The sequence below is a fragment of the Procambarus clarkii genome, chromosome 10 (genome assembly GCF_040958095.1).
Source record: "Procambarus clarkii isolate CNS0578487 chromosome 10, FALCON_Pclarkii_2.0, whole genome shotgun sequence".
NCBI classification, from domain to species: domain Eukaryota; kingdom Metazoa; phylum Arthropoda; class Malacostraca; order Decapoda; family Cambaridae; genus Procambarus; species Procambarus clarkii.
In genome coordinates, this window is record NC_091159.1 from 26,353,100 (window position 1) to 26,425,188 (window position 72,089).

Below are 72,089 nucleotides of genomic sequence, written 5' to 3' on the forward strand. Positions count from 1 at the left end.
TGGTCGTAGGTGGCCACAGAAGAAAAGGTCACAGATGGAAATCAAAACACAGCCGAGTTGGAGAGGCCCAAGAGCACTGCTTCAGGCATGGGCAGTGTCCCAGCTGGCGGGGGAGCTGGTGGAGGATTACTCCAGTCCCAGCTGGTGGAGGATTACTCCAGTCCCAGCTGGTGGAGGATTACTCCAGTCACAGCTGGTGGAGGATTACTCCAGTCACAGCTGGTGGAGGATTACTCCAGTCACAGCTGGTGGAGGATTACTCCAGTCACAGCTGGTGGAGGATTACTCCAGTCACAGCTGGTGGAGAATTACTCCGGTCACAGCTGGTGGAGGATTACTCCAGTCACAGCTGGTGGAGGATTACTCCAGTCACAGCTGGTGGAGGATTACTCCAGTCACAGCTGGTGGAGGATTACTCCAGTAATCAACCTAGTAATCAGGTTGTATAAACATACTTCAGTTCCAGTTTTCAAAGAAATCCACTCAATCAACACCTTTAAAAATAAGAATAAATATAATGGACACCCAAGAGGCTTGTGAGTTATTTCTCGAGAGAAGCGACAGTAATGCCCAAAAGGCTTGACCACAACAGTGATCTATGCAGTGACGGTGAGAACCATCAAGCGGTCAATACTGTTCATGTTCTTCACGAAAGAACAATGAGAATGAGGATTCATTAATTATTATTCTTGTTACATTTCCTGTAATCGGTGTTAATTCCTGTATTGGGAAAATTGGTTCTTTTAACCACATCCTATTTTTTCCTCTATGGTCAAGAGACAGTGAAGGACGGAAGCATTTGGGCAGCGTGTTCTTTAATCTTGTCACCTGGGAGTTAGACAGCTGTTGTTTGCTGCATCCTGAGGATGGCGAGTAGTTGGCCTTCTACTTACACACACACACACACACACACACACACACACACACACACACACACACACACACACACACACACACACACACACACACACACACACACACATTTCTGGACTGCCAAAAAGCCTTTGATACAGTACCGCACATGAGACTGCTGTTCAAGCTCGAGAGGCAGGCGGGGGTGGGGGGAAAGGTCCTAGAATGGATAAGGAACTACCTAACAGGAAGGAGCCAAAGAGTTACGGTAAGGGGCGAGAAGTCGGACTGGCGAACAGTAACAAGTGGAGTACCACAAGGATCGGTGCTGGGACCAATTATATTTCTTGTATATGTTAACGACATGTTTACAGGCGTAGAGTCCTACATGTCGATGTTTGCGGATGATGCAAAGTTGATGAGAAGAGTTGTGACAGATGAGGATTGCAGGATCCTCCAAGAGGACCTGAACAGATTGCAGAGATGGTCAGAGAAATGGCTACTAGAATTCAACACGAGCAAATGTAAAGTTATGGAAATGGGACTAGGAGATAGGAGACCAAAGGGACAGTACACAATGAAGGGGAACAGCCTACCTGTAACGACGCGTGAAAGAGACCTGGGGGTGGACGTAACACCTAATCTATCTCCTGAGGCACATATTAATAGGATAACGACAGCAGCGTACTCTACACTGGCAAAAGTTAGAACATCATTCAGAAACCTAAGTAAGGAGGCATTTAGGGCGCTTTACACTGCCTACGTAAGGGCAGTCTTAGAGTATGCCGCCTCATCATGGAGTCCCCATCTGAAGAAGCATATAATGAAACTGGAAAAGGTTCAGAGGTTTGCAACGAGACTCGTCCCAGAGCTACGAGGGATGGGGTATGAAGAGCGCCTGAGGGAACTGTGCCTTACGACACTAGAAAGAAGAAGGGAGAGGGGGGACATGATAGGAACGTATAAGATACTCAGAGGAATTGACAGAGTGGACATAGACGAAATGTTCACACGGAATAGTAACAGAACGAGAGGACATGGATGGAAGCTTGAAACTCAGATGAGTCACAGAGATGTTAGGAAGTTTTCTTTTAGCGTGAGAGTAGTGGGGAAATGGAATGCACTTCAGGAACAGGTTGTGGAAGCAAATACTATTCATAATTTTAAAACCAGGTATGATAGGGAAATATGACAGGAGTCATTGCTGTAAACAACCGATGCTCGAAAGGCGGGATCCAAGAGTCAATGCTCGATCCTGAAGACACAACTAGGTGAGTACACACACACACACACACACACACACACACACACACACACACACACACACACACACACACACACACACACACACACACACACGAGAGGAGCTGAACCTCATAACCCTGGAAAACAGAAGAGTAAGGGGAGACATGATAACCACCAACAAAATTCTCAGGGGAATTGACAGGGTGGACAAAGACAAACTCTTCAGCACGGGTGGTACGCGAACAAGGGAACACAGGTGGAAACTTAGTACCCAGATGAGCCACAGGGACGTTAGAAAGAACTTTTTCAGTGTCAGAGTAGTTAACGGATGGAATGCATTAGGCAGTGATGTGGTGGAGGCTGACTCCATACACAGTTTCAAATGTAGATATGATAGAGCCCAGTAGGCTCAGGAATCTGTGCACCAGTTGATTGACAGTTGAGAAGCGGGACCGAAGAGCCAAAACTCAACCCCCGCAAGCACAATTAGGTGAGTACAATTAGGTGAGTACAATTAGGTGAGTACGAGCAGATTATAGAGGCTAACTCCATTCATAACTTTAAAAGCAGGTACTGTATATGACAGACAAATAGGCCAGCAGTCATTGCATTAAACAACCAACGGCAAGAAAAGCGGGGCCCAAGGGTTAAAGCTCGATCCTGCAGCCACAAATATGACGAGTACACACACACACACACACACATCACAACAGCGTGATGCATCAAATGAACAAATCCACAATGTTCGAACCCTCATCACGGCCCATGTGCATTTGTTCAGTACACAGTCCTTAACTCTTCGCCCCTTGTCACCCAGCAGTAACTGGATGATCTGGCTGCTAATTGATTGGAGGGTTGTGTTCCAGGGGAGGATTGGTGGGTATAAGGCTTACCTTGAGCTATGGGAATGCCAAGCCCTCAGCCTGCTGACAGGAGTAAGAAGTCGTGAGTGCCTGTATACACCTGTGTAAGGTGAGAGAGAGAGAGAGAGAGAGAGAGAGAGAGAGAGAGAGAGAGAGAGAGAGAGAGAGAGAGAGAGAGAGAGAGAGAGAGAGAGAGAGAGAGAAAGAGAGAGAGAGAGAGAGAGAGAGAGAGAGAGAGAGAGAGAGAGAGAGAGAGTGTGTGTGTGACAGCCCCTTTCAAAGCTGGAGAAATTGCTGACCTGGAGAGCGTGCAGAGATCCTTTACTGCTAGAATCCACTCAGTAAAACATCTAAACTACTGGGACCGACTAAAGAGCCTAAATCTGTACTCCCTTGAGCGCAGGCGGGAGAGATACATAATAATTTACACGTGGAAAATAATTGAGGGGCTGGTCCCAAACCTGCACACAGAAATAACACCACATGAGACCAGAAGACATGGCAGGATGTGCAGAATACCCCCGTTGAAAAGCAGAGGTGCAACAGGTACTCTGAGAGAGAACTCTATCAACATCAGAGGCCCGAGACTGTTCAACACACTTCCACTACACATAAGGGGCATAACTGGCAAACCCCTCACAGTGTTCAAGAGAGAACTGGATAAGCACCTCCAAAGGATACCTGATCAACCAGGCTGTGACTCATACGTCAGGCTGCGAGCAGCCGCGTCTAACAGCCTGGTTGATCAGTCCATCAACCAGGAGGCCTGGTCGACGACCGGGCCGCGGGGACACTAAGCCCCGGAAGCACCTCAAGGTAGCCTCAAGGTAGGTGTGTGTGTGTGTGTGTGTGTGTGTGTGTGTGTGTGTGTGTGTGTGTGTGTGTGTGTGTGTGTTTACTAGTTGTGTTTTTACGGGGGTTGAGCTTTGCTCTTTCGGCCCGCCTCTTAACTGTCAATCAACTGTTTACTAACTACTTTACTAACTACTTTTTTTTTTCCCACACCACACACACACACCCCAGGAAGCAGCCCGTGACAGCTGACTAACTCCCAGGTACCTATTTACTGCTAGGTAACAGGGGCATTCAGGGTGAAAGAAACTTTGCCCATTTGTTTCTGCCTCGTGCGGGAATCGAACCCGCGCCACAGAATTACGAGTCCTGCGCGCTATCCACCAGGCTACGAGGCCCCTCGTGTGTGTGTGTGTGTGTGTGTGTGCGCGTGTGCGGGCGTGCGTGTGTGCGTGCGTGCGTGCGTGCGTGCGTGCAGGACAAGACGCATAACCAGCAGTTAGGCCTGAAGACGAAGAGAAAGAGTGTACGGGAAGAGCAAGAGGGAGGGAGGAGGGAAGAGGGGAGAAAGTGGAAGTGACAGAGAGAGATATTCCTCGCTAAACAGGCTTCGTTAATCCCTAGATAACATCTTACAACGAAACCGCACGGGACAACGTCTCGCTAGACACGCTGAAGGTGACACATCAACCCACATTATCTTAAGGAGAGTGTGGGGGGGGGGTGCCAGCTGTAAGGTGGTGGAGGAGGAGGTGTGGGTGGATGACAGTCTGATTGGATGAGTGGGTGGATGATTATACGGGTCGGTGACTGGTCGGATGAGTGGGTGGATGATTATACGGGTCGGTGATTGGTTGGATGAGTGGGTGGATGATTATACTGGTTGTGATTGGTTGGATGAGTGGGTGGATGATTATACTGGTTGGTGATTGGTTGGATGAGTGGGTGAATGATTATCCGGGTCGGTGACTGGTCGGATGAGAGGGTGGATGATTATATGAGTGGGTGGTTGACAATCTGATTGGATGAGAAGATAAGATTGCAAGATAGACAGGATTGGCAATGTAAAAATCACCACCGAGGTTTGATTAGTACTCTTTTATGCCCTCTGTAATACTTTTTTTGCGCTACCGCTCACAGGATGAGTATGGGGTGCACAATAAACGTCGTGACGCTACGTCATATCGCACTCACTAATGCGTCATGACGCTACGTCATACCGCACACAATAACATGATCTGTGACTCCTATACAACACACTCTCCCCTCGACCCGCCAAAACTATACCTTGTCCCCTTAGGGCTAAATTCCTCCCATCCCTTTACCTACCTCCCTAGGGGTGTTTTCCCCCTTCTCTCCTTCCTCAGGCCCTCAGCATCCCCCCTGCCTTTTCTTCCCCTCCACCCGTTCCCCATTCGTCCCTATTCCCCATTCTCCACAGCAGAATCTGCCCGCAGCGCCTTCGGCCAACTCCCAGCGCCGCAAGTCAGCACCCTGAACCTCTAGAGGCCCCAAGCCATCACCCTGAACCTCTAGGGTCCCCAAGCCATCACCCTGAACCTCTAGAGGCCCCAAGCCATCACCCTGAACCTCTAGAGGCCCCAAGCCATCACCCTGAACCTCTAGGGGCCCCAAGCCATCACCCTGAACCTCTAGAGGCCCCAACCCAGCACCCTGAACCTCTAGAGGCCCCAACCCAGCACCCTGAACCTCTAGAGGCCCCAAGCCATCACCCTGAACCTCTAGGGTCCCCAAGCCATCACCCTGAACCTCTAGGGGCCCCCAATCCATCACCCTGAACCTCTAGGGGCCCCCAAGCCATCACCCTGAACCTCTAGGGGCCCCCAAGCCACCACCCTGAACCTCTAGAGGCCCCAAGCCATCACCCTGAACCTCTAGGGGCCCCCAAGCCATCACCCTGAACCTCTAGGGGCCCCCAAGCCACCACCCTGAACCTCTAGAGGCCCCAAGCCATCACCCTGAACCTCTAGGGGCCCCCAAGCCATCACCCTGAACCTCTAGGGGCCCCAAGCCATCACCCTGAACCTCTAGAGGCTCCAAGCCATCACCCTCAACCTCTAGGGGCCCCCAAGCCATCACCCTGAACCTCTAGAGGCCCCAAGCCATCACCCTGAACCTCTAGGGGCCCCAAGCCATCACCCTGAACCTCTAGAGGCCCTAAGCCATCACCCTGAACCTCTAGGGGCCCCCAAGCAATCACCCTGAACCTCTAGAGGCCCCAAGCCATCACTCTGAACCTCTAGGGGCCCCAAGCCATCACCCTGAACCTCTAGGGGCCCCCAAGCAATCACCCTGAACCTCTAGAGGCCCCAAGCCATCACCCTGCGCCCCCAGGACGCCCCAGCGATCCCACGGCCACCCGCAACGCTCCTATCTTGCAAGCTGACTTCAGGGCTCTTCACCCTCCTGGGTCTTCAGCCCACGCTCAGAGCCCCCGGCGAGGCCCCCAGCACAACTGTCCCATCCCCCAGCGCCCCCCAGCAAGGTCTGGGTGCTGGTCCCTTGAGAGGCGTCGCTGTCAGGAGCAATTAGAGCAACTCCGCCTCCGTGACAGGTCCAGCGGGGGGCGCCTGAGAGATTGACTGTCACCCCCATGTACCTGACAGGGGTGATGGGGGGTAGTGGGGGATGGGGACGGGTTGTGGAAGAGAGGGATGAGGGCTTGGAAGGTGTGTGATGGTAGGGGGGGGGATTGTAGGAGGCGGTGGATAGTTGAGGTGACAATGGTGGTGATGGTGAGATAAGGGGTGAAACAATTGGGTAATGGGGGTTGATGTAGGGGAGGTGGTGATGTAGGGGAGGTGGTGATGTAGGGGAGGTGGTGATGTAGGGGAGGTGGTGATGTAGGGGTGGTGGTGATGAAGGGGTGGTGGTGATGTAGGGGAGGTGGTGATGTAGGGGAGGTGGTGATGTAGGGGAGGTGGTGATGTAGGGGAGGTGGTGATGTAGGGGAGGTGGTGATGTAGGGGTGGTGGTGATGAAGGGGTGGTGGTGATGTAGGGGAGGTGGTGATGTAGGGGAGGTGGTGATGTAGGGGTGGCAGCAGTAGTGATGGTTGTAGAATGTAGTTGGGTATAATGACCTTGTTAACCGTACCTCTTTCTACTTGCAAGGGAACTTCATCTTCTGGGGTCCCATTTGTCAACCATTTTTGATTGGTGTAATGGTTGGCGAGTCCAATGGCTTCTGCACTGTGTATGGAGTCAGCCTTTACCATTTAATACATCTTATATTCTCACAATGAACAAATTCTGTCTAATGTTTCAATGGTTCATTTGGGTTACTTAGTTTTCAACTTGAATCTCAGTCTTCGTGTATCAAATATTCAAAATCGTTTGTCCTTGTCTAACCTGACTATTCCTACGAGTATTTTATATGTAGTGATCATGTCTTACTTCGTCTCTGCTCCTGTGATGTGAGGGGTTTTATTCCATTAATCTTTCCTAATTACTCATACCTCTCAGCTCTGGGCCTAGTTTGATAACGAATCATTCAGAAAATCTCTGCCTCAAGGGGAAACTCTCCTAGATCAGAAATATACAAATGTCACCCCATCTTCAGAAGATAGGAAGAGGTCGCAATATAACTATCATCAATCAGCCAAGCCTCACAGATCTACAGGCTCCTGGAGAGCCTTCTACAGGCTCCTGGAGAGCCTTCTACAGGCTCCTGGAGAGGCTTCTATACAGGCTCCTGGAGAGGCTTCTACAGGCTCCTGGAGAGGCTTCTATACAGGCTCCTGGAGAGGCTTCTACAGGCTCCTGGAGAGACTTCTACAGGCTCCTGGAGAGGCTTCTACAGGCTCCTGGAGAGGCTTCTATACAGGCTCCTGGAGAGACTTCTACAGGCTCCAGGAGAGGCTTCTATACAGGCTCCTGGAGAGGCTTCTACAGGCTTCTGGAGAGGCTTCTATACAAGCTCCTGGAGAGGCTTCTACAGGCTTCTGGAGAGGCTTCTATACAGGCTCCTGGAGAGACTCCTACAGGCTCCTGGAGAGACTTCTACAGGCTCCTGGAGAGACGTCTACAGGCTCCTGGAGAGGCTTCTACAGGCTCCTGGAGAGACTTCTACAGGCTCCTGGAGAGACTTCTACAGGCTCCTGGAGAGGCTTCTACAGGCTCCTGGAGAGACTTCTACAGGCTCCTGGAGAGACTTCTACAGGCTCCTGGAGAGGCTTCTACAGGCTCCTGGAGAGGCTTCTACAGGCTCATGGAGAGGCTTCTACAGGCTCCTGGAGAGACTCCTACATGCTCCTGGAGAGACTCCTACAGGCTCCTGGAGAGACTTCTACAGGCTCCTGGAGAGACGTCTACAGGCTCCTGGAGAGACTCCTACAGTCTCCTGGAGAGACTTCTACAGGCTCCTGGAGAGACGTCCACAGGCTCCTGGAGACACTTCTACAGGCTCCTGGAGAGACTTCTACAGGCTCCTGGAGAGGCTTCTACAGGCTCCTGGAGAGGCTTCTACAGGCTCCAGGAGAGACGTCTACAGGCTCCTGGAGAGGCTTCTACAGGCTCCAGGGGAGGCTTCTACAGGCTCCTGGAGAGGCTTCTACAGGCTCCTGGAGAGACGTCTACAGGCTCCTGGAGAGACTTCTACAGGCTCCTGGAGAGACTTCTACAGGCTCCTGGAGAGGCTTCTACAGGCTCCTGGAGAGACGTCTACAGGCTCCTGGAGAGACGTCTACAGGCTCCTGGAGAGACTTCTACAGGCTCCTGGAGAGACTTCTACAGGCTCCTGGAGAGGCTTCTACAGGCTCCAGGGGAGGCTTCTACAGGCTCCAGGAGAGACGTCTACAGGCTCCTGGAGAGGCTTCTACAGGCTCCAGGGGAGGCTTCTACAGGCTCCTGGAGAGGCTTCTACAGGCTCCTGGAGAGACGTCCACAGATTCCTGGAGGAGACGTCTACAGGCTCCTGAAGAGACTTCTACAGGCTCCTGGAGGAGACGTCTACAGGCTCCTGGAGGAGACGTCTACAGGCTCCTGGAGAGACGTCTACAGGCTCCTGGAGACTTCTACAGGCTCCTGGAGAGACGTCTACAGGCTCCTGGAGACTTCTACAGGCTCCTGGAGAGACGTCTACAGGCTCCTGGAGAGGTTTCTACAGGCTCCTGGAGAGGCTTCTACCGGAGGGGAGTCATCCATCTCACAGTGTACACTCTAGTAAAATCCCCTCAACATGGCTTTATCAAAAATAAATCCTGCTTTACTAACCTGCTCACATTTTTAGAAAACGGACACCAACTATTTAGACTAAAGGCTCGCAGTGTACGTTGTGTCCAAGGACGTCTCTAAAGCTTTGGATAAGGCAAGGACTGACAAACAAATTACAAGTACATGGCACTAGCAGTAAACAACTAAAATGGATAAAACAATGGTTAAAAACCCATGATAACAAAGAGGGCGTCATCCTAAATGGAAATGAAACTGACTGGATAAATGTGGTGAGTGGAGTACCGCAAGGTTCCATCTTGGGGCCCAACCCTTCTGAGTCGTTTACATCAACGACACAGATGAGAATACTGCGAGTGACATCGTTAAAATGATGTCTAATCAAGTCATTAAACATCATTTTAACGTTAGCAATAACATTGCTGCAAAGTCATTTTAACGTTGCAATAGCATTGTTACAACGTCAATGTTGTTATGGCGTTTTTGAATCATTGTGATTACGTTATTTGTTTGATGGAAATTCTGTCCATCAAATTCCTTATAAGAAATAGACATCACAGGACCCTGAATCCTGCGAACCCTTACATCTGACTATTTCATTGTCACCTGTAGCCCCCCCATCCCCTGTGCTCTGTAGCACTTCCGACTTTATTCTGAAAATCTGAAATCTTTCAGAAAGAATTCCCCACGTTTCCTTGATTTCTGTTCGACGAAACCCATCTTTCTTTCAAGGAGTTACTGGATTATTCTCAGATGATAATTGTCCTGAGTGGACTGTTGTCTCTGTTGATGCTTTCCCTTCAGAGCTGTGTGTGAAAGTTGCTTTCTGGTGCTATATCTGCCTTCTGACCACCTGTACACATGACTACAGTCTGTATGTTGTAACAGTCATATATATATACGTGCGTCATACAGTCTCTGCGTGTTACAGCAGTCATGTATATATATCTGTCAACTTACAAGCCACATATTGCAATTCTCACTCGTTCGGGTGTTTTCCCTCGAAGTTGATTGCCTGTTTAAGTTCTTTTATCTTTAAATATTGGTAAATAGTCTCATATCTTTCCATAATGTGTTACTGGAGCTCTAATGGTGTATATTTGGTGGTTCTGATGATGGTCTACTGTTGTGGAGCTTCTGTCATAGTTGTGGTTGATGGTGGTGGTGGTGGCGATGTTGTGGTGGTTGGTGGTGGTGGTGGCGATGTTGTGGTTGGTGGTGGTGGTGGTGGCGATGTTGTGGTGGTTGGTGGTGGTGGTGGCGATGTTGTGGTTGTTGGTGGTGGTGGTGGCGATGTTGTGGTTGTTGGTGGTGGTGGTGGCGATGTTGTGGTTGATGGTGGTGGTGGTGGTGGCGATGTTGTGGTGGTTGGTGGTGGTGGTGGTGGTGAAGGTGGTGTGGTTGGTGGTGGTGACGGTGGTGTCTGGTAATCTCAAGAGAGGTCTCAAGACGTCTGTAGTCACAGGAAAGATGTCATCAAACCAATTAACGCCTGAAATTACTTTTAAATCACCTTCCGATACGTTGTTTCCCCCCCCCCCCCCCCTGCCCCATCACCTGAGTCACCCCTCGGACACCAACCAAGGGTAAACTACTCTCTGTTGGTTTACCTTGTGGGGTTCTTCTTAATAAACGAGTAAACCACAGTGCCAAAAGTGGACTTCAGGTCAGTACTATCCTCCACCTCTTCCCTTCCACATGTAAACTACTCCCCCTCTTCCACACCTCTCCCCTCGAGACCACTATCCCGTCCATCTACCATCATCCCCTACCCAATCTACGCAAACCCGATCCATCTATTAATCTACCTGCTTACCAATCTACCCATCTACCTCAACAGTCTTGGGACGGCTCCGGAGGGTGTGGCTGAAGACGGGAATGAGAGAGAGAGAGAGAGAGAGAGAGAGAGAGAGAGAGAGAGAGAGAGAGAGAGAGAGAGAGAGAGAGAGAGAGAGAGAGAGAGAGAGAGAGAGAGAGAGAGAGAGAGAGAGAGAGAGAGAGAGAGAGAGAGAGGTCCTCCTCCTCCTCCGGTGATCAGAGTAATGGTGTCTGTGGTGGTGGGAGAGACACTTGTTCCGGGAAAGGTAATTGTGGGTGACCGACGAGAACTGGAAGGGAGAAGAGTGGGGTGGGAGGGGAAGACCCAGGGGAAGGTGACGGTAAGAGATCGTCCAGGCCAGTGGGAGGGGGAGAGGAGTCGTGGAGGCCAGTGGGAGGGGGAGAGGGTCGTGGAGGCCAGTGGGAGGGGGAGAGGGTCGTGGAGGCCAGTGGGAGGGGGAGAGGGTCGTGGTGGCCAGTGGGAGGGGGAGAGGGTCGTGGAGGCCAGTGGGAGGGGGAGAGGGTCGTGGAGGCCAGTGGGAGGGGGAGAGGGTCGTGGAAGCCAGTGGGAGGGGGAGAGGGGTCGTGGAGGCCAGTGGGAGGGGGAGAGGGTCGTGGAGGCCAGTGGGAGGGGGAGAGGGGTCGTGGAGGCCAGTGGGAGGGGAAAAGGGTCGTGGAGGCCAGTGGGAGGGGGAGAGGGTCGTGGAGGCCAGTGGGAGGGGGAGAGGGTCGTGGAGGCCAGTGGGAGGGGGAGAGGGTCGTGGAGGCCAGTGGGAGGGGGAGAGGGTCGTGGAGGCCAGTGGGAGGGTGAGAGGGTCGTGGAGGCCAGTGGAAGGGGAAGAGGGTCATCCAGACCAGAGGGAGGGGAAGAGGGTCATCCAGGCCAGTGGGAGGGGAAGAGGGTCGTCCAGGCCAGTGGGAGGGGAAGAGGGTCATCCAGACCAGTGGGAGGGGAAGAGGGTCATCCAGAACAGTGGGAGGGGAAGAGGGTCATCCAGACCAGTGGGAGGGGAAGAGGGTCATCCAGGCCAGTGGGAGGGGAAGAGGGTCGTGGAGGCCAGTGGGAGGGGAAGAGGGTCATCCAGACCAGTGGGAGGGGAAGAGGGTCGTGGAGGCCAGTGGGAGGGGAAGAGGGTCATCCAGACCAGTGGGAGGGGAAGAGGGTCGTCCAGGCCAGTGGGAGGGGAAGAGGGTCGTCCAGGCCAGTGGGAGGGGAAGAGGGTCGTCCAGGCCAGTGGGAGGGGAAGAGGGTCATCCAGGCCAGTGGGAGGGGAAGAGGGTCATCCAGACCAGTGGGAGGGGAAGAGGGTCGTCCAGACCAGTGGGAGGGGAAGAGGGTCATCCAGACCAGTGGGAGGGGAAGAGGGTCGTCCAGACCAGTGGGAGGGGAAGAGGGTCGTGGAGGACAGTGGGAGGGGAAGAGGGTCGTAGAAACATTACCCCAGAACTGAGCCACAAACAGCTCCGCTCAATAAAGAGATGATACACATTACGAGACACAAGTATCATCTCCGTGGACACATGCACTTCATACCGTGACACAAGACACATAGGTAGAGACACAACACTTCCCCCAAACCTCGTAAGTATACGTTTAAGTGCAATGGAGAATATTGCCCGAAACGCTGCGCGTATTAAGTGGCTTTAGGCATAGTATGTACTAACATACATAGTCGTAATCATCTCAAGATAACCTCAAGATAACGTTATCTAGATCTCCAACAACATGGCCATATTGCAATGGTATTATTGCACACAGTAGGAGACCTGACGGCTGAGTGGATAGCGCTCGGGATTCGTAGTCCCACGGTCCGGGGATCGATCCCCGGTGGAGGGGGTAAACAAATGGGCAGTTTCTTTCACCCTGATGCCCCCCATGTTCACCTAGTAGTAAATAGGTACCTGGGAGTTAGACAGCTACTACGGGCTGCTTCCTGGATGCAGCCCGTAACGAAGGGTGGTGGTGAATGCAGGTTTGTGGTGGTGAATGCAGTGAAGGTGGTAGTGAATGCAGGAAGGTTGGGGTTGAATGAAGGGAAGTTGGGGATGAATGCAGTGATAGTGAAAGCAGGGAAGGGAAGTGTAGATGACGCCCCAGGGACCAGTGAGAGAGAAGAGGGGGATGTATATATGGGGGGGTGGGTGGGAGGGGGGGTATGAAAGCAGAATGACTGGTGACCAGGGAGAGAGAGGGGGGGGGGGTTGGAGGGGTAGGGGGGGGGTTGGAGGGGTAGGGGGGGGGGGGTTGGAGGGGTAGGGGGGGGGGTTGGAGGGGGGAGGGGAAAGGGTGGTGTCCCCGTTCGAAGGGTTCACCACAGCCCAACTGATTATCGCAGACGAGGGTGATTCGGTAGTTAACGGTAATCTAGTTAAGGGTATTGAGGTGTGTGGGCCGCTCTCCCCCCCCCCCCCCTCCCCTCCCCTCCCACTTTCTGGTGATGGATCTTGATTACAGCACACTTGGGCTCGACGGTAGAGCGAGTCTCGCGTCCTGCAGGTCGGCGTTCAATCCCCCAACCGTCCACAAGCGGTTGGGCACCATTCCTTTCCCTCCCTGTCCCATCCCAAATCCTTATATCCTGATATCTTCCAAGTGCTATATAGTCGTAATGGCTTGCCGCTTTCCCCTTGACAATTCCCTTCCCCATCACCACTCCCTCACTATCATCATCACTCTCACAAGGCTTAGGAATCTGTACCCCAGTTGATTGACAGTTGAGAGGCGGGACCCAACAGCCAGAGCTCAACCTCCTCGCACGAGGATAACTAGGTAAGTATAAGATCATTCTTATTTACACTATCACACTCACCAAGTGCCAGAAGTACGAAGCAGTGGACAGACAGACAGACAGACGGACGGGCGGCACGTGACCTGACCTGACCTCACTTGACACCCCCCCCCCTCCCCGCACGCAGTCGGCCCTAAAGCGATCCACCATCGAGCTGCCCGAGATGAGACTAGCGGGATAACGAACCCCAACGGCGCCTCAAACACTCGTTGGGTCGTTTGAGACGCTCGTTCACTCTTCCGGTCAGATATGTTATGTCATTGTTGTCTTTCGTGTTGTCTAATGGGACCCCAATCGCTACCAGTATATAAAATGGGACCCCAATCACTCCAGTATATAAAATGGGACCCCAATCACTACCAGTATATAAAATGGGACCCCAATCCCTACCAGTATATAAAATGGGACCCCAATCCCTACCAGTATATAAAATGGGACCCCAATCCCTACCAGTATATAAAATGGGACCCCAATCCCTACCAGTATATAAAATGGGACCCCAATCACTACCAGTATATAAAATGGGACCCCAATCACTACCAGTATATAAAATGGAGCTCCAATCCCTATGGTATTCAAGATTGGAAGAACGAACCTGGTATAAGGGGAACAATAATTCACAATTCAAAAAAAATATTCACATTACCCAATCACTATGAGTATTGTGAGAAACATCACTATGAGTATTGTGAGAAACATCACTATGAGTATTGTGAGAAACATCACTATGAGTATTGTGAGAAACATCTCATGAGTATTGTGAGAAACATCTCATGAGTATTGTGAGAAACATCTCATGAGTATTGTGAGAAACATCACTATGAGTATTGTGAGAAACATCTCATGAGTATTGTGAGAAACATCACTATGAGTATTGTGAGAAACATCACTATGAGTATTGTGAGAAACATCTCATGAGTATTGTGAGAAACATCTCATGAGTATTGTGAGAAACATCTCATGAGTATTGTGAGAAACATCTCTATGAGTATTGTGAGAAACATCTCTATGAGTATTGTGAGAAACATCTCATGAGTATTGTGAGAAACATCACTATGAGTATTGTGAGAAACATCTCATGAGTATTGTGAGAAACATCTCATGAGTATTGTGAGAAACATCTCATGAGTATTGTGAGAAACATCTCATGAGTATTGTGAGAAACATCTCATGAGTATTGTGAGAAACATCTCATGAGTATTGTGAGAAACATCACTATGAGTATTGTGAGAAACATCACTATGAGTATTGTGAGAAACATCTCATGAGTATTGTGAGAAACATCTCATGAGTATTGTGAGAAACATCTCATGAGTATTGTGAGAAACATCTCATGAGTATTGTGAGAAACATCTCATGAGTATTGTGAGAAACATCTCATGAGTATTGTGAGAAACATCACTATGAGTATTGTGAGAAACATCACTATGAGTATTGTGAGAAACATCTCATGAGTATTGTGAGAAACATCTCATGAGTATTGTGAGAAACATCTCATGAGTATTGTGAGAAACATCTCATGAGTATTGTGAGAAACATCTCGCTGAACATCTAATTAAATATATTATTGAGCCGGTAGGTATCTCACTACTGAACAAGTGAGTACACTACTATACTGTACACTACTGTACTGTACACTACTGTACTGTACACTACTGTACTGTACACTACTGTACTGTACACTACTATACTGTACACTACTGTACTGTACACTACTGTACAACAAATATATTACTTATGTAATTACAATGTCCAAAATAAAAACAATAGTAGTTGATCTAATAGTATTCAGCCCAAGTTTGCAGAGTGCATGAATGCACTCAGAGTGAAGTCAGCCATCAGGTCAAGTTTAAGTACGTTTATTGAGACAATAAAAGTTCAAGTACGTTTATTGAGACAATAAAAGTTCAAGTACGTTTATTGAGACAATAAAAGTTCAAGTACGTTAATTGAGACAATAAAAGTTCAAGTACGTTTATTGAGACAATAAAAGTTCAAGTACGTTTATTGAGACAATAAAAGTTCAAGTACGTTTATTGAGACAATAAAAGTTCAAGTACGTTTATTGAGACAATAAAAGTTCAAGTACGTTTATTGAGACAATGAAATACATCTCAAAGGGCTTCTTGAGGTTATCTTGAGGTTATCTTGAGATGATTTCGGGGCTTTTTAGTGTCCCCGCGGCCCGGTCCTCGACCAGGCATCCACCCCCAGGAAGCAGCCCGTGACAGCTGACTAACACCCAGGTACCTATTTTACTGCTAGGTAACAGGGGCATAGGGTGAAAGAAACTCTGCCCATTGTTTCTCGCCGGCGCCTGGGATCGAACCCAGGACCACAGGATCACAAGTCCAGCGCGCTGTCCGCTCGGCCGACCGGATTGGGGCTAGAGTAGCTTAAGCTATTTCTACCCTCCTCACTTCAAGTCCCTCAAGGGGGGCTCACCAATCCAGTGAGTACAAATTCACAAATCACAATACAAGAATCACATTTTACATTGCAGGTTAGTGTAGTAAACACAGTGTGAAAGTGAACAAATCCACAAGGGCCGTGACGAGGATTCGAACCTACGTCCGAGAGCATCCCAGACGCTGCCTTAATCGACTGAGCTACGATATCGTCAAAAGAATTGAAACCAGAAGTTCTACTAAACTTGGATTTGGATTTGATTAGGATTATCAAAGGATAAAAGGATTATAGGATTATGATTTGGATTAGCCCTGGTGGATTTGTTCATTTGATGCATCACGCTATTGTGATTTCTGTGTGTAATACAGTGTGTAATTCTACACTCTTGGGGAAAAATGCTTGTAGCTCCTGAGTATAAAAGGAGTGCCGAACCAACCGGGCTGTGGTGGGTATGTGGGCCTGCGGGCCGCTCCAAGCAACAGCCTGGTGGACCAAACTCTCACAAGTCAAGCCTGGCCTCGGGCCGGGCTTGGGGAGTAGAACAACACCCAGAACCCCATCAACCAGGTAGTCTGTTTATCATACCATTATCACACAGCCAAACAGTCTGATGTGGTACACTATTTCCTTATTTCTAGTTATCAATACATTGCAGGTTAATGTTGTAAACACAGATCACCCACCAGGACCATCAAAACCTCCACGGGGTCGAAATACTGTCAGTAGCGAAATGACAATCTGAAATCCCTATTATATTGTGCTCCTGACCCTTCCTCACTCCCTAGTGACAGATGACCCCCCTGGGATCCACTGACCTGTCATGACCCGCAGTGTGTGTGGCTTGGTGGGGGAGGTCAATAATCACATTACTATACACCAATAATTATCAACGCCATTCAAACTACCTACCCTCAGAGGACCTGACCCGAGGTGGTTCGGAAATCGGTAGGGAAGTTAAGCCGGTTATAATGGGATTTGTGAGAAAGGTTTAGCTGGTCATCTGAGGTCAGAGAAAGAGTAAGCTGGTCATCTGGAAGCTTAGAGGATCTATTCTACCGGCTCTGGGTCAGGAATAGATGCTATTCTATCGTACGAGTTCAAGAGAAGTGGTAATTCTGTCTATCATCTTAGGCCAGGAGTAATGCCTCTCCTATCTGTCGTCGGGATTACACGCATTATCTACTGGATCGACAGTTTTAACTGGCTTATCTATCGTCCGAGGTCAATAATAGACATGGTCGTATGTCTTGCCTTTACCAATGTCGGGGGACAGGAAGCCTGTAGGGCTTAGCGAGGCCCTGGAGGTATTCTTTTTATTGAGGTATTTTTTTACCCTAGTCCCGTGGCTTTACTGATGTCTGGATATCAGTAAAAATCGACACAAGAACTGAGTGTAAGTGTGGGTGTGGTGTCGACGCGTGTGGGGCCAGGCGTATGGGGGCCAGGCGTATGTGGGGGCCAGGCGTATGTGGGGGCCAGGCGTATGTGGGCCAGGCGTATGTGGGGGCCAGGCGTATGTGGGGGCCAGGCGTATGTGGGCCAGGCGTATGGGGGGCCAGGCGTATGTGGGGGCCAGGCGTATGTGGGGCCAGGCGTATGGGGGGCCAGGCGTATGGGGGCCAGGCGTATGTGGGGGCCAGGCGTATGTGGGGGCCAGGCGTATGTGGGGGCCAGGCGTATGTGGGCCAGGCGTATGGGGGGCCAGGCGTATGGGAGCCAGGCGTATGTGGGGGCCAGGCGTATGTGGGGGCCAGGCGTATGGGGGGCCTGGCGTATGGGGGGCCAGGCGTATGGGGGCCAGGCGTATGTAGGGGCCAGGCGTATGGGGGCCCAGGTGGGCAGCGCCAGGCAAAAGAGGTGTCGACGCCGCAAGCTGAGGTCATTCTGGCTCCCTCCAGCGACCTGACGACCTCTGTAACTTTATACATAAGTAACAAAGTACACAGTCACACAGGCGTCACATAATGGGTGTGAGACCGCGACACACAAGAGGGGTTAGAGGATCTAAGGGGGTGGATTTTATAGAGGCGAGAAGGGTGGAGGGGGGGGGGTGAGTTACAGAAGGGGGGGGGGGTGAGAAGGAGCCTAAGGGTGGCTCTGACCTGGTGTCCCCTGGGGACCTGGTGACCCCTGGGGACCTGGTGACCCCTGGGGACCAGGTCTACCACCTTGTGTCCTGTACACCGCCTCACCCACCTGCCTGATGACAAATTGTTGGGAGGATCCCTTTGACTGTTGTTGGCTGACACGGGTCCTGACGGCTCGACGGGGGGTGGATGGGGCGAGGGGGTGCTGGAGGAGGAACTTGGGGAAGAAAGGTATGGGAGCTGAGGCGGAGGTATGGGAGCTGAGGCGGAGGAATGAGAGGTTATGGAAGTGTAGATGGGATCATGAGATGGGCAAGACAGCAGGACATCACTGAATGAGAGAACTGGCAGTGTGAGGTCAGAGGTCAGAGCTGCCACTGTGGTCAGAGGTCAGGGCTGCCACTGTGGTCAGTGGTCAGAGCTGCCACTGTGGTCAGTGGTCAGGGCTGCCACTGTGGTCAGAGGTCAGGGCTGCCACTGTGGTCAGAGGTCAGAGCTGCCACTGTGGTCAGAGGTCAGGGCTGCCACTGTGGTCAGAGGTCAGGGCTGCCACTGTGGTCAGAGGTCAGGGCTGCCACTGTGGTCAGAGGTCAGAGCTGCCACTGTGGTCAGTGGTCAGAGCTGCCACTGTGGTCAGAGGTCAGGGCTGCCACTGTGGTCAGTGGTCAGAGCTGCCACTGTGGTCAGAGGTCAGGGCTGCCACTGTGGTCAGAGGTCAGGGCTGCCACTGTGGTCAGTGGTCAGAGCTGCCACTGTGGTCAGAGGTCAGGGCTGCCACTGTGGTCAGAGGTCAGGGCTGCCACTGTGGTCAGTGGTCAGAGCTGCCACTGTGGTCAGAGGTCAGGGCTGCCACTGTGGTCAGAGGTCAGAGCTGCCACTGTGGTCAGAGGTCAGGGCTGCCACTGTGACATCAGAAGTCAGTTCTGGCACTGTGAGGTCAGTGTTTTGGTTGAATATAGCACACAAAAAAAGCTCCCATATCCAAGTTCTTGGTTATCTTGAGCTTATCTTGAGATGATTTCGGGGCTTTAGTGTCCCCGCGGTCCGATCCTCGACCAGGCCTCCACCCCCAGGAAGCAGCCCGTGACAGCTGACCAACACCCAGGTACCTATTTTACTGCTAGGTAACAGGGGCATAGGGTGAAAGAAACTTTGCCCATTGTTTCTCGCCGGCGCCCAGGATCGACCCCGGGACCACAGGATCACAAGTCCAGCGTGCTGTCCGCTCGGCCGACCGGCTCCTAGTCTAGTTGGTACTAGTCTTGTGGTTACATCTACTCCCATCTACCTGGGAGTAGATATAGCCACATCTTATAACGTAGAGATCATGTAGATCTCCTTCCCTGAGGCCAGAATGTCTTCATAAAAGGAGGAGGAACTTGGAGTGAGCATAACCGTGAGCATAGTGCCACACTCGCACGTTAGTGGAGTAATGTGCAGGAGAGGTGGGGAATATGCCTGGGTAAGGGAGGGTAATGGGTAAGGGAATTACCGGGAGAATTGTTGAAGATTCATCTACTCGGAGCAAATGTTCCAGGTAGCACGGGCTATGGTGATCCCGTAGTATGGAGAGAAAGCCCCAAGCCATTACGACTATGCAGCACTTAGAAGGGATCAGGATATAAGGATTTGGGATAGGACCGGAGGGAAGGGAAGAGAAGGAATGGTGCCCAACCACTTGGACGATCGGGGATTGAACGCCGACCCGCATGACGCCAAACCGTCGCTCTACCGTCCAGCCCAAGTGGTTGGGCACCCGGGGGGGGGGGGGGGTGTGAGGTGATGTATTTACCTATAATTACTCACGTATGTTTGGAGAGTCCACACATACACAGCCCCGCTCCTGTGCCAGGTAAGTCCACTACGGGCTCACCATAGCCTGTGCTACTTGGAACTTTTGTTCTAAGTAGCTGAATCTAAAACAACAACAACAATTGGAGAGTCAAGCGTTTATTGCTATACCTCAGCCTTTTAGCCATCTATATATTCAATGCAATGATTATTTTCGTTTTTTGTAATTTAAATTAAAAAAACTGCGTATTGAATTGGTCTTGATAATTTCCTCATCAAATTCATATATATATTACTGACCTCTCTAACACATGAGTTGTTCCTTGAGGCGTCTCTGAGTGTGAGTATGTGTACTCACCTATTTGTACTCACCTATTTGTGCTTGTAGGATCGAGCATTGACTCTTGGATCCCGCCTTTCCAGCTATCGGTTGTTTACAGCAATGACTCCTGTCCCATTTCCCTATCATACCTAGTTTTAAAAGTATGAATAGTATTTGCTTCCACAACCTGTTCCCCAAGTGCATTCCATTTTTCTACTACTCTCACGCTAAAAGAAAACTTCCTAACATCTCTGTGACTCATCTGAGTTTCCAGTTTCCACCCATGTCCCCTCGTTCTGTTATTATTACGTGTGAACATTTCATCTATTTCCACTTTGTCAAGTCCCCTGAGTATTTTATATGTCCCTATCATATCTCCTCTCTCCCTTCTTTTCTCTAGTGTCGTAAGGTTCAGTTCCTTCAGCCGCTCTTCATATCCCATCCCTCGTAACTCTGGGACAAGCCTCGTCGCAAACCTCTGAACCTTCTCCAGTTTCTTTATGTGTTTCTTCAGGTGGGGGCTCCATGATGGCGCGGCATACTCTGAGACCTCACGTAGGCAGTGTAAAGCGCCCTAAAAGCCTCCTCATTTAGGTTTCTGAATGAAGTTCTAATTTTCGCCAGTGTAGAGTACGTTGCTGTCGTTATCCTATTTATATGTGCCTCAGGAGTTAGATTAGGTGTCACATCCACTCCCAGGTCTCTTTCTCGAATCGTTACAGGTAGGCTGTTCCCCTTCATTGTGTATGTGTGTGTGTGTGTGTGTGTGTGTGTGTGTGTGTGTGTGTGTGTGTGTGTGTGTACTCACCTACTTGTACTCACCTATTTGTGCTTGCGGGGGTTGAGCTTTGGCTCTTTGGTCCCGCCTCTCAACTGTCAATCAACTGGTGTACAGATTCCTGAGCCTACTGGGCTCTATCATATCTACATTTGAAACTGTGTATGGAGTCAGCCTCCACCACATCACTGCCTAATGCATTCCATCCGTTAACTACTCTGACACTGAAAAAGTTCCTTCTAACGTCTCTGTGGCTGTGTGTGTGTTTACTAGTTGTGTTTACTAGTTGTGTTTGCGGGGGTTGAGCTTTGCTCTTTCGGCCCGCCTCTCAACTGTCAATCAACTGTTTACTAACTACTTTTTTTTTTTTTCCCCACACCACACACACACACCCCAGGAAGCAGCCCGTGACAGCTGACTAACTCCCAGGTACCTATTTACTGCTAGGTAACAGGGGCACTTAGGGTGGAAGAAACTTTGCCCATTTGTTTCTGCCTCGTGCGGGAATCGAACCCGCGCCACAGAATTACGAGTCCTGCGCGCTATCCACCAGGCTACGAGGCCCCTTGTGTGTGTGTGTGTGTGTGTGTGTGTGTGTGTGTGTGTGTGTGTGTGTGTGTGTGTGTGTGTGTGTGTGTGTGTGTGTGTGTGTGTGTGAGCGCGCGCGCGCCTGCAGGAACGAGTTATGTGCTCTTGAACCCCACTTTTCTGTGGGTTGTACTGACTCCCTGATATACGTATTTGATCTATCATATCTACTACATATATTTCTCACACACACATTCCCAGGATGCACCCCACAACAGATGACTAACTCCCAAGCACATGTTTACTGCTAGGTGAACAGAGCCATCAAGTGAAAGAAAAACAACTCTAGCCATTCATTTCCGCCTCGGTCAAAACTCGATTTCAGGCATCCGAATCGTGCCCTTGGAACAGGACTTCCGAGCGCCTATAATGTTTCCCTAATCATCTAATCATAGACCCACACTCTTCGTAATCAGCTAAGCATAGACCCAGTCTTCCTAATCAACTAACCAAAGACCCACCCTCTTCCTAATCAGCTAAGCATAGACTCACACTGTTCCTAATCATCTAATCACAGACCCACACTATTCCTAATCAGCTAAGCATATTACCCACACTCTTCAACTGTGGTTGATTGTTCAATAAATCACTGAACTATATGTTTAACAGATCTCTCACCCTGTCCATGGAGGACAGAAGAAAATGTATATATGCTGGTTAGCATTGTAAATATCTGGCCACGTCTGTGGTAGAAAATAATAATAAAAAACTCTTTAAGTGACACTTAAGGTCAAGTTTCAAGGTCTAAGAGAGACGTGAAGTAACAAGGAACGCCTAAGTCCAGGAACTAGACAACAAGTCCCACTCCATCTCTCCACCAATCAAACAATATCATATCCAAATACACAATACTACTCAAAACACTATTGTTAATTCCAGGTAAATTTCTCCTTTTTTTCCATAGTTACTGTTCCTTCCGCCCCCTCCCCCCCCCTTCCTCGTTCTCTCCCATTCCATGCATCCCACCAGGGGGTTCTCCCTCTCCCTCCCCCCCCTGGTAGTAGAGGTCAGGTCACGGACCTGGGAGGGATGTGGGAGGGGGGTGTGGTATCTGATGACCACCCTGGGAGAGTAACCATCCCACAATGCGGGGGAGCTATTGCCTCTTCCGTCTCTCCCATGAGGTCTGTGACAGGCGCCTTCTGCTTTCTGTTTTCAATTTATGGAAGGATCGATAGATAGGTAGATAGATAGGCGAGATTACCCGATTCCGGAGAGGGCACCTCACCGGGGGTACAGTGAGAGGAACGACACTTTACACCTGTTGCCTCTGTAACACTAGTAACACCTGTAACCCCCTGTAACACACACCTGTAGTCCCTATAACACCAGAGACACCTGTAACACACCTGTAGTCCCTATAACACCAGATACCTGTAACCCTCTGTAACACACCTGTAAGCCCCTATAACACCAGAGACACCTGTAACACCCTGTAACACACCTGTAAGCCCCTATAACACCAGAAACATCTGTAAGTCCCTGTAACACACACCTGTAGTCCCTATAACACCAGAAACATCTGTAAGTCCCTGTAACACACACCTGTAGTCCCTATAACACCAGAAACACCTGTAACCCCCTGTAACACACACACACACACACACACACACACACCTGTAGTCCCTATAACACCAGAAATACCTGTAAGCCCCTATAACACCAGAAACACCTGTAAGCCCCTATTACACCAGAAACACCTGTAAGCCTCTATAACACCAGAAACACCTGTAAGCCCCTATAACGCCAGAAACACCTGTAAGCCCCTATAACACCAGAAACACCTGTAAGCCCCTATAACGCCAGAAACACCTGTAAGCCCCTATAACACCAGAAACACCTGTAAGCCCTATAACACCAGAAACACCTGTAGGCCCCTATAACATCAGAAACACCTGTAACCCCCAGTAACACACACACCTGTAAGCCCCTATAACACCGGAAACACTTGTAGTCCCTATAACACCAGACACCTGTAACTCCCTGTAACACACACCTGTAGTCCCTATAACACCAGAAATACCTGTAAGCCCCTATAACACCAGAAACACCTGCAGCAGTTGAACATTTACGCTGCCAGCTTTCACCTCCACTACGTCGACCGCAACACCGCCGCAGCCCAACCGCAGCTGGTCCCGCAGGTCCTAGCGCTTGACACTGATGCGGTTGGGCTTGTTTAGGCCCTAGACACCGTCGGCGACCCGCCCCGGAACTATATACCCGCCACCCACAACAAGACGAGCACCAATTGGTCTGAGCAACCACTTAGGGCAGAGTGGTCGAGAAGTGACAGGAAGGCCGCCCACCCCCCTCCCGTCCCACCACCGGGACGGGAGGGACGGTGACGGTACTGTCCTCCGCTTCCTTCTCAAACCTGTCTAATCAATGGCACAATTCTACATCATTCTCCCCACGCCAAGAGGTGGAAAAATAAATACCAGTTTACCAAACGTCACTGAGAGAGAGAGAGAGAGAGAGAGAGAGAGAGAGAGAGAGAGAGAGAGAGAGAGAGAGAGAGAGAGAGAGAGGAGAGAGAGAGAGAGAGAGAGAGAGAGAGAGAGAGAGAGAGAGAGAGAGAGAGAGAGAGAGAGAGAGAGAGAGAGAGAGATCTGGGAGATAACCAGAGTAACTGTCCTTCTACCATTCTTCACCAGTTTATTGGTTTATTGCCTCCGCCGGAACACCCACGTTGACCCCCCCCCTTCTCCCCCCCCACCACCATAACCCCCTCTCTCACACTACCACAACCACCACCCACCATAGGTAGACTCACTACCACAAATAGGTACACTATTTTTCCTACACTGATACTGTAAGGAAGAACTTGACAAACTCCAAGAGTCGACTTTGCCAAAGATTTAATAATGTACAAATGGTTGGTAGAATTCAACTCCAACCTCTTGACAGGATGAACAAGGCAACGTATATTCTTCAGTTTGGTAGTATTGTACATGCTGCTATGGCGTGGAACAAGGGGACACAGGTAGAAACTTAGTACCCAGAAGAGCACAGAGACATTAGACAGAATTTTTTCAGTGTCAGAGTAGTTAACAAATGGAATGCATTCAGCAGCTATGTGGTGGAGGCTGACTCCATGCACAGGTTCCAATGTAGATTTGATAAGAGCCCAGTAGGCTCAGGAATCTGTACACCAATTGATTGACGGTTGAGAGGCGGGAGCAAAGAGCCAAAGCTGAACCCCAGTAAGCTCAACTAGGTGAGTACACATACACACACACACACACACACACACACACACACACACACACACACACACACACACACACACACACACACACACACACACACACACACACACACACTACCCATGTCTCTCAGCCCGTAAGAGAGATTAAGAGCCGTGAATAGCCAAGTATCCCATACACACTACGGGAAAGACACACTTCAGCGTCCTCAGTACCTATACTATTGTATGTCACTTCCGCTCCCAGTGTGTCCCAGCGTCCTAGCTCGTCTCCTTCTCCTAGCTCGTCGTCTCCATGTCACTTCAATAAATCAACCACTGGGACCATGGTAAACAGTTGCCACGTCAACTGGATTAAAATGATTTCATGGGCTTGTTAGTTCATTAAGTTATTACAGCAACAATTTAAATAAGAAAAGATAAGATGACATTTTGAACTGCATATATACAGGACAAGCAAGGACGAATCCTAAAGTGGTTTTTTCAGATGTATTAAAGACGAGACTGGTTAGGGTAGCTGATAATGACTAAACACATAGGGGTGTATTTTCAACAAAGTACTTTGTCTCTGTATTTACTTAAGAGCTTAATATTATGCCTGCAGCTGAACACATGTGAAGAGAAGTGACTAGTTTGATGGTCATCAACGAGGAAGTCATTAAACAATTCCCCAGAAGCAGACGCTATATATTAGCCAGGGTGCTTGAAGACTGTAAAGAAGAACTTAGTGAACCTTTGTCTTGCCTATTTAATAAAGCATCAGAGTCTAGCGGAATTCAGGAATCGAGGACTGTTGCAGATGTTAATCTCATTTTAAAGAAGGGAGATAGACTGCATGCGTCAAACTATCGTCCAGCTAGCTAGCGTCTATTGTAAAAAAAAGGGAGGGGGGCTTAAATCGTTAATCGCAAATAAAGCCATTTGTATACAACTTGTAAAAGATCCCCAGAATAGTGTAACTAAAGTCACTCGTGTTTAACTAGTTTACTCTCAGTCTTTTCAAGTATTTTTTGAATTATTCATATATACAAGAGTTCATACATTCTTGTAAAGCCACTAGCATGCATAGCGTTTCGGGCAGGTCCTTAATCTTAATTTTTCCCCGGAATACGACCCGCCAAATCGTTTAACAACCAGGTACCCATTCACTGCTGGATGAACAGAGGCTACAGTTAAGGATTGGCGCCCAGTCAATCCTCCCCGGCGAGGATACGAACCCAGGCCAAGCGCGCGATTTGATTTACAAACACATATATGTGTAGCAGGTGATAGCGGAACGATTGCGACATTCTATTGACTTTTTGGAAGTCTTCGATACTGTACGTCACAAGAGCAACTTGTCCTCTTACAAAGAACGTCGCTTTTCGCTCGTATGCGTTACTAAGGCTAAAAATTGTAGTACTTGAAAATGAAAGCTGCTCGCGAAAGTGACGTACTCTCCCGTTTTCAGTTTTGGGTCCTCTGGTAGGTTAGGAGACGATATTTTAAATTGACCGCTTTCTTGACGTTTTGAAACCTTAGGAGGACGGGCTGGAGAGTGTGTCCAAGGAGAGTCAAAGGATAGTGGGATCCACACAAAGTTAGTTTAGAGATTACAGCTTAGTTATTGCAAGCCTAACATCAGTGGACCCCAAATGGGAAACTATTATAAGTGGATTGGCTGTGGGATCTCTGTTTTACCATATATATATATATATATATATATATATATATATATATATATATATATATATATATATATATATATATATGGGGGATACATAAGGGATAAACATAGGGGCTGCAGAAGGCTTATTGGCCCATACGAGGCATCTCCTATCTAAACACAAAGATTAATCCAGGAATCGTTCAGGACCTTGTATACCACCTATGTCATACCAATCATGAAGTATGCATCTCCAGCCTGGAATCCATACCTAGTTAAGGGGCCGTCAGTTAGTTTTTTAAAAGGGTTTCAATGTCAGCCAATATTTTTTGACTAGATGTTTATGAAAAGGGCTGCAATTGTTCAAAGTTTCAGTACTGCAGCCTAAATAGAAAGGGAGTTTTTTATTTTTTTATTTTTTTTTTTTTTTACGAACATTACACATTTTCAAGTGTTCATAAACAACCTCACCTTTCAGATATAATCATTCTGTGACACTTTTCTGTCACATTAGCATATAATAAAGAATCTTGAGGAAGGGATTTTCCAAAACATCTTTAGTTTTCCCAATGCAAATAGTCAAAGTTTCCCACGAAAATTATGCAAATATATCATGTTCATTGCAATTATAAAATCAATAAATTAACTTAGGAAGCAAAGTTTGTGCCAGATTTTAGAGACATACACTCTACATATAAGGTGTAAGTTTCATGTAAATTGAATAAAAAATGAGTTATTATAAGAATTTTTGTTACTTGAAAATAAATAAGAAAATAATAAAGTCTAAGGTGCTGCCATCTGTGACTGAGGTTGACATCAACCAGTTTCCTGGCCTCCTTGGCACCCTTACAGATAGGCTTACGTGCAGTGAGGTGTATAAGTTTCATGCAAATCGTCCAATAAACGAATATGAAAAAAAAATTAAAAAGAAAAAAAATCAAAATTTTATTTTTTTAACTTAATTTTTTTTAATAAAACTAATTATGTTTTTTTTTTATATATGCTATTGTGATAGCTGAGAGTCATAGACATGATTTCAGTTGACACATGTGTTTGATAATCGTTTTTGATCATTTTGGAATTTTTTTTTACACATAATTCAATATTGTTTTCTCACTTCCTATTTAAGCTACGATGCTGAGACTTAGACCAGATGAAACCCTTTTCATGTTTATGAAAAGGGTTTGTCACGTCAAAACACGTCAAAAAAGTTTGAAATCGAACCAGTTTTCATTTTTTGGCATATTTGAATCTGACGGCCCCTCAAACAAAACAAATTTAGAGAAGATTCAGAGGTATGCCACCAGACTAGTCCCAGATCTGAGAGGTATGAGCTACGAGGAAAGGCTACGGGAGCTAAACGTTACGTCCTTGAACGACAGAAGAGTAAGTGGAGACATGATAACCACCTACAAAATTATCAGAGGAATTGACAAGGTAAACAAAGACAAAATAGCATGGGTGAAACACGAACAAGGGGACACAGGTGGAAACTTAGTACCCAGATGAGCCACAGACATTAGAAAGAATTTGTTCAGTGTCAGAGTAGTTAACAAATGGAATGCATTACAGTGATATGGTGGAGGCTGACTCCATACACAGTTTCAAATGTAGATTTAATAGAGCCCAGTAGGCTTCAGAATCTGTACATCAGTTGATTGACTGTGGAGAGGCGGGACCAAAAGAACCACAGCTCAACCCCCCCGCGACCACAACTAGGTAAGTACTAAGGGGGGTATAAAGCCTTCAGTAACCAATTAGGCTATTTGCATGCTGCCAACTCCACCTAACTAACGACTGGTGTAGCTGGGTTATCATGTGTTACGGCTGTACGTCACTCGACAAGGCCGCCGATCTAATCTTGTGTTGTTTAATCCTTAACTAACTGTTTGTAACTGTTAATAAAACAATTGGTGATTTACCAAACGATAACACTTCCTGTCATTAAGAAACTCCTCCATTTGCCTCAAGTAGTCATTTTCTCCATGATAACAACCGCATTAGTCTGATCATCTTTAGATATACAAATCTTCATCATTTTTAACGTTATCAAACCGTTTAATGAATCTATCAAGGCGATTAGCAACGACCTTCTTTAATATTGTTGCACGCCTTATCTTTCCGAATATCACTATTCTTACCAAGTTGCAAAGAAAGATTTCTTGCAACATTCACGTACATGCAAGTCATAAACCATCGCGGTGATCGTATTACCATAAGCAGCAGCTGTTTGCTCGACAAATTAGTAATAAAATTGGGATTAGGACGTTTGGCTCAATGGTCCAATACTGAATGAGCCTTGCTAACTTAACATGTTAATTTAGTACTCACCCTCCTGCAGACAGCCCTCATAGAGTCGTAGTAAAGTTGTAGTCTATTACGGCGACCATCTATTATGCTGACTACTCGCTGTTGAAAATAATATTGGTTGTACTTGGTAAACTTGAAAGTCAGTTTAATTTGCTTCAATAACACGTCGAATGTCATCACACAGCTGGTCTGGTAACTTCCACAAATTGCTTGAGAGTATATTAATGTAACACCAATTAAAAAAAATACTTTCGCGCGAAACGCGAGGTTTAAAACATGTGTCTTGGAGCGAAAACTTTTTAGTGAAGGAAGTGGCGTGTGCTGGCGGCGCTAATTGCCAACTCTCCCGCTATGTTGTTGTGTCTCTGCTTGTCACCTACTGACTCAACCACGCGCCTTTTTCATTAAGTTGGACGTAGTAGGGAGCCGGTCGGCCGAGCGGACAGCACGCTGGACTTGTGATCCTGTAGTCTCGGGTTCGATCCCGGGCGCCGGCGACAAACAATGGGCAGTTTCTTTCACCCAATGCCCCTGTTACCTAGTAGTAAAATAGGTACCTGGGTGTTACTCAGCTGTCACGGGCTGCTTCCTGGGGGTGGAGGCCTGGTCGAGGACCGGGCCGCGGGCCCCGAAATCATATCAAGATAGCGTATAAAATACGTGAGTGGCCCCTCGTGCAATTGTTTCTAGTCAAAGATTAATTCAATCTATTTGGTGCGCTCAAGCGCAAGAGCTGTATTTTTTAAGTAAAGTTGATTTAGAGATTAACGTGGAATTTCATTTGATTTACTTCGGCTTTGAACTTTGCGCGGGAAGCCGCAGTGTGTGTGTTTCTGACCAAGTCCCGAGAGAAACACTTGTGCTATAATTATATTCAAATTTAGCTGTTGTTATTCTGTCACACACGCACGCTTTATACATATGCATACAAATAACTTATATACATACATATACATATGAATACGTATCCACATAGGGAGAAATTTAACGAAATTTCCGAACGTTTTCGTGTTTCAACACATTATTAAGGACTACAGACAGAAGATTGATCGATTGATGAAGATTAAGCCACCCAAGAGATGGCACGGGCCGTAGGAACAGAGTAGACGTTGTTGTTTTAGATTCAGCTACTCGGAACAAAAACTTCCAAGTAGCAAGTAGTCCGTAGTGAACTTACCTGGCATAGCCCGCAGCCCTATGGTGAGCCCGTAGTGGACTTACCTGGCATAGCCCGCAGCCCTATGGTGAGCCCGTAGTGGACTTACCTGGCATAGCCCGCAGCCCTATGGTGAGCCCGTAGTGGACTTACCTGGCATAGCCCGCAGCCCTATGGTGAGCCCGTAGTGGACTTACCTGGCATAGCCCGCAGCCCTATGGTGAGCCCGTAGTGAACTTACCTGGCATAGCCCGCAGCCCTATGGTGAGCCCGTAGTGGACTTACCTGGCCCAGGAGCGGGACTGTATGTGGTGACAGAGTACATATGGGTTTGGGATTATATACCCCACTACATACGAGAATAAGATCCATAAACCAAATATCGAATAATGTAAGTGACATAATTGAATGTGGATAGGCTATTCCCCAATTATTGAAATGTACTACACATAAAATTATTATTTACACAATTTTATACCTATCTCAAATCTTACCAATTTTAAAGCTATATAATATATATAACTATATGTAAGTCCAAGATCACAAAAAGCACCTGATTCGGTTATGAGTAAGTATTCACATAGTGAAACAATGAAACGAAAATTACGAATGTTTTCGTGTTTCAACACATTGTCAAGGAATACAGAGTAAACTCCCATACAGACTCCCATGGGTTTAGCATTATATATCCCACTACACCTGAGGAGAATAAGATTCTAGAGATAAGATTATGAGATAAACAATATCGAATAATGAAAGTGAGAGCATTGAATGGGAATAGGCTATTCCTTATAAACAGAAGTGAATTAGATCATATTAATGTAAGTCCAGGATATTATCAATCTGATAATTATATAACTGGTAAGATTTGTGATAAGTATAACATTATGTAAAGAATAATTGTATGTGTGATACATTACAAGAGTTAGAGGATAGCCTATCTCCATTCAATCATGTCACTTCCGTTATTCGATGTTATGTTTACGTATGTTAGTCTCCACAGCTGTAGTGGGGTGTATAATCCCAAACCCTTGCCTTCTCTGTCTGTAATCCTTGATAATGTGTTGAAACACGAAAACGCTCGCAATTTTCATTTCATTCATTCCTATTGGATACTTACGCATATATATATGAGAAAATCAGTATAGGAGCCTTGAGAAGATTCGAACCCGATTACTTGCTACTCCCAAGCTAGTGCCTTAGACCACTACACCACGACATGGTAAAAGCAAAGCCACCTGGGATTCCACTGAATCCACTAGGAGTCCTGAGGCTGTCAACCGGAGTCCCAACTCGGGTGTGGTCAAGCAGTCCACCTCCAACGCTTGTCGTCAAATGTACAATGAAACTATATTAACGTGATGTGTCAATGAGAAGATGTGCCTTTAGAGGGATTCGAACCAGCTTTCGCCCGTCCGAATCGAACTCCATACTAAGCCAAGTAGTGCCATGCATACTAGGGACCATTCGGTCTTTCTTTCAGAAAGACTGAATGGTCCCCAGGTCATAAATCACTTAATAGTTCTCTGACCCAACCAGGATTCGAACCTGCATTACCAGGGATAACCCGCTGGCATACACGGTACTGTGTACAACCAATATTTCAGGCTTGAGTTCATGAAAATCAAAAGAAAGGGGGGATTGGATTACATGCCAATATTTCGTACAAAGTGGCACTGGAGCCGACCCCAGGATAATATGTCCCCCCCCCCTTACCCCCCTTTCCCCAGATATACCCTCTTCCCCATCTTTACTCCCCCCCCTTTCTCTCTCTCTCTCTCTCCCATTTCCCCCATCACTATCTACCTACCCTCACCCTCTTCCCCTGTTTTTCTCTTTTATAGATTTAGACTGAAGGGGGGGGGGGGGTACTTGGATGTGCCCACATCTCTCTCTTCTCCCCTCCCCCCTTCCCCTCTCTCCCAGTCTGCCTCTCTCTCATACCCCTTTCCCTGCACCCCCCCCCCCCTCCCTCTACGAAGGGGAGTACAGAGTGTGTCAAGAACCAGCTACGTGATGCTAAACATCCCCATCACACAGGATGGTTGGTCATACAGGGCCGACCCCGACTGGCCTATGACGCTCCCATCCACCACATCCTTCATATGTGGAAGTTGGGTGAGACTATCCCGGAGCGTCTGGCCTCCAACTTTGCACACACAGACAGGCATTCTCTCTTATATAGATAGCTATACATGTACATACAAATAGTAACAACTGAAGCACGTGGTGTGATCTACTCGTTAACGATGTATCGTTAAGTCATTCAAGTCACCACCCGCTTCACACGCACTCATGTCCTCATCAACAACATCTCAAGCTCGTCAGGTCATTACGACAAGTCATTAGACCAACGTATGTGCCACAGTGCCTGCAGGAGTGACCCCCCGAGGCAGGGCTGCCTGCAGGAGTGACCCCCCGAGGCAGGGCTGCCTGCAGGAGTGACCCCTCGAGGCAGGGCTGCCTGCAGGAGTGACCCCTCGAGGCAGGGCTGCCTGCAGGAGTGACCCTCGAGGCAGGGCTGCCTGCAGGAGTGACCCTCGAGGCAGGGCTGCCTGCAGGAGTGACCCCCTGAGGCAGGGCTGCCTGCAGGAGTGACCCTCGAGGCAGGGCTGCCTGGAGGAGTGACCCTCGAGGCAGCGCTGCCTGCAGGAGTGACCCGCCGAGGCAGGGCTGCCTGCAGTAGTGACCCCCGAGGCAGCGCTGCCTGCAGGAGTGACCCCCGAGGCAGCGCTGCCTGCAGGAGTGACCCCCGAGGCAGGGCTGCCTGGAGGAGTGACCCTCGAGGCAGGGCTGCCTGGAGGAGTGACCCTCGAGGCAGCGCTGCCTGCAGGAGTGACCCTCGAGGCAGCGCTGCCTGCAGGAGTGACCCCCGAGGCAGCGCTGCCTGCAGGAGTGACCCTCGAGGCAGCGCTGCCTGCAGGAGTGACCCTCGAGGCAGCGCTGCCTGCAGGAGTGACCCCCGAGGCAGCGCTGCCTGCAGGAGTGACCCTCGAGGTAGCGCTGCCTGCAGGAGTGACCCTCGAGGCAGCGCTGCCTGCAGGAGTGACCCCCGAGGCAGGGCTGCCTGCAGGAGTGACCCTCGAGGCAGCGCTGCCTGCAGGAGTGACCCCCGAGGCAGCGCTGCCTGCAGGAGTGACCCTCGAGGCAGCGCTGCCTGCAGGAGTGACCCTCGAGGCAGCGCTGCCTGCAGGAGTGACCCCTCGAGGCAGGGCTGCCTGCAGGAGTGACCCTCGAGGCAGGGCTGCCTGCAGGAGTGACCCTCGAGGTAGCGCTGCCTGCAGGAGTGACCCTCGAGGCAGCGCTGCCCGCTTCATCACCATGTCCCAGCGGAGGCGCTGTGACTCACGCTTCCTGTCCAAGAATGAAAAAAAAATTACACAAAATACCCCATTTTATCCCGGGTATTTTAGCCATGGTAATTCGTCTATTGTGATTCACACTCTCTCTCTTTCTCTTCACTCTGAGTCACGCTTTAAGCCCCACCAACACCCAGCGGGTCACGAACGAGGCAGCTATCAATCTCCCAACACGCTGTGGGTGTGGCGTCAGAGTCACCCACGCCTGCTCGGCCACAGGGACCGTCCAGGGGCACGGCGATAACAACGGCGTCGTTCTGTCGTTTACCTGAACACAAACTGCGACACAGAGCGGACCACAGCACCGCCAGCTGCCCATACTTGTTGACAAGCAGTGACCACAGACAGATCACACTGACCCCAGCAGTGACCACAGACAGATCACACTGACCCCAGCAGTGACCACAGACAGATCACACTGACCCCAACAGTGACCACAGACAGATCACACTGACCCCAACAGTGACCACAGACAGATCACACTGAGCCCAGCAGTGACCACAGACAGATCACACTGACCCCAGCAGTGACTACAGACACGCCACACTGACCCCAGCAGTGACCACAGACAGATCACACTGACTCCAGCAGTGATCACAGACAGATCACACTGACCCCAGCAGTGACCACAGACAGATCACACTGACCCCAGCAGTGACCACAGACAGATCACACTGACCCCAGCAGTGACCACAGACACGCCACACTGACCCCAACAGTGACCACAGACACGCCACACTGACCCCAACAGTGACCACAGACACGCCACACTGACCCCAACAGTGACCACAGACACGCCACACTGACCCCAGCAGTGATCACAGACTGATCACACTGACCCCAGCAGTGATCACAGACAGATCACACTGACCCCAGCAGTGACCACAGACACGCCACACTGACCCCAGCAGTGACCACAAACAGATCACACTGACCCCAGCAGTGACCACAGACAGATCACACTGACCCCAACAGTGACCACAGACACGCCACACTGACCCCAACAGTGACCACAGACACGCCACACTGACCCCAGCAGTGATCACAGACTGATCACACTGACCCCAGCAGTGACCACAGACAGATCACACTGACCCCAGCAGTGACCACAGACAGATCACACTGACCCCAGCAGTGACCACAGACACGCCACACTGACCCCAACAGTGACCACAGACACGCCACACTGACCCCAACAGTGACCACAGACACGCCACACTGACCCCAACAGTGACCACAGACAGATCACACTGACCCCAACAGTGACCACAGACAGATCACACTGAGCCCAACAGTGACCACAGACAGATCACACTGACCCCAGCAGTGACTACAGACACGCCACACTGACCCCAGCAGTGACCACAGACAGATCACACTGACTCCAGCAGTGATCACAGACAGATCACACTGACCCCAGCAGTGACCACAGACAGATCACACTGACCCCAGCAGTGACCACAGACAGATCACACTGACCCCAGCAGTGACCACAGACACGCCACACTGACCCCAACAGTGACCACAGACACGCCACACTGACCCCAACAGTGACCACAGACACGCCACACTGACCCCAACAGTGACCACAGACACGCCACACTGACCCCAGCAGTGATCACAGACTGATCACACTGACCCCAGCAGTGATCACAGACAGATCACACTGACCCCAGCAGTGACCACAGACACGCCACACTGACCCCAGCAGTGACCACAAACAGATCACACTGACCCCAGCAGTGACCACAGACAGATCACACTGACCCCAACAGTGACCACAGACACGCCACACTGACCCCAACAGTGACCACAGACACGCCACACTGACCCCAGCAGTGATCACAGACTGATCACACTGACCCCAGCAGTGACCACAGACAGATCACACTGACCCCAACAGTGACCACAGACACGCCACACTGACCCCAACAGTGACCACAGACACGCCACACTAACCCCAACAGTGACCACAGACATTGACCGCAGCAGCTAAGCTAAAAAAAAACTATAAGCTGATGAACAAAGGCTAAGACAAAGAAGGATAGAAGCCGCTAAGCTGGATGTTCTACACACACCAGCACGTCTTTATCACAAGCAAATTCCGCCACGGGCGCGGGATATAGCAGAGATGTATATCAGTGACGTAACAGTGTCTCCCGTCTGTGTACTGAGACATAGAAGGGCCGGCCACTGTGTTTCACTGCCACTTTTCAAACTCCAGCCCGTCCTCCTGTTTTGGTCGTACTTACATGAAGGACGAGGACCATAGTACATATACTAGTACATATACTTACATGAAGGACGAGGACCAGAGTACATATACTAACCTACAACGCAATTAGGAAATATAAACCACTATTGAATTTGGACAAACCGGAAAACACGGGAAACAATTTTCTATATATTTTGCAAAGACAAACTAACCTAACCTAGCCTCCCTAGGCCTAGTACACGATATCTAAGGCCTAATATAGTACACATGTGTGCTATACTAGGCCTAGGAATATTTATGTCTGTTTTTAGCTTCATTTTTTCGGAGTTTATTAAGTGAATAGTACAAAATTCTACTATCTAATTGCTTAGTACGTCAATGGTTATACTATGATGAACATAACTAAAATTCTACTATCTAAACAGGAAGATGGTTTGCCAAAATAGCATACTAGAAGGAGCGGGAAATCAACCTCATTCTCTCCAACAATTTGCACCACTACCAATCATCTCAAGATAACCTCAAGATAACCTACACCACCACCAACAACCTCTTGAACACACTGCAACATATGCAGTTCTCTAACCTTGTCCATGTACGACAGACGAGAATGAATCCATGTGTGCTGGCTTGCACAAGAGCGCGTCAATCACCTCCAGCGGTCGAGTGCTTAATAACCCACTGCACTCTATGTAGAACAGACCTCTAACCCAGCCCATGGAGGACTGAAGGAAATTTATAAACCACATACAGTGCTGGTTAGCACTGTATGTGGTAGAATAGAACTAAAAAACACTGCCCAACATGCTGACAATCTATGTTGATTGTATAACAATCATACTGACAATCAATCATACTCGACAATCTTGCTACCGCTGCCAGGCAAGATACAGCTCGTCTAAATACCGCAAAAGCTCCTACTGCTGGGGATTTTCAATTGGCTGCTTCTAGTTCCAGCCTGGGCACTCATCTCGACTAGCAGATTCTTCGTGTTGGCGTTACACTTCATCATGGATCCATTATCCCACCGAACACTGATGGCAGGACATCAACTGACCAATATATAGTGCAGCTAGTGCGCGACTATGCGTGTGTTTTGACACTGACTGCCAAAGCAGGTATATGGATAGCACATAGTTTAAGCTTAATTTCTCCCTCTGGCTTCAAGACACCTGTCTTCTGGTGTAAATACTCACATAAGACTACCAAAGAGTCCGATACAGTCCGGGGGTTGATTAGTGAGCCACTAGGTTAGTATTATCCAAACCTTAACAACCCTTTAGGTTGTTAGGGCTTCTATTTCGACCAGGCTACGAGGCCCCCCCCTTTGGGGGGGGCCTCGTAGCCTGGTGGATAGCGCGCAGGACTCGTAATTCTGTGGCGCGGGTTCGATTCCCGCACGAGGCAGAAACAAATGGGCAAAGTTTCTTTCACCCTGAATGCCTCTGTTACCTAGCAGTAAATAGGTACCTGGGAGTTAGTCAGCTGTCACGGGCTGCTTCCTGGGGGTGGAGGCCTGGTCGAGGACCGGGCCGCGGGGACACTAAAGCCCCGAAATCATCTAAAGATAACCCTCCATAGGTCGATAGGCCTTACACATCGCACGATCTTACCCCAACGCCTCAAGGGAACGAGTGGGGGTGACAGCAGGAGCAGAAGGGGGGGGGGGCGGAGAAAGGATGCATATAGTCAACACACTTAAGACCGGCCTCAGGCGTCAGGTCCGGTTAGTCACGCATTTATGAGCAGCGTGAAACTAACCAGCAGCCAGCCACTCCGACCTGTCAGCGGGCAATCACTACCTCCACGATACCCGCCGCCAGAAAACGCTCATAACTTTTTTTACTGCACACACACCATCACACCTATTTGCGCATGTTATTAATTAAATATGCATTATCAAATATGTAAATAAATGCGCGGAGAAGAAATACCTTTTTAAATTGAGGTTTTGTGTTATGGGTTTTGTTAAGTAGAGGGATGTGGGGGCGTAAGTAAGGTGGAGTGGATCTGGTCCAAGTTGAAGAGTGCTCTGGACGCTAGTGTCAATCTTATCTCCCACCCCACTTACCTGTGGTGTTTCCGTTATCCCTCCTGTTGATTGGACGGTTGTCGCAGTATTTACAGCCTGTTTCTTGCTAGGTTGTGCCTGTGTTTTAGTCTGTTCGTGTATCTTGCATCCCGCGCCAAATCAACTAGGTGTTTGTGGACCCCATACCTATCCTGTGAGTGGTAGTGGACCCCAGACCCATCCTGTGAGTGGTAGTGAACCCCATACCCATCCTGTGAGTGGTAGTGGAACCCATACCCATCCTGTGAGTGGTAGTGGACCCCATACCCATCCTGTGAGTGGTAGTGGACCCCATACCCATCCTGTGAGTGGTAGTGGACCCCATACCCATCCTGTGAGTGGTAGTGGACCCCATACCCATCCTGTGAGTGGTAGTGGACCCCATACCCATCCTGTGAGTGGTAGTGAACCCCATACCTATCCTGTGAGTGGTAGTGGACCCCAGACCCATCCTGTGAGTGGTAGTGAAACCCATACCCATCCTGTGAGTGGTAGTGGACCCCATACCCATCCTGTGAGTGGTAGTGGACCCCATACCCATCATGTGAGTGGTAGTGGACCCCATACCCATCCTGTGAGTGGTAGTGGACCCCATACCCATCCTGTGAGTGGTAGTGGACCCCATACCCATCCTGTGAGTGGTAGTGGACCGCATACCCATCCTGTGAGAGGTAGTGGAAAATTTTAGAGACACATAACTGACTCGGGATCTGAACCTAAATTATAGCCTTTGGATGAGCTTCAAGTTAAAAAAGCATTAGCAGAGAGCCTCATCATCGAGAAAATAAAGGGCTTTTGCTGATCTAAATTAATCATGCTTAAAAACAAAAATATGCCCCTGGTTTGCGCGCTATGAAACTTAAGTAAAAAAGTTTATTTACTTTCAAAAGATTTGGTTTGACATATATACTTATGTATAACATATATACTTATATATAACATATATACTTATATATAACATATATACTTATATATAACATATATACTTATATATAACATATATACTTACATTCAAACATCTCAAACTAACAGGTCTCGTTTCTTTCAACATCATCTTATATAATTTACAGTACACTATATACATATGCATTACCTTTAGGAAAGTCAAAATACACATTAATAACCTTTACGAATATCAGAATATACATATCTTACCTATAAGAGTCAAAATATACATACATTGCTTATAAGAAACTTAAAATATACATACATTAACTTTAAGGATATCAAAATATACATATATTACTTATAAGGTTAAAATATACTTGCATTACCTCTGAGAAAGCCAAAATATTTTTGAATTATGTATAAAAAAAGGCAAAATGAACATACAAAGCCTAAATAAAAGTCAAAATATACATACATAGCCTATATAAAAGTCAAAATACTCTTTAAGAAAAAATTAGTAACTTTTCTTATTCTTAATAAGAATAAGAATGTTCTTATTCTTAATAATCTTTTCTTATTCTGAATAAGAAAGTAAAAATGAACATACATTGCCTACATAAAAGTCAAAATATACGTAGACTATATAAAAATCAAATAATGCATACATTTCCAACCAAAAAAAGTCAAAACATACCTGCATTATATTAAAAAGTCAAAATACACACGAATTATCTTAATGAAAGTCAAAATACAGTGGAATGAGCCTTATGAAAGCTCAGGGCGTTAGGCTCAACGAGGCCATTGACATGTGGTGGTAATTGGGACCACAACAGTGCTGGCGGGGGTGTGAGGTGCCAGGCCTTGAGAGGAGGGCCAGATGAGTGCCATCTGCTGCTCTGAGCTGCCTGATAACTACCCCATAAACTATATAATGAAGAGACTCTGGAGGTGTTCGCTGGCGCCAGAGCTGCTCCTCCAATATATATGTATATAATATATATATATATATATATATATATATATATATATATATATATATATATATATATATATATATATATATATATATATATATATATATATATATATATATGTCGTACCTAATAGCCAGAACGCACTTCTCAGCCTACTATTCAAGGCCCGATTTGCCTAATAAGCCAAGTTTTCATGAATTAATGTTTTTTCGTCTACCTAACCTACCTAACCTAACCTAACCTAGCTTTTTTTGGCTACCTAACCTAACCTTACCTATAAATATAGGTTAGGTTAGGTTAGGTAGGGTTGGTTAGGTTCGGTCATATATCTACGTTAATTTTAACTCCAATAAAAAAAAATTTACCTCATACATAGAAAAAAGGGTTGCTTTATCATTTCATAAGAAAAAAATTATAGTAAATATATTAATTCAGGAAAACTTGGCTTAATAGGCAAATCGGACCTTGAATAGTAGGCTGAGAAGTGAGTTCTGGCTACTAGGTACGACATATATATATATATATATATATATATATATATATATATATATATATATATATATATATATATATATATATATATATATATATGTATATATATAAAGTTTGTGAGGGTACCACCTCTGGTGCCAATGTGGGGACCCATAGCCTCGGAGAAGAAAATAAAAAGTATTCAGAGGAGACCTTGTGGTTTCTCACTGAACACTAATATTATCTTGTCCTACCACCCCCATTCTTTTGTATGTACACATATATATTTACTGTATATATATATATATATATATATATATATATATATATATATATATATATATATATATATATATAATCAAACTACGAAGGAAGGATTAAGACTTAAGACAATTGCTTAAGTACTTTCGCATTTAATAATACATCTTCGGAAGATCCTTCTGAAGTTGTATTATTAAACACGAAAGGGCTAATGGAATTTCCTGTTCTAATCCTTCCTTCGTGGTTTGACATTGTCAAACTTCGTTCGTGTGTGGTGATGGTGTGTGGTGATGGTGTGTGGTGGTGGTGTGTGATGATGGTGTGTGGTGGTGGTGTGTGATGGTGGTGTGTGGTGGTGGTGTGTGATGATGGTGTGTGGTGGTGGTGTGTGATGATGGTGTGTGGTGGTGGTGTGTGATGGTGGTGTGTGGTGGTGGTGTGTGGTGGTGGTGTGTGGTGGTGGTGTGTGGTGGTAGTGTGTGGTGTGTGGTGATGATGTGTGGTGATGGTGTGTGGTGATAGTGTGTGGTGGTGGTGTGTGGTGATAGTGTGTGGTGTGTGGTGATGGTGTGTGGTGGTGGTGTGTGGTGATGGTGTGTGGTGATAGTGTGTGGTGGTGGTGTGTGGTGATAGTGTGTGGTGTGTGGTGGTGGTGTGGGTGCCAGTATAAGGACCATGCGAGCCACATATACAGCCAGTGTTGTGGGCGACACAAGTAGGGGGGGGGGGACGACCAATCAGCAACAGGGGTGACAACGGAAGGTGATTACCATATGGGTACTGCCGGGAGGGGGGAGGGGGGTATGAGTTGACGTAAGTGTGAGTTGTGGTGAGGGGGGGGGGCAGGTGTTACAACAGGCTCTTTCCCTACACCTGACTTCTACACCTGGTTCTTTCCCTACACCTGGCTCTTCTACACTTGGTTCTTTCCCTACACCTGGCTCTTCTACACCTGGTTCTTCTACACCTGGCTCTTCTACACCTGGTTCTTTCCCTACACCTGGCTCTTCTACACCTGGCTCTTCTACACTTGACTCTTCTACACCTGGCTCTTCTACACCTGGCTCTTCTACACTTGACTCTTCTACACCTGGCTCTTCTACACCTGGCTCTTCTACACCTGGTTCTTTCCCTACACCTGGCTCTTCTACACCTGGCTCTTCTACACCTGACTCTTCTACACCTGGCTCTTCTACACCTGGTTCTTTCCCTACACCTAGCTATCCCTATGTGGGGCTCCCTTAATACAACCTTTTGTTGTGTTCTCTTCATATATGGATAATGTTCTCTCTCGGCACTTCGAGGTTCGTGTTCTATGATCTAGAACATAAACCCAAAAGCTCCATATCTTTTTTATTTGATAATATCGCGACAAAATATATATTCCCATACGCCGCGTCTCCTCATGCCTTCCTCCACGCCTCGGGAAAGCGTATCCACAGACTGTATCATTTTTGTGTTGGCGTCAAACACGCCGACAGCCGCTCTCTCTCACAAGCTGATCTGCATTACCGTATCATCAATATGCATTGTGGGGAGAAGCGGCCAGTTTGATCTCTCTCTCTCTCTCTCTCTCTCTCTCTCTCTCTCTCTCTCTCTCTCTCTCTCTCTCTCTCTCTCTCTCTCTCTCTCTCTCTCTCTCTCTCTCTCTCTCTCTCTCTCTCTCTCTCTCTCTCTCTCTCTCTCTCTCTCTCTCTCTCTTCTACACAGGTTGGTACAGAAGATAGTTAACTATTCCTGTTAGCAGGCTGATAGTCTTCCCTTCCCATAGCTCATAGTCTTGCCTAACTAATTTTTCCCCCTGGAACACCACCCGCCAATCGGTTTTACTCCCAGGTCCTCGTGTACCGCTGGGCGAACAGTTATCGATTGGTTTCCCAGTCAATCGTTCCTTGATTTTCTCACGGGGACGAGTGTGTGTGTGTGTGTGTGTGTGTGTGTGTGTGTGTGTGTGTGTGTGTGTGTGTGTGTGTGTGTGTGTGTGTGTGTGTGTGTGTGTGTGTGTGAACTTACTATTTGTTTTTACTATTTATATCTGAAGAATCGAGCTATTAGCTCTTGGACCCCGCTTTTCTAAACACTCTATTTTTCCTCTATTATGTCTACTACATATATTTCTCTCTAACACACACACATCCCAGGAAGCAGCCCGTAGCAGCTGTCTAGCTCCCAGGTACCTATTTACTGCTAGTTGAACAGGCGCATCAGGGTGAAAGAAACTCTGCCATTTTGCTTCTGCCTCTGCCGGGGATCGAACCCGGGCCCTTAGGACTACGACCCCAGAGCGCTGTCCACTCAGCCGCGAGGCCCCCTGTGTGTGCAAGGCCCGCACTCAAACCTCCACTTAACTTTATTTCTTCACTTAAACGATAATATTTTCCTTTTTAAAATTAACCCTTTCTTTCCACATTTCCCCCTTCCATTTATTGTTTTCTCTCCCATCTCCTCTTCTCTTCGTCTAATTCTAAAAGTTTCGCTCTGGAGGAAGTTAATCTAATTTCAAAGTCAGAGAGGATATAGTTGGTCTAATTCTAAGGCCGTCCCGAGGAAGAGTTAATCTAATTTTAGCAAGTTTGGCCCACGAGAAAGTTTGGGGGCCGCTCTGGTTCTAAAGTTTCAAAATCAAAGTCAAATCAATTACCTGATTTAGGAAAAAATTAATATTTTGATAAATACACGAGGGGGCGATTGGGTAAGGTGACTATGTATACATTCCCTTCTTAGCGGTATAGGCTAGGCTGCTATAGGACTCTCAGTCTCAGCAGCCTAGCACAGAGCAGGTATATCCAATCCTTAGCAGCCTAGCACAGAGCCGCTATATCCAATCCTAGCAGCTCTGTTGAACGTTGAGTGTCTGGGCTGACGGCAATATATCAAAGGATTACTGTCCTTTCATGAAGCCATATCTTATGGCGATCATCAAAGAGATATGTAAATAGCGACTTGTGGTGCATATTTAAATAAGTATATAAATATATGCATTATATGTGAATGTATAAAATACATTTGACATATTTATGTACACCACAAGTGGCCATTTGCATATGTGTGTGTGCGTTCACTTCCCTAGCTGTGCCTGCAGGTGTTGAGGTGTAGCTCCTAGGCCCTGAATTTTTCTATTTACCGTCGTGTGTTTCTATACAAGGCAGTTTATATCTGCGGGGAGTCAGTTACACAGTCACTAATCCTGCTCCACACCCACCCAACTGGACGGCAGCTTTACAGTCATGTGCGGGCTGCACCTACGGCAAGCTCACCTTGGATACTTGGCTAAGATTCCTGGCAGTTCATCATTATGCATGAAGAACTTACACATTTCTTGGACACCATTGATGGTGTTACCTCTGAACTCAGCGATTTTTTGTCACATTCCTTAATATAACGACGCAAAGTATGTGAATAGTTCTGCTGACAGTTTACATTTAGTCAAGTCTACCTCAGCAGGCTGTGTAAACTTCTAGTGGTACTTGTAGCCGAGCCTAAGGTCTCGAGGTCTGCTGACTGCGGGTCATCACTACACAACCCGTTCTCGCACTTGCTTATAGTCACTATTGGCTTATTTAATAAGTGCATATGTGACATACTAATTGATTGTAAATATTTTAGTTTACCTTGAAAAGCTTCATAAAAAAAACACCGACCTCACCTAACCTACTTAGTATGTTAAGATAAGCATCTTATTGCTTCTTAATTACAATTATTACTTAACCTATACCGTTGATAGGTATATGAAGTGTTTTCTATGAAGCTTTTCAAGGTAAACTAAAATATTTACAATCAATTAGTATGTCACATATGCACTTATTAAATAAGCCAATATTGACGGAAAGCAAGTGCGAGAACGGGTTGCACTACACTGTCTCAGGAGCAAGGAGTGTAGTGGGTGTGAGCTGGGCGTCCTAGCTCCTCCCAGCTCTCCTAATCAGCACCTAGGAGACCTAGCGAACACATGGTTAGCTACGCGGACATGATATAGTGATCCATACCAATGGGTACACCCATACCCAAAATGTTCTTATTATGTTCTTACTCTTAGCGTGAGTAACCTCAACTGTTTGGCTTCCAACCTTGAACAGACATCATTGGTCGTCCCACTCATCATGGTCGTCCCACTCATCATGGTCGTCCCACTCATCATGGTCGTCCCACTCATCATGGTCGTCCCACTCATCATGGTCGTCCCACTCATCATGGTCGTCCCACTCATCATGGTCGTCCCACTCATCATTGGTCGTCCCACTCATCATGGTCGTCCCACTCATCATGGTCGTCCCACTCATCATGGTCGCCCCACTCATCATGGTCGTCCCACTCATCATTGGTCGTCCCACTCATCATTGGTCGTCCCACTCATCATTGGTCGTCCCACTCATCATGGTCGTCCCACTCATCATGGTCGTCCCACTCATCATGGTCGTCCCACTCATCATGGTCGTCCCACTCATCATGGTCGTATCACTCATCATTGGTCGTCCCACTCATCATTGGTCGTCCCACTCATCATGGTCGTCCCACTCATCATGGTCGTCCCACTCATCATGGTCGTCCCACTCATCATGGTCGTCCCACTCATCATTGGTCGTCCCACTCATCATTGGTCGTCCCACTCATCATGGTCGTCCCACTCATCATGGTCGTCCCACTCATCATGGTCGTCCCACTCATCATGGTCGTCCTACTCATCATGGTCGTCCCACTCATCATTGGTCGTCCCACTCATCATGGTCGTCCCACTCATCATGGTCGTCCCACTCATCATGGTCGTCCCACTCATCATGGTCGTCCCACTCATCATGGTCGTCCCACTCATCATTGGTCGTCCCACTCATCATGGTCGTCCCACTCATCATGGTCGTCCCACTCATCATGGTCGTCCCACTCATCATGGTCGTCCCACTCATCATGGTCGTCCCACTCATCATTGGTCGTCCCACTCATCATGGTCGTCCCACTCATCATGGTCGTCCCACTCATCATGGTCGTCCCACTCATCATGGTCGTCCTACTCATCATGGTCGTCCCACTCATCATGGTCGTCCCACTCATCATGGTCGTCCCACTCATCATGGTCGTCCCACTCATCATGGTCGTCCCACTCATCATGGTCGTCCCACTCATCATGGTCGTCCCACTCATCATGGTCGTCCCACTCATCATGGTCGTCCCACTCATCATGGTCGTCCCACTCATCATGGTCGTCCTACTCATCATGGTCGTCCCACTCATCATGGTCGTCCCACTCATCATGGTCGTCCCACTCATCATGGTCGTCCCACTCATCATGGTCGTCCCACTCATCATGGTCGTCCCACTCATCATGGTCGTCCTACTCATCATGGTCGTCCCACTCATCATGGTCGTCCCACTCATCATTGGTCGTCCCACTCATCATTGGTCGTCCCACTCATCATGGTCGTCCCACTCATCATGGTCGTCCCACTCATCATGGTCGTCCCACTCATCATGGTCGTCCCACTCATCATGGTCGTCCCACTCATCATGGTCGTCCAACTCATCATGGTCGTCCCACTCATCATGGTCGTCCCACTCATCATGGTCGTCCCACTCATCATGGTCGTCTTAACAGTTATCTTGTACACCGTGATCGTTTTGCCGGTCGTCTCGTCCATCATCTTGTACGTCGTGGTCATTGCCTTCTCTCCTCCCGAGGAGTACTTTCACGGGGTACAAGAGCCAGGGAGACAAATATAAACATATAAGACAAGCAGGTGGGCCGGACCGGTGAGGTCAGAGGTCAGGTCTGTACACATGCAAATTAGCACCAGGTGAGTGTCTGTATGTGTACTCACCTACATGTACTCACCTACATGTACTCACCCTACATGTACTCACCTCCATGTAGTCACCTAGATGGGCTTGCAGGGGTCGAGCTAGGCTCCTGGCCCCCGCCTTCCAAACATTCATTGATTAAAACAACGACTCATTTCTCCCGCTTTTGTCATATTTACATTTAAAAATTTGAATCGAATTAGCTTCAACGACTTCAACGTCTAACCTGGTCCACTTGTCCCGCTGGGGACGGGTTCGGTGTGGTGTCAACCCTCAGATCTTCCTACTCCTGAAGGATTGCACCTCCCAGATGGTACCTCGTGTTCAGCCTCCTGCTGCCTTTACCTAATTTCATTGCTTTACACTTACTTGAGTTAAACTTTAGTAGCCATTTTTCTGGCGTAAGTCACAAATATTCTTATCACTTTCTGTATATGTTCTTGTTCGTAGTCGTGTCACTTGGTCGTTCCCTGCCATTACTTACACCACTCTACAGTACTTCTGGTCGTTCCCTGCCATTACTTACACGACTCTACAGTACTTCTGGTCGTTCCCTGCCATTACTTACACCACTCTACAGTACTTCTGGTCGTTCCCTGCCATTACTTACACCACTCTACAGTACTTCTGGTCGTTCCCTGCCATTACTTACACCACTCTACAGTACTTCTGGTCGTTCCCTGCCATTACTTACACCACTCTACAGTACTTCTGGTCGTTCCCTGCCATTACTTACACGACTCTACAGTACTTCTGGTCGTTCCCTGCCATTACTTACACCACTCTACAGTACTTCTGGTCGTTCCCTGCCATTACTTACACGACTCTACAGTACTTCTGGTCGTTCCCTGCCATTACTTACACCACTCTACAGTACTTCTGGTCGTTCCCTGCCATTACTTACACCACTCTACAGTACTTCTGGTCGTTTCTTGGTTTTAAAAGCTTTATCATTCTCGTAATGTAATTCAGGTACTCTTCTTGTATCTATGAACACGTTCCTGGGGCCAGATTCACGAAGCAGTTACGCAAGCACTTCCGAACCTGTCCATCTGTTCTCAATCTTTGGCGGCTTTGTTTACGATTATTAAACAGTTAATGAGCTCCGAAGCACCAGGAGGCTGTTTATAACAATAACAACAGTTGATTGGCAAGTTTTCATGCTTGTAAACTGTTTAATAAATGTAACCAAAGCCGTCAAAGATCAAGGAAAGATGTACACGTTCGTAAGTACTTGCGTAACTGCTTCGTGAATCTGACCCCAGGACACAATGCTCTCTGGCTCGGAGTGGTAGTTAATGGTCCAAGTTCTCGATGTCGTCCTCATCGGGGGAGCCGGTCGGCCGAGCGGACAGCACGCTGGACTTGTGATCCTGTGGTCCTGGGTTCGATCCCAGGCGCCGGCGAGAAACAATGGGCAGAGTTTCTTTCACCCTATACCCCTGTTACCTAGCAGTAAAATAGGTACCTGGGTGTTAGTCAGCTGTCACGGGCTGCTTCCTGGGGGTGGAGGCCTGGTCGAGGACCTTGCCTCGGGGACACTGAGAGCCCCGAAATCATCTCAAGATAACCTCATTCTGAGTGAAGATCAGGTCTAAGAGGCTTGGTGTATCCCCTCTTTCTCCTCTTGTGTCATCATCAGAATAATGAATGAGTCGCTGCGTCGGGGGACAGGTAGCCAGAGTCCTCTCCTACATGTACATGTACAGAGACATGACATTAACTTGAAATATCTTTGTGAAAATCAATATGAGTCTTTAAGAGGATTGGAAAAGGTGCATTCGAACACGTCGTGGTGTAGTAGACTAAAGCGTGTACTTGGGATTACCCAGAGCATAAGTTCGAATCCTCTGGGGGCCTGGTAGCCTGGTGGATAGCGCGCAGGACTCGTAATTCTGTGGCGCGGGTTCGATTCCCGTACCAGGCAGAAACAAATGGGCAAAGTATCTTTCACCCTGAATGCCCCTGTTACCTAGCAGTAAATAGGTACCTGGGAGCTAGTCAGCTGTCACGGGCTGCTTCCTGGGGGGTGTGTGGTGTGGAAAAAAAAGTAGTAAACAGTTGATTGACAGTTGAGAGGCGGGCCGAAAGAGCAAAGCTTAATCCCCGCAAACACAACTAGGTAAATAGAACTAGGTGAATACACACACACACACGGACCTAGAGGAGCAAGAAGCCCCTTCACCCATAACAGGTGCAGAGAGCGGGCGTCTTGCTAGACACTTGAGTGAGTATGGTCAGAGAATGTGACGGAGCGGTGTGGCACCTCACACACACCCTCACCACTCACACTCTGGACACTCTCTCTCCCCCCCCCCCCCCCGCCGGCCCCATCCACACACACATATGGTGAAGGGAAGGATCAGCTCCTAACTTCTTAAGAGGTGATCGCCTCACCCAGTCCTTACGCGTGAAGGGTAACCACATACCAGCTGTCGGGGACAGGAAGCCTGTATATATATATATATATATATATATATATATATATATATATATATATATATATATATATATATATATATATATATATATATATATATATATATATATATATATATATATATATATATATATATGTGTGTGTGTGTGTGTGTGTGTGTGTGTGTGTGTGTGTGTGTGTGTGTGTGTGTGTGTGTGTGTGTGTGTGTGTGTGTGTGTGTAAACATTACAGTACAGTAAGCATTACAGTAAACATCGACATACAATGAATAGCTCAAAGTTAACAATGAACGATGCCGGCTGAACCTCTTGCATTGTACCCCGATAGTACAATGCAACCTGGGTGAAGTTAATCAAAGCCAGACTACAAGAGTAGCCTTCATCTATCGCCTCTACAACAGGTCTGGACACAGTAGTTTCTAATATATGACCCTTACAGAACTAGGTACATATTTAAAGCAATCCATTTAGTATCTAAGACACGAGTTAATACAATACTGATAAATCATGACAGATAATTGTGAGATAGCACATAGAGCTGATAAGGTGTGTGAAGGTCTGATAACCTGTGATCATACTCGCACACCAGACAACATGTAAAGAGGATAACATCAGCAGCGTCTGCAAGACTAGCATAATATAATACATTTTTAAGACCCTAAATAAGAGAGAGTCCTTCAGAGCGCTGAACACAGCTGATGTAACCCCCGTATTGTACAAAGTGACATCATACATGGCAAATTAGTTTAAGTTTGTTAAGAAGTTTACGAGGATGGAGACTTGGCCACGTAAACTTATTATTCTTATGGTCATCCTCAAAGTTTTGCGGAGTTCCTAGACAATATTCAATCTACTTCACCATAACTGTGGAGGGATGTACAGGTTTCGTAATCGGACACGCAAAAGCATGATGAGTCGCGGCGCTGACCTCCATATACACAGTTTCGAATATAGATATGATAGAGCCCAGTAGGCTTAGGAACCTGTACACCATTTGATTGACAGTTGCGAGGCGGGACCAAAGAGCCAGAGCTCAACACATGCAAGTACAACTAGGTGAGTACACACACACAATTTTACGTATGCATATACATATACAGCACGTGTGTCCCCATGTGTCCCACGTGTGTCCCACGTGTGTCCCCAGCTATCTCCAGCTTTTCATCACCACCATCCCATCCACTCCCCCTCTCCCCCACTCCCCCACTCCCCCGCTCCCCCTCTCCCCCTTTCCCCCACTCCCCCACTCCCCTCTCTCCCCCACTCCCCCTCTCCCCCACTCCCCTCCCACCACCTTCCAACACCCACCAAGCACCGCCCCTCCCCCCCCCCCCCTTGCACCGGAAGTGGTTGGGTGGTTGGTCGCAGACAACAAACAACAGTGTACAGTAACCACCAACAACAACACCAACACCAACAACACCAACAAATCAGTGACATAAAAAAGGTTAACGAGTAAGTTAGAGAACTAAACGTTGATACTGATAAGAGGAGCAGCGGAGACACCACCATAACTATCTCCAACAACAGTTACAACTATCACTACCACCACCACCACCACTAGCACCACCACCACTACCACCACCACAGCAGCAGCACCACCACCACCACCACCACCACCACCACCACCACTAGCACCACCACCACTACCACCACCACAGCAGCACCACCACCACCACCACCACCACTAGCACCACTAGCACAACCACCACCACCACAACCACCATTACAACACCATCACTAGCCCAACCACCACCACCATCACTAGCACCACTCACTAGCCAATAGTGAACACACTAACGTATATGTCAAACGCGATCCTCAACATAAACCTACACCTTAGTACCCCAGTTTTCTATCGTAGTGAAGGCTCGCGAGAACGACCTGATCTCCTATACTAACTTTAGAAGAAACTAACTTCGTCCTAAATGAGCAATGAGGGAGATTCAATAAATTTTATTTAAAAAAAAACTGTGTTATTTAACCTTTCATTTCAAAGGATATTTGAAATATTCATTTGAGAATGTCGCGTGGTTGACAGCCTAGCGCCAGAATACGTTCAATAATTTGAAATATTTCGGGTGATTAAACTTTAGTTAAAGGTGAGTTTGTTCAAAGGGAAGATCTATGTGTAGATCTATAGGAAGGTCTATATCTAAGGGGCCTCGTAGCCTGGTGGATAGCGCGCAGGACTCGTAATTCTGTGGCGCGGGTTCGATTCCCGCACGAGGCAGAAACAAATGGGCAAAGTTTCTTTCACCCTATGCCCCTGTTACCTAGCAGTAAATAGGTACCTGGGTGTTAGTCAGCTGTCACGGGCTGCTTCCTGGGGGTGGAGGCCTGGTCGAGGACCGGGCCGTGGGGACACTAAAGCCCCGAAATCATCTCAAGATAACCTCAACATGTGTTAGGGGGGATAGGAATAGCCTAAGCTACTCTATCCCTTTGAGATGTAATTCTTTCTTGTCTCAATAAACATGCTTGAACTTGAGGATTCGAACCTATGTACAGGGTAGTCCCACGCACACGCCCCAGACAATCAGCCCACGACCTGATTGATGCATTCAGACTTTATCATTGATGCAGTCACGTTAGTGTGATTACTCTATATTGAACGAGGAGCGTCAGAGGGAGAACAGGTCCTAGATGACAGAGCCAGAGTATATGGGGGGGGGGGGGGATTGTGTGAAAATCCTGGTCCCGTTTCAGTAGAAGCCTCAGGAAACCCTCGTATGTTCAGTAGCATTTCAGGTTGCACTCCTTATACCATGTCTTCGTCTTGTTGACTTTGTCTGGTGGTCTAGTGGTTGAGTATGCGACTTGGCAATGCCATGGTCGTGAGTTCGCGTCCACCTCAATGCCCTAGTGGATTTTCCAATTATTATTATTATTATTATTGAGAAAATCAAGTGGAGCTCCTGGGTGACTTGAACCCGCGACCAAGAGATTGGCCACTATGACCTCCACCACTGTACCACGAGGTTCATTATCATTCATATATTCCTTCCTTTCCTGATTGAGAACTCCAGTTGATATTATCATATATATGTATCAGGTTAGTGTGGTTTCTCTCTCTGTAATTGTTGTTATGATGGGAAGAGCGAGGAGGACTTGAGCAGAGCGGCGCCTCGCCTACAGTGTCTTACACTTTGTGTACTTTGGTCACAAATTGCTGGGGGGATAACCACTAAGTAATGTTGTTGGGGTAGAGCGCCAGCAGGTGTGTGGTGCACTTGTGGACGGTGTGGGTGTGTGTGTGTGTGTGTGTGTACTCACCTAGATATGCTTCCGGGGGTTGAGCTTGGGCTTTCTGGTCCCGCCTCTCCAATTCACAAACACACACACACTCACGAAAGAGCACCTTTCTCAAGGTGTTTTCGTAAACCATTGCACTGTACCGCCGCCATGCTCCATAATGGACTATGTTTCCCATGTAAACTCGTCAGCATCATCAGTTCAAGAATGTTTATTGAGATAAGCAATAAATACATCTCAAAGGGATAGAGTAGCTTAGGCTATTTCTACCCCCAGCATCATCAGCGACACACCGACGACTCTATGCTCTACGACATTCTTAACTATAACGATTAAACTCTATAGTGTATGCTCCGTTCTCCCCCCCCCCCCACCTCAAGCTCAGAGCCTAAATGTATAACTTGACTTCTTTCTACCTTAGTAATACGTTCGTGATCGACGCTAAATCCATTTCCTTCGTGAAAATTTTAACAACGTTCCCGTTCAGGATTATGCAGTATTGATAATGTTGCCAGTCGCAGTCTCCACAACATTCCTTTATGACCTTTTAGTTATACGGTAAAATGTTAATTTAACTTTTTATTGGTAAACATTTGTAATGTAAATTATCTTCGCTGCCTCGAACGCTATTTTGTGGAATGTTCCAACCGTTAAAATGTGACAAATGTCTGTCCCGTATGGTTAAGAATGTCACCCCCTTGCATTTTTCGGACATTTTTATCAAAGCTTTTCATTCAAATTTGAAATTTGAAATTTGAAACTTTGAAATTTGCATTCCGGTCATTTTTTTACGGACGGTTGCAAGTATATAGACGGAGAGTAATTGTTGGTTATTTTGAGATGATTTCGGGGCTTAGTGTCCCCGCGGCCCGGTCCTCGACCAGGTCTCTTTTTTTTGTTACACACCTCCAGGAAGCAGCCCGTAGCAGCTGTCTAACTCCCAGGTACCTATTCACTGCTAGGTAACAGGGGGGCATCAGGGTGAAAGAAACATTTTGCTCATTTGTTTCCGCCTCCACCGGGGATCGAACCCGGAACCTCAGGACTACGAATCCGAAGCGCTGTCCACTCAGCTGTCAGGCCCCTGACCTTGGTGGTTGCCAATTATACATTTGTTGAGAACGGGAGAATTTAGGCAGCTGCCGGAGCCCTATTGGCCTATACGAAGCAGCTTCTGTTTACACACCACCTAAACTCATTCGAATACACGTCTATCCTACGCTTGAAACAATCAACTTGTCTCCGGAAATCAACTTGTCAACTACCACGAAAGTATTGGGTATAATAAAACTCTAATATAGCTTTCCATAAATGAATAATAAATAATACTTAACTAAAATAAAATCTAACTTGGAACAAAAAGTTCCAAGTAGCACGGGCTACGGTGATCCCGTAGAGGACTTACCTGGCACAGGAGAACTGTGAGACGGTGGTAACTATGGCTGTTGCTGGTGACAGAAAACCTATATATATACACATTTTTGGGAAGCGATTGGCATTAACATCTGAAAGGCGGGGCCTAGGAGCCGAAGCTCGATCTCCCAATGCATACAGGGGAGTAGATTGCAGCACACGTGTCAATACTGTCCATATATACCCCTGGGGACAGGCGTGACCACGCAGTTTTGATCAGGGCAGGTATAACCCTTTCCTAGTTGTACACACCTGGTATCTACACACCTGTATTTCCATACACCTGTATGGACCGTAGAGAAACAGAGGTGATATCATGAATGAGCTATCTAGGACTCCCCAAAACCTCTTTATAGTGATATATACTCTGATATCTCTATAGATATATATTTACGATAGATATATATATAGCTGTGTATATACTCACACCTGTATATATATATATATATATATATATATATATATATATATATATATATATATATATATATATATATATATATATATATATATATGCAGAATAACCACATATGAAAAATAGAAAATGCTTAACGCGTTTTCGGCTAATTCGCCTTCATCAGAGCAAAGTAGAATCATTCTACTTTGCTCTGATGAAGGCGAATTAGCCGAAAACGCGTTAAGCATTTTCTATTTTTCATATGTGGTTATTCTGCATACTTGGATCAGTGTTTTTGTGATCATTGTTGCATATATATATATATATATATATATATATATATATATATATATATATATATATATATATATATATATATATATATAGAGCTACAACCAGGAGCCATGAGAGATTGTAGCAGTTTTATAGAGTTATCATCATTACACCAGGCCACACCTGCACTCTGCGAGTAGTAACAGTGAAATTGTTCACCCCTCTCCCCCCCCCCCCTTGGGAGTCATTACCTGTCACGCTGCCTCGTGTGTCCTTGCTGACTACGGGGGAGACCCCAGGAAGACCCCAGGAAGACTCCCCAGGAAGACCCCAGGAAGACTCCCCAGGAAGACCCCAGATAAGACAGAAGACCATCAATGTTAACAACAGCAACATATGATGAATAGCAACATGATGAACAGCAACATATGATGACTATCAGCGTATGATGAATGTTCACTATCGGCATATGTTCACTGTGCATGGTTGATTTGTATCAACCATGCACAGTGAACATAAAAAAGAGGAAAGAATAATGAAAGAAATAATCCTATAAAGGAGTAAAAAGCACTACTCCTAACCAAAACATAAACCTGATCATATTCTACAAAACCAAGAAGACTTCCGAACTCCTTATCAAAAACAGCCCGAAGCCGACGGAGAACCCTCTACAGCAGTCAAGCGTTGTATACATGTACACTTGCCCCCACGAAGGATGTAACCTTCAACCTAAGTACATAGGTATGACGTCGACCAAGCTGACGAGGCGTTTGACCTGTCATCTTCAATCCGGTGCCTCTAGGAATCACATGAGACAAGCCCATGACATCACCCTAACAAGAGAAATGTTGAACAAACATACCTGTATAATAAGACAAAACCCAAGATGCAAGAAGATTACAAATTCTTGAAGCAATTCACATAAGAATAGAATATATATATATATATATATATATATATATATATATATATATATATATATATATATATATATATATATATATATATATATATGTGTGTGTGTGTGTGTGTGTTTTGGACAAACACACTGCTCCCTCCTCCACCTGCATTGCTCATTAGCAAACAGGTGAGGTGTTGCATAAATTAGTGATGATGAGGATGATGACAAATGATGATATGACGTTGGTGATGATGAGTTTGGGGGGGGGGGTAGTGAAGGATGGTATGATGACGTGGGGGGGGGGAGAGGTGGGAGGGGAGAGCTACCATTGTATACATTATACAATGATCACCAGCATGGATAGTTCTGCTTCTGTCCTCGGTGGATAGGGTGAGAGACCTGATGGACGTCACGAAGTGTTGTGAGTGATCGTGCGCTCGTCCACAGGTGACGAAAGGAACCACGATGGATAGTGAAGCAGGAACCAGTAATAAGGATGGATAGTGAAGCAGGAACCAGTAATAAGGATGGATAGTGAAGCAGGAACCAGTAATAAGGATGGATAGTGAAGCAGGAACCAGTAATAAGGATGGATAGTGAAGCAGGAACCAGTAATAAGGATGGATAGTGAAGCAGGAACCAGTAATAAGGATGGATAGTGAAGCAGGAACCAGTAATAAGGATGGATAGTGAAGCAGGAACCAGTAATAAGGATGGATAGTGAAGCAGGAACCAGTAATAAGGATGGATAGTGAAGCAGGAACCAGTAATAAGGATGGATAGTGAAGCAGGAACCAGTAATAAGGATGGATAGTGAAGCAGGAACCAGTAATAAGGATGGATAGTGAAGCAGGAACCAGTAATAAGGATGGATAGTGAAGCAGGAACCAGTAATAAGGATGGATAGTGAAGCTGGAACCAGTAATAAGGATGGATAGTGAAGCAAGAACCAGTAATAAGGATGGATAGTGAAGCAGGAACCAGTAATAAGGATGGATAGTGAAGCAGGAACCAGTAATAAGGATGGATAGTGAAGCAGGAACCAGTAATAAGGATGGATAGTGAAGCATGAACCAGTAATAAGGATGGATAGTGAAGCAGGAACCAGTAATATGGATGGATAGTGAAGCAGGAACCAGTAATAAGGATGGATAGTGAAGCAGGAACCAGTAATAAGGATGGATAGTGAAGCAGGAACCAGTAATAAGGATGGATAGTGAAGCAGGAACCAGTAATAAGGATGGATAGTGAAGCAGGAACCAGTAATAAGGATGGATAGTGAAGCAGGAACCAGTAATAAGGATGGATAGTGAAGCAGGAACCAATAATAAGGATGGATAGTGAAGCAGGAACCAGTAATAAGGATGGATAGTGAAGCAGGAACCAGTAATAAGGATGGATAGTGAAGCTGGAACCAGTAATAAGGATGGATAGTGAAGCAAGAACCAGTAATAAGGATGGATAGTGAAGCAGGAACCAGTAATAAGGATGGATAGTGAAGCAGGAACCAGTAATAAGGATGGATAGTGAAGCAGGAACCAGTAATAAGGATGGCTAGTGAAGCAGGAACCAGTAATAAGGATGGATAGTGAAGCAGGAACCAGTAATAAGGATGGATAGTGAAGCAGGAACCAGTAATAAGGATGGATAGTGAAGCAGGAACCAGTAATAAGGATGGATAGTGAAGCAGGAACCAGTAATAAGGATGGATAGTGAAGCAGGAACCAGTAATAAGGATGGATAGTGAAGCAGGAACCAGTAATAAGGATGGATAGTGAAGCAAGAACCAGTAATAAGGATGGATAGTGAAGCAGGAACCAGTAATAAGGATGGATAGTGAAGCAGGAACCAGTAATAAGGATGGATAGTGAAGCAAGAACCAGTAATAAGGATGGATAGTGAAGCAGGAACCAGTAATAAGGATGGATAGTGAAGCAGGAACCAGTAATAAGGATGGATAGTGAAGCTGGAACCAGTAATAAGGATGGATAGTGAAGCAGGAACCAGTAATAAGGATGGATAGTGAAGCTGGAACCAGTAATCACCATGGATAGTGAGACATAAGTGTGTAATCAACACAAGAGATGCAACAATGAGTCATCTCATCATCTCAGACAATGAGTCATCATCATCTCGTCACTCAAGTTTAACATAAAAAGGTGAAACGAATCAATACAAGTTTCTGACAGATAGAGATCAATGAATATATCAAATTCCACGACGAGTTTAAGCGAGTTCTCTCATGAAACATTTATCATTTTATTAATTTCCAAAAATAATGACTCGAGGGTTGATTCATCAGATAAACGTGAGTAATTTATTGATGTAAATCTTGTTTCCTCTTCTCCCATCTTTAGAATAAACGCATATTTCCATGTACACAAAAATATATTACGGTAAAATGACTAATAGAGCAGTGGCTATTAGAGCTGATGCAATGCCATGCATATTAAATAAAAAAAACAGTTAAAACAAAGTAAGTAAAACTGCTAAGTAGATCTCTTCACAGTGTGGTAGCTGTAGGATAAAGTACAAAGAATAAAAATTTAAATACTTTACTATGACAAAAAATTACTTTAACAGTTTATAATAAATAAAAATAGTTTCTCTATGACTTGGCTCAATAACACAGTGCAAAAATGAAAAGCAAACAAACAAGTTAACGTTACGTTAAAGATCAAAATAAATGGTGCTGGAATACTATTACAAAGCTGCGTAAATCTACCACCACACAGGGTAGTGTGAGAGCAGATGTCGCAGGTATGAGCACTGAAGAGTATTCTGCTGTGTAGTGGCTAGTGGGCTCCTTATATACACGGGTGAGGCCGTGTAGATGGCGCTGGTGTGTGTGTCGATAATTGTCAGCCGGCAGACGCAAACTATTAAGGTGCTTGTTGACCGGCGTGTGGGGTGATTCCCAGACGCCAGGTGTGCTGGTCTGACGGGTACTGGAGGAAGGTAGGGTGGTGGAGGCTCATCTAGACGTATATAGTTGTTGTTCTTGCTGTTAATTCGTTATTCTTGAACATGCAGACGTGTTGTGGTTGAACAGGTGATGAAGGAATACACTCAATCTCCTTTCCTAGGGAGATTCTTGTGACAATATTAATATATATTCAGATTGAATCATATCTTTTAAGAAAAGATTGATAATCTTGTTCGGGTTCGACATTCGGAATTCAGTTCTCACTTGGCTGAGACATTTCTCACTGGACTGCTATGATCATCTTGATCAATATGAGAAATGAAAGGGGGGATGGAAGAGCCCCGAGTACAGCCGGGTACCATTCAATATATATAAATGGAAATTCTGTCTGTTCAAGGCTGCAAGATGGGGAAGGATAGGGAGATGGGGGTGAGTGGGGGGAGATAGGGGAGGACATAGGAAGAAGGGGGAAAATGGTGGAGATGAGAGGCAAGAGGGGGAGAAAAGAGGGGGCAGGAATTGGGAAGTGTGGGAACCGACCTGTGAGATTTATATTTATTTAATTTATATGAATTTATATAGAATTTATATTTACGTTAATTTATATACTTCGATAGCAATTTGTATAATGATAAGTGGACTGTACTTCTGCAATAATCTCATAATCTCACAAATCGATCCTCTACACATTAGGGGGGTTTATATTATTTAAATATATATGCAGCCAATCAAACTACAGTAATAGACTACATACATTGAAGAGGTTCCTTATCTTATAGTACAGCAGGTTAGTCCACCAGGTATAACTAGGGTGTAGACACCAAATTATCCTCTTTGAGGTAGCTTCCATCACCCAGTAACTGGTGCACAAAATCTTGCTTCCTCGTCTTGACCTGTCAAAAGGGCGCTAGCTGTAAAGCCAAAATCCTATATATGACAAGTATATCAGAGAAAACACTATACATGGAACATAAAGACCTGGCTTAATTACCTTTAGTTTGAGGCGATTTCGTGATCTAACCGGGTCACCCTACCCAATGACATTAATGGCCACTAATGATAGATATACGGGTTTCGGAAAGAACACTTAACTTGATTTGTAGACAGCGTGTTGAAAATGGTACACCTTTAGTTTCCATAACACTACGTCCAAGTAAATTAACAGGAGCCGAATTTGCTCCCGTGTGAGCCTCTGGTCTAGTCTCAACAATGGCTGCGTCTAACACTCCATACTATTGACGCCTGGCCGACATTGTCCAGATATGATAGGAGCCGAATTTGCTCCACGCGTCTCGGATGTGACACAACAATGGCTGCCCCCCTTCCCCACTGACGCCTGGCCTACATTGTCCAAATGTCAGAAAGTGATAGAAGGGTCACATTTACTCTACTTTAATATTGATAATTAAGTTAATTTATATAAGATGTTTTTATGATGGTAAAGTCCAAAGACTAATGTATTTAAGAATAATTCCCACCATAATAGATGGTGAATTATAATAGTATGTGGTGATGATATCCCGTTTTCTATAGACGGTAATTCCACTACAAGTTAGGTTTTCTATGGGTAACTTGTTGGTAATACAGCTATTATCTGTATGATATATTAAATGGTGTCGGATTTTCCGACAGGAAGAAAGATGGGGGTATTGGGGGGTGGGGGAAGAGACAGATTGTCCCGGGCACTGAAGGTAGCCCCCCCCCCCTTAATATATCTATGGCCAGCCCCTCCTCCTATTTAGACAGTACTTATAGTAACTATGTGCCCCATCGTTCATATATTGACGTAATGGATAGATAGAAAGTAGAATTTGGTACTGTTGAATTTGGACAAACTGGGAAAGGTTTTGTATTTATTACCAATAAAACCTAACCCTAACCATCCTAGGCCTATATGCGCTATCTAAGGCCTAATATAGTACATATATGTGCTATACTAGGCTTAGAAATATTGAAGTCTGATTTTTGCTTCATTTTTTCTGGACTTTATTCAGCGAATAGTACCAATTTCTACTATCTAATTATCCACTATGTCAATATATGTACGACGGTCAACATAGTGTCAGCAAGTGTAATGCATTGACAGAAGTTAATGGAGCCACCTCCAGACACAACTTTAAGGCCAGATTCGAATAAGAATTGGAACGTCAGAATAGTTAGATTGTAACGCAACAGCTGCATCACTACAAGACCTCACTTCCCCCGAGGACATTGGTAGGTAAGTACCACCACCCCCACCACCACAATCACCCCCACCACCCCACTACACCCCACCACCACCCCACCACCACCCACCACCACCCCACTACACCCCACCACCACCCACCACCACCCCACTACACCTCACTACACCCCACACACCCCACTACACCCCACTACACCCCACCACCACCCACCACCACCCCACAACACCCCACACCACCTGAGACGAGGGTAACCGAGAGAGGTGTGCCTACACATAAGCCGCAGAGAGCGGGCTGGCGTGCGCGCGTTGACACCCATATTCCTGCGTCGTCTGCCTCAGCCTGTCAATGGGGAAGGGTGAGGCATGATCCCGGGGCCGGGAGAGGCGCTGCCGTAACTCGACACTCCGGACAACGGCCAGAACTTCCTCGCCTTCATCACCGAGGCGACGGTGGTCGTGTCATGCTGATCAACTCACTCCTCTCTTGTGTAAGAGGGCACCCTCGCTGGCCCTCTTCTTGGTGTGGGGGGGGGGGGGGAGGAGGGGGTCCAGGGGTATGGGGTGGGGGGAGGGGAGGGGAGGTATCTATGGTCAGGAAGAGGAAAAATTTACGGGAGCTTGTATCAATGTCCAATGCCTTGGATATTGTCCAAGGTCTATGATTATGTCCAAGGCCTTATACAATGTCCAAGGCCTTAGATAATGTCCAAGGTCTTAGACAATGTCCAAGGCCTTAGACAATGTCCAAGGCCTTAGATAATGTCCAAGGTCTTAGATAATGTCCAAGGTCTTAGATAATGTCCAAGGCCTTAGACAATGTCCAAGGCCTTAGATAATGTCCAAGGTCTTAGATTATGTCCAAGGCCTTAGATAATGTCCAAGGCCTTAGACAATGTCCAAGGCCTTAGATAATGTCCAAGGTCTTAGATTATGTCCAAGGCCTTAGATAGTGTCCATGGTCTTAGATAATGTCCAAGGTCTTAGATAATGTCCAAGGTCTTAGATAATGTCCAAGGTCTTAGACAATGTCCATGGTCTTAGATAATGTCCAAGGTCTTAGATAATGTCCAAGGTCTTAGACAATGTCCAAGGTCTTAGATAATGTCCAAGGTCTTAGATAATGTCCAAGGTCTTAGATAATGTCCAAGGTCTTAGACAATGTCCATGGTCTTAGATAATGTCCAAGGTCTTAGATAATGTCCAAGGTCTTAGATAATGTCCAAGGTCTTAGATAATGTCCAAGGTCTTAGATAATGTCCATGGTCTTAGATAATGTCCCAGTACTAAACTGACCCCACAGTTGGCCTCTTGGACCACACTATAGGATAACTCCGTTCACCCCCCCCCCCTGCCCCTCTATATTATATTACACGTATAATATCCGAATATTTACCGAATTTGAAAGACCACAAAAACCGAAAGAAGACGAAACACTTACATCCATCTGCGCCCCCCCCTTCCCCCCCCCCCCTGGCAATCCTCCCCCAACCACCTCGTTCCGTGGGAAAGCAATTACCCACAAGTGCGATAATTCACGCAAATCCATTGATCTTTGAAGCGATCTTTGACTCCGCTAATTTAATCAATTTTAACCAAACCAGAAATTATATTCCACGTATTATTGTTTTATATTTCCGGTCTAATATAATTTCTTAAACACCAATCAACCGGATGTTCGAAATGTTGCAAGCAACACAACAGTGCAGTTGATTGTGGCATGATTCTGCTGCTAGCTATGCAGCCCAATTGGTTCCGCCAGGGATGTCCCGTCCTGATGTCACTAGTTAGGGGGGGGGGACGTTTTCTTTCGCCTAATGCACCTATTCACCTACCAGTTAGCCAGGCACCCGGGAGATATGCAATGGTTGTGGGGTTGCAGCCTCTGGGAGGTCATTCATGAAGAGTGGAATGGAGTCATGAATGACTACTCATGAATGAAGAGTGGAATGAAACAATGAATGACTTCTCTTGAATGAAGTTGAGTGTGGTGGCCCTGAATGATTAAAACATAAGTTCAAAAGTTTATATATGGGTTAATTTAGAGAGTAAGATTGTCATGGTTTCAAAAATCCTTGTTATGGGTGAAGTGAAGTGGACGATCAGAGAACCCCTGTGAGAATAACAACGATGAATTAGCGGGTTATAGTGAAAGTCTTTAATACAAATCCTGTTAAACCCTCTGTGTGTGTGGGGGGGGGGGAGAAGGGGGTTCATCAAGACCATTGATGACCCTGATGATGTTGTGGTCATCAATGGTGATGTCAACATCATCAATGGTGATGATGTGGTGGTGGTGGGGTGATCAATGATCATCAAGATCATTTATGACCCCTACACAACAGCTTAACAACCATGCAACAAGTACATTAGTCCTCAACCCAATCTAAATAAGTAAACTCAATGTATATATATATATATATATATATATATATATATATATATATATATATATATATATATATATATGCACACATACACCTAGTAGCAGTATAGTATACACTTGTGTATATACATGAATGACTACAGACCCAAACATATGTATATCAAAACAATGTATTACAAATACATATCCATAAAGACATCCTTGAGTATACATGTCATCTCATGAATAATGATAGGCTACACAAAAAAATAACAGAGGCAAATTCACATTGAGTTTATGAAGCGAGAACAACAGTATACATTCTTGTTATACAAGAACACAAATACACAATATTTTAATACGAGTGAGAGGTAGAGTGGGGGAGAGAGAGAGAGAGAGAGAGAGAGAGAGAGGGAGAGAGAGAGAGAGAGAGAGAGAGAGGGAGAGAGAGAGAGAGAGAGAGAGAGAGAGAGAGAGAGAGAGAGAGAGAGAGAGAGAGAGAGAGAGAGAGAGAGAGAGAGAGAGAGAGAGAGAGAGAGAGAGAGAGAGAGAGAGAGAGGCAGAGTGACAGAAAGAGAGAGAGCAACAGAGAGACACAGAGCAGCCTCAAGTGTAGATCATGTTAACAGAGATATTAATAGCAGCCATCAACAGTGTAACACAGGGGGCGTGATGGGCCATATTTCTGTACACAACCTTGCTGCCAGCACACCTACAGCTGTTGTTGTTGTTCCTGTTGTTGGTGGTGGTGATAGTATCATATATATATATATATATATATATATATATATATATATATATATATATATATATATATATATGTCGTACCTAGTAGCCAGAACGCACTTCTCAGCCTACTATTCAAGGCCCGATTTGCCTAATAAGCCAAGTTTTCATGAATTAATGTTTTTTCGTCTACCTAACCTACCTAACCTAACCTAACCCAGCTTTTTTTGGCTACCTAACCTAACCTTACCTATAAATATAGGTTAGGTTAGGTTAGGTAGGGTTGGTTAGGTTCGGTCATATATCTACGTTAATTTTAACTCCAATAAAAAAAAATTGACCTCATACATAATGAAATGGGCAGCTTTATCATTTCATAAGAAAAAAATTAGGGAAAATATATTAATTCAGGAAAACTTGGCTTATTAGGCAAATCGGGCATTGCATAGTAGGCCAAAAAGTGTATTCTGGCTACTAGGTACGACATATATATATATATATATATATATATATATATATATATATATATATATATATATATATATATATATGCTGTAAAACGAGGCTGTAGAAATATTACCTGACATCCCTATCAAAACGTAAACATCGAATATACATCAAACATTTCGTATTCAAAGTCATATATTTTTTGTATTCAATGGCGTGGGGTCAAAAGCCTTTGACACTAATTCAGCTTGCCAGGGGCTTGTCAACAGGTGTGAGAGCGTGGACCACTTGCCGGGGTTCTCACTAATGAGACTTGTCGCAGGGGAAATTTTTCTAATTACCAGCAAAAACAGGTGCACTCCCCCCCCCACCCCACCCCTCGCGATGAACATTTGAGGCCAGATCTGCATACGTAAATATTTTGGGGGGACCTGCATATATTTGTGGGGGGGGGGGGGGGACGGGAGGGGAGGCGGGTTTGTAGGAGCCCAGCAGGTGTGTATGTGGGCCGGTGACAGTCACATTTGTCGTGGTAGTTTATGGCCCAACGGAGAGCATGTGGCTAAACTTATATCCTTACATATATACATATGTAAGGATATACATATGTATCTTTATATATATATATATATATATATATATATATATATATATATATATATATATATATATATATATATATATATATATATGTATATATATTTTATTAAATATGACCGAAAAAGTAAGATTAATAATTCTAACACGAATTTTCTCAATCTTTCGTACATTATGCTTCACTGTTGGAGGTAAATCAAAAATCACTTCTCCAAAATTCATTTTTATTTCTAGTCTGACGCGACACGGGCGCGTTTCGTGAAACTTATTACATTTTCAAAGACTTCACAAATACACAACTGATTAGAACTTGCATTTCCCTGATTTTATATCTACATTTGAGTGAGGTGGGAAGGGTGATGTGGCATTACATTTGAGTGAGGTGGGAAGGATGATGTGGCATTAGAGGATATTAATAGGGTATTAAAAGTATCAACACAAGACAGAACACGAAACAATGGATATTGAATAGAAGTGTTTGTAGAAAGCCTATTGGTCCACATTTCTTGATGCTTCTATATTGGAGCGGAGTCTTGAGGTGGGTAGAATATAGTTGTGTCTTATGTTGTGTAGTTATAGAATATAGTTCACAACTATATTCTACCCACCTCAAGACTCCGCTCCAATATAGAAGCATCAAGAAATGTGGACCAATAGGCTTTCTACAAACACTTCTATTCAATATCCATTGTTTCGTGTTCTGTCTTGTGTTGATACTTTTAATACCCTATTAATATCCTCTAATGCCACATCATCCTTCCCACCTCACTCAAATGTAATGCCACATCACCCTTCCCACCTCACTCAAATGTAGATATAAAATCAGGGAAATGCAAGTTCTAATCAGTTGTGTATTTGTGAAGTCTTTGAAAATGTAATAAGTTTTACGAAACGCGCCCGTGTCGCGTCAGACTAGAAATAAAAATGAATTTTGGAGAAGTGATTTTTGATTTACCTCCAACAGTGAAGCATAATGTACGAAAGATTGAGAAAATTCGTGTTAGAATTATTAATCTTACTTTTTCGGTCATATTTAATAAAATATGTCTACAGGAAAGACTGCTACCAAAATATACTAATATGTATATATATATATATATATATATATATATATATATATATATATATATATATATATATATATATAGATACATATGTATATATGTAAGGATATAAGTTTAACCACATGCTCTCCGTTATATATATATATATATATATATATATATATATATATATATATATATATATATATATATATATATGAATGAAAACTCACACCCCAGAAGTGACTCGAACCCATACTCCCAGGAGCAACGCAACTGGTAACTACAGGGCGCCTTAATCCACTTGACCATCACGGCCGTCAAAAGGAAGTGATAGCCAAGGCTATTTGAGCCACTTCCCCGACGGCAACTCGGATGGTAATCTTGGGCATAGCATTTCACCAAATCACCTCATTCTTTGGGGCACACGTGAGGAACACAAATGCGAACAAGCCTGAATGGTCCCCAGGACTATATGCGAATGAAAACTCACACCCCAGAAGTGACTCGAACCCATACTCCCAGGAGTAACGCAACTGGTAACTACAGGGCGCCTTAATCCACTTGACCATCACGGCCGTCAAAAGGAAGTGATAGCCAAGGCTATTTGAGCCACTTCCCCGACGGCAACTCCGTGATGGTCAAGTGGATTAAGGCGCCCTGTAGTTACCAGTTGCGTTGCTCCTGGAAGTATGGGTTCGAGTCACTTCTGGGGTGTGAGTTTTCATTCGCATATAGTCCTGGGGACCATTCAGGCTTGTTTGCATTTGTGTTCCTCACGTGTGCCCCAAAGAATGAGGTGATTTGGTGAAATGCTATGCCCAAGATTACCATCCGAGTTGCCGTCGGGGAAGTGGCTCAAATAGCCTTGGCTATCACTTCCTTTTGACGACCGTGATGGTCAAGTGGATTAAGGCGCCCTGTAGTAACCAGTTGCGTTGCTCCTGGGAGTATGGGTTCGAGTCACTTCTGGGGTGTGAGTTTTCATTCGCATATAGTCCTGGGGACCATTCAGGCTTGTTCGCATATATATATATATATATATATATATATATATATATATATATATATATATATATATATATATATATATATATATATATATATATATTTACTTACACATAACTAGTAATAACAAACAGTTTCTAAAAAATGTATTCCCCAGCCGATAACAACATTAGAAAAGGAGAATTGGGTTATAATCTCTTGAGCGCCTCACTAGGCTACTGTCCAGCGCCTCACTAGGCTACTGTCCAGCGCCTCACTAGGCTACTGTCCAGCGCCTCACTAGGCTACTGACCAGTGCCTCGCTAGGCTAGTGTCCAGCGCCTCACTAGGCTACTGTCCAGCGCCTCACTAGGCTACTGTCCAGCGCCTCACTAGGCTACTGTAGAGCGCCTCACTAGGCTACTGTCCAGCGCCTCACTAGGCTACTGTCCAGCGCCTCACTAGGCTACTGTCCAGCGCCTCACTAGGCTAGTGTCCAGCGCCTCACTAGGCTACTGTCCAGCGCCTCTCTAGGCTACTGTCCAGCGCCTCACTAGGCTACTGTCCAGCGCCTCACTAGGCTACTGTCCAGCGCCTCACTAGGCTACTGTCCAGCGCCTCACTAGGCTACTGTCCAGCGCCTCACTAGGCTACTGTCCAGCGCCTCACTAGGCTACTGACCAGCGCCTCACTAGACTACTGTCCAGCGCCTCACTAGACTACTGTCCAGCGCCTCACTAGGCTACTGACCAGCGCCTCACTAGACTACTGTCCAGCGCCTCACTAGGCTACTGTCCAGCGCCTCACTAGGCTACTGTCCAGCGCCTCACTAGGCTACTGTCCAGCGCCTCACTAGACTACTGTCCAGCGCCTCACTAGGCTACTGTCCAGCGCCTCACTAGGCTACTGTCCAGCGCCTCACTAGGCTACTGTCCAGCGCCTCACTAGACTACTGTCCAGCGCCTCACTAGGCTAATGTCCAGCGCCTAACTAGACTACTGTCCAGCACCTCACTAGGCTACTGTCCAGCGCCTCACTAGGCTACTGTCAACGCCTCTCTAGGCTACTGTCAACGCCTCTCTAGGCTACTGTCCAACTTGGTGTATGAACCACGCTCTAGTCTCTAATATGACCAAATATACATTTATAAATTGACTATATACTGTTGTAAATAACACCGTAAACACATTGTCAATAAATAAAAGGTTATTGCTACATGAGTAAATAAAATAAATATTACAAGAGCACTGATAACATTAATAATTGGCTCGTGAACATTCATTCCAATCTCGCTTTAGTCTTTATAATCAGAATGGTAATTAAAATACGTACGAATGCACAACAAAAAAATCACTCATGCACAAATAATATATTAACACCTAATCACTGCGGAATACCTGGAGCTTCCAGCCCTGGTCGGGTCATCGAGTTCCTAAGTGATATATTATATGTCGAGGGTGATGTTGTTTAATACCTTCTTCTTGCAAATGCAGTGTAAGACAAATGCTCAGTGTCTTGCAAATGCTCAGTGTTCATGTTGTGTCTAATATAACATACATTTCGAATTTCACAGTCTCCAGCATTGCATTATTTGATTACAAATTTGAGGATTCATCAGAACCTCTTTCATTACATTTTTTCATTTTTTCATACTTTCATAATTTTATTTAATAATTTCATTATTTCATTTGATGTTTCATCATTCACATCATTTCTCTTCTCGGTGTATACACACTGAGAATTTACTTTAGTTCTGGAGTATGTTCAAGACTAAAGTATACTTACTGGTTGGTAATACACACTTGTGGTGGCCTTAATAACACTCCAGAGGTTGACAGGTGTTGATCCCAACGCCAAACCATAACATTGACGATCCGTTTCTATCTCTAAATTCTCCTTGTGTCGTAAATGGTTTTCTAGTTTCTAATTTTCGAGCCTAAGAAACTGCCCTTACCTTTTTACCATACCCGTGTCTGTTTCTCTAGGTATATTTATAAGCAATTTCATCACGCTTGAGCAAAGAACAAACCTTCAAAACGCAAATTCTCAATTGTGTAAATATTGTGAGCCGCAATATTCACGCAATTGAGAGGTGTCTGTTACAGACATGACTGAATAAATTAAACCTGAAGTGAGAGGGAGAGAAAAGTAGGAGAGACTGAATCACCACATACAAAATACTCCGTGGAATAAAGAATGTAAACAAAAATAAAATATTGATCATGTATGATACACAAACAGGTGGATACAATTGAGAATTAAGTACGAGCCATAGACATGAGAAATAAATGTTCCTGTTCAAGATTAGTGGATTAAATTTTGTGCATTATGGGGAGAAAAAAGTGTAAATAGACTTCATTCAAAGCTTCATACGTAGATAAGACAGAGTTTAGTAACTTTGGATACCTGTACAACAGTAGACTGAAGCTTGAGACACAGGGACCCAAGAGCTAAAGCTCCCCCAACACAACAAGACAAGTACCAACATACATCAGTAACAATGCCCGGGACCACAGAGAAGACAATAATTCATCGTTACTGTTGCCAAATCCCGAGACAACTCTTACCTCTCCCTTAGTCCCGTCGGTGTGTATAATTTCCCTCTGTTACCGTGTGTTATAGCTCATCCTTCTGGTGGTTAGCGGTAAGGGAGATGATATCGCTGCCCCCACGGCTCCCTTGGCCCTCACCAGACACTACAACTATCGCTTCCTGATATCGCCGGCTTCCTGCTGGCGATGATAGCCTAAGGTCGTCGTCATCCATCCCCAGACCTCCAGTAACTTCCTCCCGGGCAACGCCACTCGTCATCTTTCCGCGTTTTATTGGCTTTGATTATTATAATTCCTCTTCACTATTAATTTAACTTTCGGGAGAAATTGGTGTTGATTAATTCAAAGGAGGAGAGCTGTCATTCGTGTTTCCTCCCTCGCCATGATGGCTCGTTTCTCACAATGTACAGATGTGGACAGAAGCAAATATTTTGAGATGTTTCTGCTTGTTAATACTTTCACAGGTGTGGGTGATGGCATTGACTGTCACCTGGGTTATATTATGGTATTGTTTGCTGTGACGGAGATGTACAGTACAGATGTATGAAGTACAATGACAATGTTCACTTGGTTAAGAGGCAGGATAATGTCAGCAGTGACACATGTGGTACACGGTGACAAGTCATCAGTAACACATGTGTACACCGTGACACGTCATCAGTGACACATGTGTCACTGATGACTTGTCACCGTGTACCACATGTGTCACTAATGACGTGTCACGGTGTACACATGTGTCACTGATGACGTGTCACCTTGTACACATGTGGTACACGGTGACAAGTCATCAGTGACACATGTGTACAAGGTTACACGTCATCAGTGACACATGTGTACACCGTGACACGTCATTAGTGACACATGTGGTACACGGTGACAAGTCATCAGTGACACATGTGTACAAGGTGAGGATGGTCTCAGGTTAAGACTGGCTAGGCCTTGTTTTACATAGCCTTTCCTTGTAACTCATGCCTCTCTTCTCTAGCACTTGCCTCAGGGAATAACGGCTACGGGCTCACCATATCCCGTGCTACTTGGGACTTTTTGTTCCAGGTAGCGAATCTTTAACAACATCAGAGAATAAATGCATCTTCAGTTAGTGTGTACTTCACTAGGGATGCTTACAGCGTCGCGCTATCAGCTCTCAAGCTCCGGCTTTCGAATTATTCAATGCTTAAAGCAACAAATAAATATTATTTCAGGGGAAATACAAGAGACTAATAATTCTCTCGTATTTCTCTTTATATATAAATTCAAATCTATTGAGTTCACATCATCAGTTACTGCGTCTAATTCATTTTACTTATGAATCTCATGGGGCCTGGTCGGTCTGGGCCGCGGGGATGTTGAGCCCCGAAATCATCACAAGGTAAGGTAATGAAGTTCATCATGACATTTCTGTGTCTAGTTGTCCTTTGTCGCCTCCTTGTGCTGTTGCTCTCTTTTATCATTGTTTCTTTGTCTGCCTGCTCAGTTAGTCGTAGAACCTTCTATATCGTTGTCATGTCCCCGTGGTCCTTCTACGTTCCTTCAGAATGACCACGGGGATCACAGCTAATGTGAGGCCCTGGTCTGTCCACTAAGCTGTCCGGGGCCTGACAGCTGAGTTTCTTTCGCCCTGATGCACCTGTTCGCCTAGCAGTAAATAGGTACCTGGGAGTTAGACAGCTGCTACGGGCTGCTTCCTGGGGGGGGGGGGTTGTAACAAGAAGGAGGCCTGGTCGAGGACCGGGCCGCGGGGACGCTAAGCCCCGAAATCATCTCAAGATAACCCTGGAGCTGGATTTGGAGTTATGAACTCCAACTCTCTTCATGCAGGTCAGCGTTCAATCCCCGACCGTCCAAGTGGTTGGGCACCATTCCTTTCCCCCGTCCCATCCCAAATCCTGACCCCTTCCCAGTGCTATACAGTCGTAATGGCTTGGCGCTTTCCTTTTAAATTATTCTTTTTTAATATTCACCTCTGTACCTATCCTCATAACTTTTCACACATGAGGGACCACGCCCAAGAGATACTTCTCCCATCACCTAGAGGCCGCGTGGGTCATTTTGCAGTGTTAAGGTTCTTATTAGTGTTGTGCCAGTGGCTGAGGTTTGTGTTAATGGAGTCTATTTACTCTATCATGTCATTAAATTGTATTTAGAACAAGACGGGCCCCAGTTCCGACCAATGGTGGCACTGTATTCATTGTCTCTCTATATTCCACCGTTTCTGTTGTTATAGATTCAGCTACTCGGAACAAGTTCCAAGTAGCACGGGCTATGGTGAGCCCTTAACTTACCTGGTACAGGAGCGGGGCAAGTAGCACGGGCTATGGTGAGCCCTTAACTTACCTGGCACAGGAGCGGTGGCAAGTAGCACGGGCTATGGTGAGCCCTTAACTTGCCAGGCACAGGAGCGGTGGCAAGTAGCACGGGCTATGGTGAGCCCTTAACTTACCTGGCACAGGAGCGGGGCAAGTAGCACGGGCTATGGTGAGCCCTTAACTTGCCAGGCACAGGAGCGGTGGCAAGTAGCACGGGCTATGGTGAGCCCTTAACTTACCTGGCACATGAGCGGGGCAAGTAGCACGGGCTATGGTGAGCCCGTAGTGGACTTACTTGGCACAGGAGCGGGGCAAGTAGCACGGGCTATGGTGAGCCCGTAGTGGACTTGCCTGGCACAGGAGCGGGGCAAGTAGCACGGGCTATGGTGAGCCCTTAACTTACCTGGCACAGGAGCGGGGCAAGTAGCACGGGCTATGGTGAGCCCGTAGTGGACTTGCCTGGCACAGGAGCGGGGCAAGTAGCACGGGCTATGGTGAGCCCTTAACTTACCTGGCACAGGAGCGGGGCAAGTAGCACGGGCTATGGTGAGCCCGTAGTGGACTTACCTGGCACAGGAGCGGGGCAAGTAGCACGGGCTATGGTGAGCCCGTAGTGGACTTACCTGGCACAGGAGCGGGGCAAGTAGCACGGGCTATGGTGAGCCCGTAGTGGACTTACCTGGCACAGAAGCGGGGCAAGTAGCACGGGCTATGGTGAGCCCGTAGTGGACTTACCTGGCACAGGAGCGGGGCAAGTAGCCACCGTTTCTGATCTCACTACAGTTTTATTCATTCATGCCCGTGTCACCTCTTGGTACTTAATCTTCATCAATCAATCACTACAGTCTTTGGTTTCCTTCCTGAGAGGTACTCCCTCACCCAATTTAGCATTCTTTTCAATGCATAAATCTGTCTAGCGTCAGTAGAGATATGTGAAGAAACAATGTCAAAGACATTCTGATAACTATGGCAGATGACACTAATCTGTCTTCTAATTCCTGTTAAACACAAGTTTCTTTCCCTGAATCCATGTCGGCGTTTATAGACATAATTCAGCTGTTCAAAGTACTTCCAGTTTCCTTGTAGTCTGTCTCTCAGGTTCCAAGAAAAGGGGGCTGTAATACTTATCTGTAACTCAGGGGTTCCTGGTTTTCCATATGTCATTATAAGCCGTTCTCCAAACCTCTGGTAGTTCTCCCCTTGCTAGTGGAGAGTTGAATATTATATTAAAATGGTTTCCCGCAAATTATTGAAGCAGTCTCTATTAAAATAAACAGTGAGATATTGGCTAAGATTGTGACTTCTGCTTCAGTAATCTGTGTTAGGCTTCTGGTTTCATTTCTATGTCGATCAGTTATTTTATTCTAGAAGTTTCTATGCTCCTAAAACTCAATGATCAAGAAACAGGT

The 72,089-nt window shown here is 46.2% G+C and overlaps 2 protein-coding genes across 2 annotated transcripts; both read right to left on the minus strand.

Annotated features, from left to right (window-relative positions):
- Positions 1 to 10,978: 10,978 nt before the first annotated feature.
- Positions 10,979 to 11,698, minus strand: LOC138363239 (uncharacterized). Its single transcript, XM_069322246.1, has one exon. The coding sequence runs from the start codon at positions 11,696 to 11,698 to the stop codon at positions 10,979 to 10,981; it is 720 nt and encodes a 239-aa protein (XP_069178347.1).
- A 20,489-nt stretch (positions 11,699 to 32,187) lies between these two features.
- On the minus strand, positions 32,188 to 41,611 carry LOC138363240 (glutamine-rich protein 2-like). Its single transcript, XM_069322247.1, has 3 exons — positions 41,594 to 41,611; positions 40,955 to 41,301; positions 32,188 to 33,196 (listed from the first exon to the last, which is right to left on the minus strand). The coding sequence occupies exons 1-3, from the start codon at positions 41,609 to 41,611 to the stop codon at positions 32,188 to 32,190; spliced, it is 1,374 nt and encodes a 457-aa protein (XP_069178348.1).
- Between the last annotated feature and the right edge of the window lie 30,478 nt (positions 41,612 to 72,089).

Bases quoted from the DNA above. Each gene is read 5' to 3' on its own strand.
- LOC138363239 (XM_069322246.1), bottom strand. From the start codon at position 11,698: ATGACCCTCTTCCCCTCCCACTGGCCTGGACGACCCTCTTCCCCTCCC.
- LOC138363240 (XM_069322247.1), bottom strand. The intron at 33,197-40,954 runs GTGTAGGGAAAG...ATTCTTGGACAG, and splicing joins GAACCAGGTGTAGAAGTCAG to GAAGCGTGAGTCACAGCGCC.